Source organism: Phoenix dactylifera, chromosome 1, assembly GCF_009389715.1.
Source record: "Phoenix dactylifera cultivar Barhee BC4 chromosome 1, palm_55x_up_171113_PBpolish2nd_filt_p, whole genome shotgun sequence".
Taxonomy (NCBI): Eukaryota; Viridiplantae; Streptophyta; class Magnoliopsida; order Arecales; family Arecaceae; genus Phoenix; species Phoenix dactylifera.
The window spans coordinates 503,844-566,677 of NC_052392.1; the positions used below are offsets into that span (position 1 = coordinate 503,844).

Here is a 62,834-nt window from a genome sequence, read left to right on the forward strand (position 1 = left end):
GCTTTTCAATCAATCATATCAGTTGTTCAACACTTCAATTTTATTTATTTATGTGTTTATTATTATTATTATTATTATTATTATTATTATTATTATTATTATTATTACTTTTTTTTTTTTGAGATCGAGAACCAACTCACTCAATACTTTGTATGCAAAATTTCTCAAAATACACCCTCTTCAATTAGAATGTGCAATTTGGATGCTTTCTTCTTTGATGAGAACACGACCATTTATAACTCAGGACTTGTTGGAGTAAATGAGTCAAATTCATCTGAATTAATACCACAAGCCATGTCGATGGTTGTATCCTTCGAGCTAAAGAAGGATACACATTTCTTCACACTCGGCATCCACCAGATCATTACTACATAGATCTAAAAGCGACCAGTAGATGATCCAATAGTCACCAGGTGCAAAGAAAGGCCTATCCTTCGTTCCCGCCAAGGATACAACCACCGAGTATCAGTCACTCTCCATGATCTGCTCCTCTCATCTACACCTTGTGATTGAAATTGCTTCTTGTTGTCGTTCACTTGTCGTACCAACAATTGGTTGAAAGGTATTGGTGGAGTTCTGAGATGGTTTTATAAACTAATTCAAAAATTTTGTTTGCTTACTAGTAAAGACGAACAATTTTTTTCTAGAATGGCAATTCTCCAAACAAAATCTTATTTTTTTTGGAATAATAATTCTCCAAATAACAGTTTAAAAAGGTGACGACACTCAAGTATTCGTAGCAGTTCTAAGATTTGCTACAATTGTGATACCACCTCCTCAACAGCCTAACCGATATCTGAATGTAGGCATAAAAGAACACCAATTCCTAAAAGAAATGCTATCGTTGCCAGATCAATCTACTTGATATTTAATTCAGCCAGCAACCTTAACGTTCTTGTTAGACTAAGGATTCAAATCTATTCAAATCTAATTACAAGTACCACGATCAGTCCATTGTCGGCTCTAAGGAATCCGTGCTATAGTGACCCCTAGTCCACATAAGTTATAGGTTAGGTCCGCCCTGGTATCATTTGTAACAACTCAGATGTTAGCCTAGCTCGATTAACTCGCTCCTCGACTATAACAATATATACATATTATACCACTATAAGAAAAAGAGGCTTTTCCAACTACTGTGATCTGCCGATGCTAGAAAGAAGCGTCACTATTTAGTCACCGCGCCAAAATTTGTCGACACTTGTTAGTAGTATCGGTATATTACAACGCTTAAAAGCATTGAAAGTGGAAAGCCTGGCGATCAATGACGGTTTTTACAAATAAGATAACTAAGACGAAGCTTGTAAGCATCGTCGGAAGCCTAGGGATAGACGATACTTACAAGTGTCGTTGTAGATAGGACAAAGCTAACTAAGACAATGCATATGAGCGTCGTCGGAATTCTAAAAAAGACAACGCCATAGGCGTTGTCATACACTAATTAGGTTAAGATGATACTTATAAGCATCGTCGGAAACCTAAGCTAAGGTGATGCTTATAAGTGTTGTCGAAAGCCTAAGTCGTCGGAGGCCTAGGGATCAACGATGCTTGTAAGCGTCATCGGGCCCCATAAATCCTTGATTTTTCCCCCACCTAGCTGCCATTATCCCTATTTTCAACCCCCTTTCTTCCCCGACCCAGCCTCCATCTCCGTTGAGCTTCGCCTCCGCCCATCCATGGAGGTCTCCTTCTCCTCCTCCCCGCCTCCCACTTCCTCCTCCTCCTCCTTGCTGCCTATACCCACCGCCAATCTACGGTGTTCTTCGAAGATCCGGCCAACCACCCTCCTCCGGTCGACTGCCTCGTCAGTTGCGGATCTCTGCCGGCTTTTCTCTATGCTGATAAGTTTCTATTTCTAGAATATTTTCCTTCTTAGTTACTACTTTGATTTTGCTCTAGAATTTTAGAAAACCTAGAGATTTCTTTAATTTCTTGCTAATTTCTTCCTGATTTAGTTCAAATGGAGGGCTTCACACCGGGCCGGGGGGGGGGGGGGGGGGCCTTATATGTTTTGAAGTCCTGATTTTGGTGCCTCCGGACTTGGATATCTCACCTACATCATGGTTAATATGGAGGAATTTAGTTTTCCAAGCAAAATTCAAAACTAAAACATAGTTGACATGGGATTTGATGGATCTCGTCCTGTTAATCTCTTAATATCGTTTGAAGAGAAGTGGACAGGTTAGTTTATGCTAATTTCTTGGTTTTCCAGTATTGGTGAAGACCTTGCCGTTAATGATGGAAGATTTTGACTGATTTATATCATTCTAGAGTATGTGGTTAGCCAACTTAAGTACTAAGTGATTTTTGCTAATTCTTGTGGAGTATCTTCCTGATTGCATATAGGGGCACTTGGCATGACAGCATATGCCCTATTAAAATTTCATTTGAAATATATTAATGTAGACTTAAGCAAACTCTGAGTGGAAACACTTTCAATACTACAGACTTTTTTTTTTAAAGTCAACAAGAATAAAATTTTTAGGCAGGCAGATATATTAAAGAGAAAAATCCTTTGTTGATTGGCTCAAGCATATTTTCAAAATTTTTAACAGATTTTGGAAAAATATTTTGGCTTTTAATATTTAAGAAAAAGAAGCAAGACAAGAAAATCAATTTAAAGTATGGCCCTATTAGAACCCTTCAATTAATATCCAAATTTTCAGTACAATCTATATCCAAAAATATATCAAAGCATATATACAATATAACTTGCAAAATTTGTATATTCATTTTCCTCCACTTTCTCACTTAGTGTCTAATTAATTTTGTTTCTCACCTTCTCACATAGCCCAAAATCTGTTTATCAAAGCATACATATGTAGGTATGTATATGTATAACAACACACCCATATGTTTGGCAAAGTAATAAAACAAGTTTAAAGGTTTTAGCCCTTTAAATTGATTTGACAGTGCAAACCACTATTCTAAGCACAGTGAATACGAGATCAACTCATGGCGACAGCTGGGAAGAGATGGCGTTGGAGAACGTAGAGGAGGAAGTCGGTTGTTGATTATCCTCTCAAAATATATGGGAGAAGTCAGAACCCGGCAAACAAAGGGATGGGGGCCACCGTGTATTGACTTTGACTGTGCGGACTCCTGAGTGGACTAATCGAGGGATCTCGGTGGCGTAACATTACGTCCTAACTTAGATGTATGATGTATCGTAGTTAGATTGGCCTAAAATAAGGGAAACTACGATTTAACTCAGAGCTATCTGATAGATCTGCAACAACTTATTTAAACTTATCTTTTCCCCAAACATAAAACGAACTTACCTCGTCTCTTTTCAACCTCTATAAAGTCCCCGACTCCTCATATCACTTCGTTGGCGGCATTCCTCAGCGCTTCTCTTTCCATCACAAAGGAGAAGAGAGGTCAAAGATGGCTCCCTTCCATCTCTTCTTCCTTCTCTCCTGTGCTGCCGCCATTATCTCCCCCTCCTTCTCTCGTTCCCTTGCATCGAGTCTAACCTCAACACCGAGCCGATATCTCGCTGCCGCCCCGCCCGGTGCAACGCTCGGCCCCATCCAGACCAATGGGAAGAACTTCAGCAAGGTCTGCGACCCGGCCCGCTTCCAAGAACTAGATCTCCCCATTGATGAGTTCCCTTACTGTGACAAGTCACTACCATATGAGGTGAGGGTGAAGGACCTCATCGGCCGGATGACGCTCGCCGAGAAGGTCGCACAGCTCGGCGACAAGGCCGATGGCGTGCAGCGGATCGCGCTCCCCAAGTACCACTGGTGGTCCGAGGCGCTCCATGGCATTGCCACCACTGGGTTTGGCACCCATTTCGGTGACATTGTCCCCGGTGCCACCAGCTTCCCTACCCCGATCCTCACCGCCGCCTCATTCAACGAGTCCTTGTGGAAAAAGGTTGCTCAGGTATGTAACAAGTTCATAGCTTTCGATCTTCATAAGTTCTTGGGTGTTATTGTTGTACCTTTTTTTGTATTACTTGTGTTGCACCCGTTTATATATTTTGATGTGCATGTTTGGAGGTTTGTGATAATAAGTTACATGCATTGGGTTTAATACCGTATATGTTAATAAGAGAATGGGTAGTTATGGCTAGAACAAAATTTTCTGTTAACGATTTTCCTTTTTTTTTTTTGCATCTTAAAAAAAAAAAAAAGATTGCCGTTCTTTCTTGGGTGATGCTGTCCGTTTTACGTCTTTATAATGGAGTGTTGCAAACGTATATCGTATAAGGTAATTAGGTAAAGAACTTTTTACATTTTATGTATACATACATGTTTTTGTTTGTTCCATTTATTTGATTTAAACAAGACACTAAAGTTTAAAAACAAATAGAGGTGAAATACTTTACATGCCCTACTTGTTCTACAATTGATGTCTTGCTCACTTCTTTGGACTGAAAAAGCTTTGATTCTGCAATTAGTGAAGAAGGTATGTCTTGTACTGGTGGGAACGGCCTAGAGGAAGAGGGCCGTGCCGTCAACTCCGGTGATCTATAAAGATAATTCTTTGGAACTGTAGGGGGGCGGGGAAACCTTCCTTTGCCCTAGCTTTTCGTAAATTAATGCAGCAGTATAGTTCAGACATATGTGTTTTGTTCGAAATCCGATTATCCGGAAGAAGTCTACAGAAGGCTAGGAGAGCAATTCCGAGATCTTGGGGGTTCTATGCCGTAGAATCCCAAGGGCTGTCAGCAGGTGGCATTATAGTTACTTGGAAATTGAATTGCTGTACTTTGGATATTTTCAACATGTGCAATTAAGAAGTCATTATGGTGGTATCTGAGGGGTGTGAGCGGCCTTGGATTTTTGCAGCAGTTTATGCCAGTACAGATTACAGGGTTCGGAGGATATTTTGGGAGGAGGCATCGATGTTGGTTGATCAGGGTGCTCCAGTATTGATAGCAAGAGATTTCAATTGCATTGATGATTCACAGGAAAAGATGGGGAGGAAGGCTTTCAGTCATAATAGGAAGGTGAGGGAATTTCAAGAGTTCATTTCGGCGAATGGTTTGATTAACCTTGGTTTTGAGGGCCCAAGGTACATTTGGTGCAACAATCAACAAGGTTCGGCACGGGTTTGGGAGAGATTGGATAAAGCATTTGCTACTGCCAATTGGATTCAGGACTTTTCAGAGTATCGGGTGTGTCATTTGCCGAGGATTGCCTCGGATCACAGCCCTATATTGGTGAGCATAGAGATCTATACACCAAACCACTGTCCTTTCAGATTTGAGAAGTTTTGGTACTGCTATCCTCAGTCATGGGAAGTAGTGAGTGAGGCATGGGGTATGCCAGTCAGGGGGGATGCGATGTATCGAGTGAATCGAAGGTTGGAGTTGACTAGGAGACTTCTATTGAGGTGGAATAAGGAAGAGGTTGGGAATATTTTCAGAAGGGTTGAGGAAATTGAGGAGGCCATTTCTAGGCTACAGTCTTAAGAAGCATCGAGAGGAGGATTGTCGGTTGGGGAGATGACAGAGCTCAGATCACTTTTATCTATGCATGATTCTCTACTCCGTCAATAGGACATCTTTTGGAGGCAGAAGTCAAGGGTTCAATGGATTTTGGAGGGGGATCGGAACACCAAATTCTTTCATCAATCGACATTGATCAGGCGGCAGAGGAACAGGATCAGGGCTATCAGAGGAGATGATGGACAGATGACGGAGGATCCGGATATGATCAGTCGTGTTCTGGAGTAGTTCTTCAGAGCTAGATGGACTGAGCATACCGGGTGTGGGAGTCCTACCGATTTGGTGTTGCCCTCGATGGGGGTTTCGGCGGAGGAGTCCTCAGCATTGATTAGGCCGGTGTCGGGGAGGGAGATCCAGGAGGCAGTTTGGTCCCTTGCGGGGGTAAGGCACCCAGTCCAGATGGCATCCCTCCGGTGTTTTTCCGCAAGTACTGGATGTTAGTCGGGCAGGATGTGATTGAGGCTATCCACCAGTTTTTCAGTACGACGATGATGTCTCTTGATTGGCAGAGGATTTTTGTTACTTTGATCCCCAAGCGACAGGGTCCTACTGAGCCGGGCCACTTCTGCCCTATCAGTTTGTGCACTACTTTGTATAAGGCTACGGCGAAGATTTTAGCAGTGAGATTGAGAGATATATTAACTAGGCTTATCAGTCCAGAGTAGGGAGCCTTTGTTGCTGGGCGGAGTCTATATGTCATGTCTTACTCCTTTGCCCGAGGGCGGTATAGATTTGGAGCTGTTTGTCTGCGCTGTTACCCCTGAGATGGGAGTTAGTGAAGGATTTATTACAATTCTTGAGGGACTCTTCCAGGAGGCCTAGTACAGCTGAGCTGGGGGTAGTGGTTGCCTATCTAGCTTATCATATATGGCTGGATAGGAACGGACGCTTGTTCGAGGGGAGAGGGTTGCTCCCGAGGATTGTGGTGGACAGAGCCGTGACCCAGGTTGCGGAGATCTTTTCTGTGACTCCATCAACTTTATCTGAGTTGGCCAGGGATATATGGGGTACCTTTTCTGTTGTTGCAGCGCCTAGGTATGCTTTTCTCTCCTGGGTACCCCCTGGTTATCTTAAGGTGAACTTTGATGGCGGTATGCCAATGGATAGAGCTTCTGGTGGAGCAGGCTTTGTTGTTAGGGACCATTATGGCAGATTGATTGCAGCTGGAGATCAGAGCACACCTGATCTGACTGTTATTGGGGCGGAGCTATGGGCTGCTTGGGAGGGCATCCGGTATGCAAGATGTGTGCTGGGTGCCGACAGATTGTGTATTGAGGGAGACTCTGCCACAGTGATTGACTAGATACGGGGAGTAGATAGGTATGGTGACGGTCATCTGTTGATTCAGAAGATTCTCAGATTGGTCCAGGAGATGTTCGCTGTCCAGATTGGTCATATGTTTCATGAGGTGAACAGAGCTGCGGACTGGGTAGCCTCATACGTGGCACGTCATTCTGGGGACGTCATCTGGACGAGTTTAGGGGGTGTTCCTCACCTGTTGCATTGTTTACTTTCCTTTGATTTGGCTGGATATACTCAAACTTGATTTATTGGATTTGAAATGCCGTTTTGACCGCAAAAAAAAATAAAAGCTTTGGATTTTTTAAGCACATGCTGGTCTCGGGCCTGTCATGACTCTTAATCGAGTAGCTAGAAGCCTTTTGAGTAGTAGTGGATTATGGAAGTGAAATATATTTTTTTTCTACTAAGTATATGTCATTATTGATTGTTTGTTTATTATTATAATTAATTGCCGTTTGTTTTCTAAATTATAGGTTATATCCACAGAAGGAAGGGCGATGTACAATCTTGGCCATTCTGGGTTGACCTTTTGGAGCCCCAACATCAATGTTGTTAGAGATCCAAGATGGGGAAGAGCTCTTGAGACACCGGGGGAGGATCCCTTCATGATTGGCCGCTATGCTATTAACTTCGTAAGAGGTTTGCAGGATGTTGAGCAAACTGAGGGTTATCAAGATTTTAGCTCTAGGCCTCTTAAGGTTTCAGGCTGCTGCAAGCACTTTGCTGCCTATGATCTTGACAAATGGTTCTTCGAAGATCGACATAAGTTTGACGCCAGGGTAATGCTATAGATTTCAAATCTTGATTCATTTCCACCATAATTGTTCTGTTTAGATAATGTCAAAGTTTGTTTTATTTGTTGATTCTTCTATTATATATATGACTCATTTATATTATAAGTGAATAACATAAAACCGGTCTTTAACTAATTAATTTCTTCGCTATCTATTTTAGTAGCTCCTCTTTAATTTTCTTCATTTTTATATAATCTCAGAAGTGGTCTATTTTCTAGGGTTCAGTTGCCAATGAAGAATTTGTTTTCCTAGAAGTGACAAACTATGAAGAAATTCTAGAAAGAAGAATTAAAGTTTACATGCTCAATCAATATATTGGTCTACTACAACTTACATGCAATCTCAATGATCTTTTTACATAATATATTTGTTTTACTGAATATAGTTTGTTAATTTAAATTTATGAACTAACAGAAAAATATTTTTCCTAATGAGCATACTTTTTTATCTAAATCTATATTCTATAGGTTAATATTTATTTTTGTGAACTCTAACGATATTTCTTGAGTTGTTTTAAGGTGACCGAGCAAGACATGGTAGAGACATTTATGCGACCCTTTGAAGTGTGTGTCAAGGAAGGTGATGTCAGTAGTGTCATGTGCTCCTTCAACAAAATCAATGGCATTCCAGCTTGTGCTGACACCAATCTACTGACTCGAACCTTCCGAGAGGAATATAAGTTTAATGGGTAAGATTTTCCTTTCATATGTTGTGGTGGATTTCCATCGTTTTGTTTTTCTTTATTTGTTCTTTTATATAATGTCACCATCTTATAATCCTGGTTCTATAGATGCTAATGTATAATATTTTCCAGCTACATTGTTTCTGACTGTGACTCGCTCGATGTCATATATCGTGTAATGAATTGGCTTGGTGACACCCAAGAGGATGCCATTGGCCAAACTTTGAAAGCTGGCAAGTCTTAAGCTTCCTTCTAGTTTCTGTTTTTCTCTCTCTCTTTTTTCGTTTTTGTTCTCCCTGAAAAGAATTCCTCTCTATCTTTTCTATTTAGCATCAGATAAATGTTCCTAGATTAAGTTCTGTGATGTTGTAGGATTGGATTTGAATTGTGGATGGGGCCAATATAACATCTACCAACACTGGGGGGAGTCAGCAGTGGCTCAAGGAAAAGTGAGGGAGACCGACATTGATAGAGCTTTGACGAACCTTTACATGGTTCTCATGAGGACTGGATTCTTTGACAACATACCGGCTTATGAGAACCTCGGATCGAAAGATATTTGCAGCAACGAGAACATTGAGTTGGCCACCGAGGCTGCAAGGCAAGGAATCGTCCTGCTAAAGAACAATAATACATTGCCTTTGGATCCAAAGAAAATTAAGCTCGCTGCATTGGTCGGCCCTCATGCCAACGCCACCACTCCCATGATTGGAAACTATAATGGTATTTGGTCGAACACATTGTCCAGTTCCTGTAAGCTCTTACAACATTTGTGTTTGATGTAATTCCTTTGCCGATGTAGGTATTCCATGCCGATACACATCTCCATTTGATGCCATTGGAAAGGATGTTAAGGTTGATTACCAGCAAGGATGTGATGTTCTTTGCACGAATGTGGCTGCGTTTCCCCCGGCGGTAGCTTCTGCGAAGAATGCCGACGTCACATTCATTTTCGCAGGGTTGAGTCTCGATGTGGAAGCCGAAGAACGAGATCGGATGGATCTCCTCCTTCCTGGCAATCAAACTGATCTCATCAATAAAGTTGTAGCTGCTTCTAAGGGCCCGGTTGTTTTGGTGATCTTATCAGGTGGTGCTCTTGATATCACCTTCGCTGAGAACAATCCTAAGATTGGTGCCATCCTCTGGGCTGGCTACGCTGGTGAGGAGGGAGGTCAAGCCATTGCCGATATCATCTTTGGACGCTACAATCCTGGTAATCTATCTCCCTCATGATTAAATATTCTTGGATTATTTCCTTCTACTTTCATGTTGGAGATTTAGTCATGACATAGTTCCTGTATATTGCCTAGTTATATCTTAATTTTGATCACTGATTGTACCATTTTAACAGCCGGAAAGCTCCCATTGACGTGGTACAAGAATGACTACGTCGATGCACTCCCCATGAACTCCATGCAGCTGCGACCAGTCGACGAGTTGGGCTACCCCGGTAGAACCTACAAGTTCTTCAACGGCACTGTCCTCTACCCCTTCGGCTATGGCCTCAGCTACACTGCCTTCAACTACGGCGCCATCAACACCACCACGAGCTCCCTCGCCATGAATTTGAGCACCCCGCACTTCTGCAAGCCCCTCACCTACATGACTAACTTCACCGCTCCCCCTTGCCCATCCCTCAACACCCTCGACTACGGGTGCACCGAGGAGATCAGCTTTGATGTTGAGGTGAAGAACACAGGGAACATGGATGGGTACCACACCGCGTTGGTGTACTCGAAGCCTCCGCCGGAGGTCGCCAATGCCCCCATGAAGCAGCTGGTGGCATTCCAGAGGGTGTTCGTCCCTGCGAAGCAGTCAGCTACGTTGAGCTTTTCCTTCAATGCTTGCAAGGCGTTGGCGTTGGTGGAGAAGACGGCCTACGTCGTGTTGCCTGCAGGGAAGCACACCATTGTGGTCGGAGATGGCCCCGATTTGGTTTCTTTCCCAGTAGAAGTTGATCTTCAACTTTGAGCCATTATCGTTGCTGTTAGGGTTTAGCATTTTCGACAGAGACCAGCTATAGCAGGTTCCTAGTGTCATTTTTATTAGGGCTTTAGCTTTTTCTGAGAGCCTATTAGGTTCGTATATCTTAATTTCTTGAAGGAACCTCTTGTTCCTTTAATTGATGATCTTGTATTGACAATTATAATCAGAAGACTATTTATTGTTACATTTCTTCCTTACCAGATAATTACGTGTTTTAAACCAATATTCCATGCAAAGATGCCAAACAAGTAAAAATTATTCTGCTCGCAGAAAAGTGACAATTTTTTAAAAACGATGGATAAGTATGGAAGTTTTGGCTTCTTCAAATTAATTTTCACTTTCATTGTGAGACCATTTGTGATGAGGTGACGTGAATATTGTTTTAATGTCTTGGGTTGGTTATTTCTGGGAATGGTTTTCTTGGGCCATTAAGGACAATTATTGGGGTTGTAACCTCTAGGTTACCAAAACTAGACTATAATTGGTAAGGATGGCGCATATAGACTCAACCAAAAAAATTAATCTAACCAGATCCGATTTATATTACACTTGGTTGAAGGATTTTTTGTTTTGAGTTAGGTACGGATTAAAAATTCTGACTCGGTTTTTAGATGGGTCAGGTATGGATTTTCTGGATCAAAAAAAGTAACGTTTTATTTAAGCCGGGATACTTTAGGTTGAGTTAAATCATGACCAGGGACGAGGATTTTATAAGTGGACAAGGATTGCAGAAGACGTGCTAGGCGATGACTCAAGGATTGAACCTAAGAAATGAGAATAAGATATGAGTCAAATAGTCAAATCAAGTCATGCGAGTTGGCCTATGGATAGAATATTAATAGAAGGATTTCGATGTGTTATTCGGGAAAGGCTGGGTATGGGTCATGGTTTCTTATGTATATTGTTATTCTAGCTTGATCTGACTTGAACCTGACCCAACTTAACCCAATGCCACTCCTAATTCCGCGAGATTTTGGAAGGAAGTGGCTTGTGTGAAATCTGGTACTAAATTTACGATGATTCTGGACACTCAGAAATCCTAGTGTTGCCCTTGCCAAACTTGCGAAGAAACACACGAACATGGGAACTATAAATCACGTCCTTTATGATCCAGTCAGGAAGCTGAACTTGCGACTCAAATTTGTAGAGAGCGTCAGAAGTCACACTACAACTGAAATACCACTACCGTATCCTACCAGCCAGCCTAACAGGCACAGGATTGTGCTCATGAATAAAAACAGACTAGGATTCTCATGCAATTTATCAGAAAGGGGAGAGGATCCAAGCTGTCGTTCCAACAAGTTTTCGATCTTCTGAGAATCTGATGTTTTTGATCTCGCTAGGAATTCCTTACTCCCGCCCGGGTGGCAAGTTGTTGAGATCTAAACAGAAGTCGTTTCACCAAATCGGCTGCTTCAAATTTAAACTCAAAACTAGGTCGCCCTCCCTTTCTCCTATAAAACCCTCGCTGCCTCATTTATCTTCTTCGCTCTTCTTCATTCCTCCATCTCCTCATACCAAAGAGAAAGAAGAAAGGAAATATGGCACCCTTCCGTCTCTTCTTTCTGCTTTCCGTTGCCACCATTATCTCCCCTTCGCTCTCCCGCTTCCTTCCCCAGAGCGCAACCCCTACCCCAGCCCAAAACCAGTCTCTTGCCGCTGCTCTGCCACCTTCGAAGCTCGGCCCCATAGAGTCCAACGGGAGGAACTACACCAAGGTGTGCGATTCCGCCCGCTTCGCCGACATGGGCCTCGACATGGACGACTTCACGTACTGCGATGGGTCCCTGCCGTATGAGGTGAGGGTGGAGGACCTCATTGGCAGGATGACGCTAGCCGAGAAGGTCGCCCAGCTTGGCGACCGGGCTGATGGAGTCGGCCGGATTGGGCTCGCCAACTATCGCTGGTGGTCGGAGGCTCTGCATGGCGTCTCGGACATCGGCCATGGAACGTACTTTGGTGACGTCGTCCTGGGTGCCACGAGCTTCCCTACCCCAATCCTCACTGCCGCCTCCTTCAATGAGTCTTTGTGGTTGAGGATCGGTCAGGTATGCATAAATTCAAATCATCACATCTGTAAAAGAATCATGATCTATTTTATTCAATTAGTTTAGAATGCATGGAGGACTAATCAAAGTGTTAGATATACGATGTGCATGAGACTTAATACATCAACTTAAGATCATTCAGGTTATTGTTATCTTGGTAGTTTATCATGAGGTTTACGAAAAATATTACAAAATACAAACACTAGCTTTACCTTGAACAACACAGTTTTCTACGCAATGTTGGCGGCAAAGAGGTCCATTAATTGTTACATTCTAGATGCCTGTGGTGCCAATAGCTAGGTGGTATGTGTGTGCTCCGTTACCAAATATATCTCCAAAAGATTAAGCTTTGAAATTGTTAATATTTTTATCGGCTGGGAATCTTGATTCCAAGTTGCTCTCTTTATTTGTTTTACATTTTCTACTGTAAAACTTTGCCTTCTAATGATTCTTAAGTTCCAAAATAACTTTTAATTTTCGAACTTTAACTGGGCTTGGCTTGCATTGCCTCTGTATGATGCATTTCCGTTTGGTTTCACACCCATGAGTCTAGTTACTCAGTCCAGCGATCTATCTTATTTTTAGCATGTCACGATTAGACCTAGTTTATTATAAGTGCATAACGCAATCTATTTCCTTCCCTCCAGTAGGTTTCTTCAATATCTTGCAGTGTTGTGATAAGTATTACTTGTGCTTTGGCTGTAGGTCACTTCCACGGAAGCAAGGGCTATGTATAATTTAGGCCACAGTGGATTGACCTTCTGGAGTCCAAATATCAATCTCGTCAGAGATCCAAGATGGGGCAGAGCTCTAGAGACACCAGGAGAGGATCCGTTCATGGCTGGCCGCTACTCCGTCAACTTTGTCAGGGGCATGCAGGATGTCGAGGGATCAGAGGTTGCTAAGGACGCGAACTCCAGGCCCCTCAAGACTTCAGCTTGTTGCAAACACTACGCTGCCTATGATGTTGACAATTGGTTCTTCCACGAACGATACTCTTTTGATGCTAGGGTAATGCTTTAGATGATAAACTTTGACTCGCTTCTATTAGTTTTCTAATTATTTTACATATAACATATCATTTATTAAGTGTATATAAACAATATATCGACTGATAGATTCTTAGTTTTGTATTCTAACAAAACAAAGCTTCTTAATTGGTTTGAAGGTCACCGAGCAAGACATGGTTGAGACCTTCGTTCGCCCCTTTGAAATGTGTGTCAAGGAAGGTGATGCCAGTAGTATCATGTGCTCCTACAATCTCGTCAATGGCATACCAGTGTGCGCGGATGCCAGGCTCTTGTCTCAGACCATCCGTAATGATTGGCAATTTCATGGGTAAGATGAAACCTTCTGTTCTTTCACCACCTTATAATCGCTAGATTAATTCATATATACTGACATATATCTTTCAGATATATTGTCTCCGATTGCGACTCGATTGCGGTAATGGTTGAAAATGTCAAATGGCAAGGTGATACTGCTGAGGATGCCGTCGCTCAAGTGATGAAAGCTGGCAAGTTTTCTAACATCTCATGTAGCTTCTTTTTTTAACATTTGATGAATCAGTGCTAAACTAAATTCCATATGCTACAGGATTGGATTTGGATTGTGGATATCCCAAGGATCCATATTATGAGACCTACACCATGTCGGCAGTGGCCCAAGGGAAAGTCAGGGAATCCGATATTGATAATGCTCTAAAGAACCTGTACATAGTCCTCATGAGGGCTGGTTTCTTCGACGGCTTGCCGGCCTACGAGTCTCTCGGAGAGAAGGATATCTGCACCAATGGGAACATTGAGTTGGCCACTGATGCTGCCAGGCAAGGAATTGTCCTTCTGAAGAACAATCTCACATTGCCTTTGGACGCAAAGAAGCTTGACCTTGTCTCCTTGGTTGGTCCCCATGTCCAAACCACCAAGACTATGATTGGAAATTACGCAGGTACTTTATCAAACACTCTCTACTTCGAATCATTCATCCAAATAAATATGTTTGATGTAATGTTTTCCCGGTTTTTTTTTTTTTTGTTTGGGTGGATCTAGGCGTACCCTGTCGATACACATCACCTTTTGATGCCATTACCAAGGAGGTTAAAGTTGACTACAAGCAGGGTTGTGCTAATGTGGCTTGCACCTCCCAAGATAGTATTGTCTGGGCTGTCAACTCTGCGAAGACCGCCAATGCCACGATCATCATTGCAGGGTTGGATCTCGGAGTGGAAGCTGAGAGTCTAGACCGGACAAATCTTCTCCTTCCTGGCTTCCAAACTAAGCTCATCAACGATGTTGCAGATGCTTCGAAAGGCCCTGTAGTTTTGGTGATCTTATCCGGTGGAGGTGTTGATGTCTCCTTTGCCCAGAACAATCCTAAGATTGGTGCCATCCTCTGGGCTGGATACCCTGGTGAGGAAGGAGGCAAAGCCATATCTGATGTCATCTTTGGACGCTACAATCCAGGTAATTAACTAGTTGTTGCCCTCAGCTTAATATAAAGTTTAATTATAATCATTCTTAAATCTTGCAGTAGCTAGATTAATATGATTGTTTCTAACAAAGAAAAGTCTTTTCAATTGATTTATTTGAATACACTCCATTTCATTTGACAGGAGGAAGGCTACCCTTGACATGGTACAAGAATGACTATGTTGACATTCTCCCCATGACCTCCATGCAACTACGTCCAATCGATCAGCTGGGTTACCCTGGTAGAACCTACAAGTTCTTCAATGGCACCGTCCTCTACCCCTTCGGCTATGGCCTCAGTTACACTACTTTCGAGTACAGCAAACTCAATTACGAGACGAGCTCCATCACCATTAACGTGAACTCCACGGACTACTGCAAGCCGCTCTCCTTGAAGCCCAACGTCACTGCTCCACCCTGCCCGGCTATCAATGTCGTCAGTTTGCCATGCGAGGAGGAGATCACCTTCGACATCGAGGTGGCCAACACGGGCAATATGGATGGCAGTGAAGTTGTTCAGGTGTACTCGAAGCCTCCGCCGGAGGTCGCTGATGCCCCCTTGAAGCAGTTGGTGGCATACCAGAGGGTGTTCGTGCCGGCGAAAGGAAGGAGTAAGGTGAGCTTCAGCCTAAATGCCTGCAAGGCATTGGCCTTGGTGGAGAAGACGGCATACGTTGTGGTGCCTTCAGGGAAGAGCACCATTGTGATTGGCAATGGCGATGGGGAAATTTCTTTTCCAGTGGAGGTCAAGCTCCAAGTTTAGGTAGATCTTACGTTGTTTGAGTGGCATTCAATGAGTGGTTGAATGATTTTTTTAGGATCTTTAAGCTTCCTACAAGGAACTCCTGGTTCCTCTGTTTTGTGATCTAATAAAGCGGTATTTAATGCATGCTTTTTGTTCATAGGAAACATTAAGGAAATTTTAGTCGTTTGCTGTCAACGACCTTGTTGAAGAGCATAGTTTATTCGTCATGTTTAACAATGTTCCATGGTAATAAGATTCTGATAACCTGAGGTAAAGGAGTTGGACTTGTTTGGCTTAGTACTTGGGATTCAAATTAAATGACCAATATTCCCATCCAACGCTGGTTATTTTGATTAAAAATTCTGATTAAATCATCCAATAAGACTAATTTCATCTTATCTGCTGCTATAAAATTTAAAGCAAATCATCCCCAGTACTACAAGAATACTGTTCAATATTCTCCATGGAATCTTTAAATATATTTTTAGATTATCTTCTGGTATTCAGATATTTCAAAAGAACTATTATGATCATTGAAAATTGTTGTATGATAATCTTTTAGATGATGCCATATCCCTTATAACTTTCCTTTCAGAAGGGAACACAAAGTTGACCGATGACGACCCCAATATGACAAGGTTTTTTTTTTTTAATTTTTATCTCAATAAGCCTTGGATCCACCAAGTTTGCTTCAACGAAGAAAAAGGGGGGAACAGGAAGAAAAATAATATTCCTTAAGAAATTGACAGCTACCAGCGTTAGTGCTAGTCCTCTGTTATGATATTGGATCTCAGTCACTTTTACCTAACCATCCATTTGAAAGTGGAATTTGAGCTAAAACACAAGTCACCAACAATTGAACTTTGAGGTGAAACTCTTGTAAGAGATCAGCACATAACAATCTTGAATCCTGATTAACTCTCATGGACTGCTATATGGTTGCAATCTCAGTGGGACCAGCAACTTGAAGAGTGGTTCCGTTTCCACCTCATTGAAGAGTTCCCTTTTTTGCTCTCTTTTCCTTTTTATTTATATGCTGTGTGGTGCTTACAATCATGTTTACAAAAAGTGATAGGGAAGTACTGAGATAATATATCAATCGAGAAAGAGAGAGAGAGAGAGAGAGAGAATATAAGAATGTATTTGGGAAAAAATAAAAGAAGAATAATAAATAACATTATGGAAGATCAAGTGTGTGAAGAAGATTATATAGAAGAATGGATGAAGGGGAAAGATTATATAGTGCATGCGTCTCCTCTGTGTGTGTGTGTGAGAGAGAGAGAGAGAGAGTGAGCTGAGCTACATATGTTTACATTGAGTACTAAAAAGCACTGATATGGTTGCATGTTACCACACTAGATAAACTACACTAAAACAACAGTTGCTCTGAGCTCCAAAGCATCATAAGTTTAACAAGCTACACAAAAATAGAAAGCACACTTTAACAAACTAAAAGGCTCTACATCGCCCTCTACCTAGTGAACATAGAAAAAGGTCCAATATCAGCAATCCAGTCATGGCTTTCCACCTCGACGAGCTCTGATGCTCGCACCAGGTGTTGCAGGCACGCTTCCAACGATGGGGCTGGATCCAAAGATCGGCGTGCCAAAACTAAAGCCCCCAGGAACCATACCCGAGCCGCCGCCGCCACCACCACCAAGCCCAGGAGAAGTAATGATGCCCCCAAACCCAAAGAAATTCTGAGGCTTGTAAGGTTTAGGCTCGCTCTGAATGTTTCTTCCCTCAAGGCACACTGCAAAGGTGGCCAGGAGGAGAGCAAGGATCAGCACCATCTCATTAGTAGACCTCTCCATGTCTTGGTCACTCAAAGGAGCTTGCATGGATGGTGAGGTGGTGTACCAATCCCATTTTATAGCAAAAGCAATAATAACTCAGGACCAGCTTAGCAGTGGCCAGAGCCTTTAAGTGGATTTTTATTACCAGCTCAGTTGCCATGTGAGCCTCCTTCATGGCCTTTGCTTTCTAGTGGACCTAAGACTGGTTTGTGGACACCTGGTTTCCTCTGACTGGTCCAGGACTGTAGGATTTCAAGGGTCCATCTGAAGCTAGTGATACGCATACTGCTCAAATCTCAACCTAGAAATCTGTAGTGGGTTTAATTACATCTATGCAAAAAAAGAAAGAAAGAAAGAAAAAACAAACTACCAACCATAAGGTTGCATTTGATACAAAGACTGAGGAACAATTGATGTGTTAGATGGACACCTAGTTGGACGTCTTAAAGGAGAGAAGAAGGGAATTATTGGAAGGTCAAGATTGACTCACCTTCCTTTCTCTTCCAGGCAATGAAGGAGCTCTGAACCGGGACTTGCCAGTCCTCTGGAGATCCTACAAGGTGAGGGGACGGTCATTTCACCAAAACAAAAGAAAAAGGAAAAATGAAAAAGAAAAGAAAGAAATAGAGCAAGAAGAGAACTATAATTGTTTATACCTTTTTGTTTTGTATTTATCTATTAGTGATGCAAAAGTTCAAAGAGAAGGAGATCACCTCGGGCAAATTAGGGTTGTTATATGGTTCGATCAAGTCTTTAAGGTTTAAAAGTTTCTTTTGCTGTGTCAAAAGATTTTGTTTTGATCTGCAAGCAGAGTGCCTCTTATCATGGCGCTGGAAAAGGGATTGTTTCAAAAGTTTTGTTTCAAATTCAAAAGAGAGGAAGAAGGGACCGAGAGGTTTAGCTTCACTTAAATTCCAATACTATCCTTTTACTTTTTCCCAAGAAGCATTCATTTAGTAGCCATCTCATCTTTCCAGATAAGCTGTTCCAAAAAGTTTTGGTCCCATGAAACGACTCAACTAGCATGACTCAACTAGCATTTTGTAGTAAATAACCATGTCAGAATATTAATGAAGTTTAAATTCCTAGCACCAGAACCCCAACCACCAACTAGTGCAGTTCCACTTGTGGTGCCTGGCAGACCAGCAAACATTAATGCAGAACTATGAAAGAAATGAGGATGGGAGGAGGTGGAAAAAAATCTTAAGGGCCCCCCATCTGACATGGAGATAATATGTCTGACTACAATACTTTACTTTTAAGATCAAAATTTAAGGGCTGTTATGGTAATACAACCATGTCTTTGGCAGAGATAACCCTCCAAATCATGTAAGCACAAGCAGGGATCATTGAGGATCCTTTTTAAGTTCAACTCAGTTGGATTAAGCTTCAAATTCCACTTTCAAATAGATGGTTAGGTAATGTCCAAATGTAATCACATCATTTATATTGTCTAAGCACCAAACAGAAATAAGTATGTGGAACTAAAACATGACAAAGAAATTAACATGCTAGTTTGCATGAGCGGAGCTGTCAATATTGCAGCTAATACAAAAGATCAACTAACGAGATCTTAAAGAAAACTCTCTTAGTGTGCTGTAGGATGATAAGTACTAAGAAGGTAAGCTAAATCATCAGGAACCACTCTTATTATGTCGTTAACACAAAGCTACTTTTGCTGAAACATATTAGTTAGGACTGCAGCATATATATGCACAGAAATGGCACTTACACAATCTACAGGAAATATTTAAAATTAATAAATGCGTTCTTTAATGCAATCAAAGCAAATTTTTAGGTAAGAGCTAGTGAAACAGCTAGCCATACATTCACTGGACAATATTAATGGGTTATGACAATTTAGCAGAACCTCTATTGCTAAAGCTACAAAGGGAAACTATGGCAGACAAAAGTTAACAAACATGGCATATTTTTCCCAAAAAACTAGCATGGCATAAAATGTGCAAATTAATCAAACATTATGCATAGGAAAATTGATTCTGTGAAGAGATACATCCATATAGAATTTCTTTCCAGTATAGAGATAAAACTGGTAATATAGAATACCTGGGAGGAGACAACCAAAAAAAGAAAAATAAATAAATGGTCACGAAAGAATGGAGAAAATAAAGATAGCAACATTTTGACAAATAAAGTCTAGAGTTTTCAATGTGCAAAGTGGAATTAAGATGCTGCACTGAAACTTAATGATAAATTAAATATGAGTAAGGAACCAAATATGGATTAAATTACAAGAAAGTTGAAGGTTCACTTGGTCTAATTCTCATATGAATTGATGAGGAGGTTGGGGATATGACTGAAAAAACAAGGATGGAAGCAGCGGTGAGCTATATTTCAGGAGCCTAAAAAGATTTCTGAGATAAGGTTGAGGTTTTGCCAGACATGATCCAAATATGAACATACAAACTTTTCTGATATCTTTAACTTGGGTAACTAAAACACAGGCTCAGGCATTGAGGTCAGTCGATAATGCTCATAGTACTTATTTGAAATTCAATGATTTTCACATTTATCACATTATAATAAGCACAAATAAGCTGGTGGATCTGTTGATAATGATGTCTCTATTACATGAGCATTTTCTTCATGAACTAGAAGGAAAACTAATTTTAGTATGACAATTTGATTGTAAAGGGAAAAGTGTAAGTGCTTCTAAAGGTGATGGTACCTTTTTTATATTTCTTGGTCAAGATTTTTAACTTCAGATTCCAGTTCTTATCACCTTTTCCTGTGAAGATCAATGTAAAACCTCTGAGTTGTTCCCGAATGCTGTTGGAATGTACAAACTTGCTAGGCTGGTTTTAAAGATGGCAATCATTCTACTCTGCTTGCCAATTCCAAAACACCTCAAGGACCAATCATCATATTCTAGCAAAGTATTATATATTTTGAGTTAATGATTTAATTGATTCTCTACTTTTGTTCAGCTAACTCTACTGCTCGGCATTACATCCTTCCAATTTGATTAACTTCTCCATCTCATATAATACACAACGAATTTCTCTGCTTTGAGCATGAAAACTCTCTCTGCCCATCAAGAATTCATGAACAACCCCATCCACCTCCACCCAACTGCAACCTGCAATCTTCCGAACCTGTAAATCATTCATCTTCCTTCTCACCTTTCCCGCATCATCCCATCGCCCAGACTCATTGAAAATGTTAGAGATAAGTGTGTAAAACCCGCTATCTTGAGGGCCCAATTCAATTATTTTTCTCCATACACGATCAGCCACTTCAACTTTCTTATGAATTCTACATGCACTGAGCAGGGTCTTCCAGATAACTGCATTAGGTTCCACCAGCATCTTCTCCACAAACTCCAATGCCTCTTGCAAAAGCCCGGCACGGGCTAAAAGGTCAATCATGCACCCATAGTGTCTTATGTTCGGAGTTATCTTGTAGTAATTGGTAAAGAGATCAAAAATCATCTGGCCCTCATTGACCAAACCTACATGTGCACAAGCACTTAAAACACCAATGAACGTGATATCATTAGGGGTCCTAAGGGAATCCTCTTGCATTCTTGAGAAAAAACAAAGGGCTTCCCTGCCACGACCATGGGCTGCAAGACCAAAGATGATAGAATTCCAAGCTGACAATTCCTTATGCTTGAGCTTTTCAAAGATGCCAACAGCATCCTCAATGCAGCCACATTTTGAGTACATGTCCACAAGAGCCGAACCAAGGACCGAATCCACTTCCATACCCATCTTGTCCATGTAAGCATGGATCCACCTCCCCTGACTGAGAGCACCAAGCTGTGCAACCGCTGGAAGAATGCTCACAAGCGTGATTTTATTCGGTGCCACACCTGCAATTTGCATCTCGAGGAAAAGGTCCAAGGCCTCCTTGAACTGGCCATTCTGTGCATATCCTGATATCAGAGCTGTCCAAGTGATCACACTCCACTCTGGCCTCATCTGGTCAAAGATGCCCCGAGCAACTTCCACGCTGCCACATCTCAAGTACCCAGATATCAATGAATTCCATGAGAACTCATTCCTCTCAGGCATTGAATCAAAGAGGTCCTGAGCAATCTCCATCTGCCCATGTCTTGCATACCCATCAACCATAATGCTCCAAGAAACTACATTTCTCTCACCCATTCCATCGAAAACCTTTCGGGCAGTCTTCAAATCCCCGATTTTTATAAACCCAATGATTAAATCATTCTGAGAAACAACATCTGGGACGTTGCATTCCGCAAACAGTTTATGAGCATCATGGCAAGCAAGGCACTTTGCATACATTCGAACAAGAGATCTCTGAACAAAAACATCACAAAGGACGCCTCTTTTGACAGCCTGCGTGTGGAACTGCCGGCCTTCTTCCAAGGCAGAGAGAACACGGCATGCTTTAAAGAGGGAGCGGAAGGTGCGACAATTGAGAGTGAGAGCGCCATCAGAGAGAAGCCGGTGGAATTTGAGGATTGTGCGTTCTGGAGTGATGACAGGAAGGGGGTGATGGGGTTCCTTGGGAGCTCTGCGGATTCTCTTTGGAAATCTTCCATGTTGTTGACGAGGAGGAGGCAATTGATACTGAGAGAACGGCGCGAACATTTCAAACTTCGACGGCTTGTTAACGGTCAAATATGTAAATGGGTTTCTTCTCCCTTTGATGCTTGATATTTATCCCGTGGAGCTAACTTGCTCAGCGCAAGTCCTTTCCATCGAGAGTAAAAAAAAAAAGTGAGAGAGAAAGTTAGTAATTTTTACCTACACTATTTTTTAAAAATAGAAAGTTTATTTTTTAACACCACCATCAGCATCATCTCCACTACTACCCCATTGCATTGGTGATAACCCCCATCACTACCGTGATCATGACACTACCGTATCTATTGTCACCAAGTATGCCATATTGATATTGTCCCACAAGACTACAACTAACACTATCACCATCCTATTACCTCCACTACTACCCCCACTTCTACCATCATCATATTAATATTTTTAAAATAATTAACTATATCAAATATATTTATAATTTAAAATTCTGAAAAATAAATTTTTATTTTTAATTATAATAATTAAAAATTAAAAATATGCCCAATGACATCTTAGAATATTAGTTATTTTTTTAAAAAAAATTATTCCCTTTTTATCATTGGGCACCAACTTGCTCAATTCTCTTGTCCAATCCTATGTCATGTCATGGCAAAATTATTATCATAATAGACATAAGTCATAGGGTAATAACACCATCATAGTTACTAAAATCCTTTGAAAAGCCCATATAATTTTATATTAGGCTACAATATTCAAATATTTATTTGCGTAATATTTAGTTGCTGTATTATTGTACTAACTGTTCATTATTGTAAGTGCATATGATGGCCTTTTAAAAGCAAAATGATGGCATTATGGATTTCCTTTTATTTGAAATTTCATTTTACACTTAAATGGTTGCCCTCTAGATATTTTAGAAAATAACATAAACTGCAAAAATTCTTGTGGACTACGGCAATGTGAAAATAATGAACCATTTTATAATGTTAAGTGGTCATAATATATAGCATCTTTTTTGGGTTATCATACGCGTTTGAATTCTTAAATTAACAAAGATGCCCTTAAAATGGCCTGTTATTACCGTCATCTAAAACCATGCCTCAATCTCCTGAAATAATAGACTCCATCACAACAATTCATTCAATTAAAAGAAGCTAAAAAAATAAGAACTGATGCAAGAAACCAGGAGAGTAGAACGCTATGGTTGAAAGATTCCAAAAATCTGGAAGGTTAGGGGATAGAGGAAACTCCTCTCTTTTGCCTCGATATTTTTGTATGGATAATCTACAGAAGTTGATACTTATATAGCCTTAGGTCTCGCAATCAGTATACTAGTCCCAATCAATTAACAACAAAGGATTTACAACTCTGGAGACTGGCAGGGGATAAATGAAGAGAAGAAAACTCTATGTTTAGCTTTATACCCATCTAATTTTGTAGAATGATGCAACAATTTAGCAGCAGCCAATAAGTTCAAATGCAACCATCAGCTACTCATAACTTACGATTTATGTTTTTCTTCTCTCTTCAGAATAATGGTGGCAGTACCCCTTCAGATCAGAGCCCAAATCCAATTGGCAAATCCCAACTCAAACTTGAGGATCTCATACTACATTTATGTTTTTCTTAACTTATGATTTATGTTTTTCTTTCCTCCTCAGAATAATGGTGGCAAGGGTATATAGCAAATAAACCCAATGTATATTGCTACAACCAAAACATAATGTTACACAAAACATAAAGACACATCACCTCCATGAGGTGCCCATGGTGTTTTTTTTTCTTTTCCAAAAAGATAATTTACAACAATATTACATGCAATGTACATTGAATTGCCAAGAAAATTAAGAAACAGCAACTGAATATGAGGCAAACAGAAACTATACTGCTCAGCAAAATCGCTAACAACAGATCTTCAGATAACCATCTTCTGTTCCAACAAGAAATAATCGTGAGAAAGGAAGCACACTAATGGTGGAGAGCACCGAGAGGTTTCTCATCCCCTTATCAGCAGAATACAGCTTCTGAAGTGAAAGCCAATGCTGTCCACCCTGCTGCCAAGAGACCATTCATCAGTGCATAAATCAAGGAAACAATGAGTGATTATTGTGTGGATATTTTTCAAAAAAGTGAGAAGCAGAGATGGTGTCAGGTCCAAAAATATTGGAACCTCTTCTGAAAGGTTCCAAGGGAGGTCAATAATGGAGCTTGCTGAAGCTCAGACCGAAACAGTGGGGTCCTTAACAAATGAACCCCACCACAAACTCTATGTGGTCAAAGACCACAATGTTGTCATTAAGGATTCAAGAATGAAGCATGTTCAAAATCTTAATATGTATTACTCCATTTAGAAAGCAAGACAGACTAATGTTTACATACTTCAGTGGTTGATCTAGAAAGAGAGGTCAGTGCAATCTTATTTCTGGAAACTGAGAGTACATCCTGACCCCAAATGGTGAAGCTGAAGATGCCGTCAGAATGGCCTCTAAAAACATTCAATTGAGAAGCCAAGTTCCTGCCATACAGTGTTGAGAAAAAATTCAGTCAAGGTACAAGCATTCATTGCTCTGCTTATATACTGTTTCCTGCAATTTGAATAATTTAATGTGTTTCCTTGATGTTGTTGTGCCACTTAGGTGAGCAAAGTGTTTCCAAGAAGTAATAAATAGCAAGCCATTGAATAATTAGAAAATCAAGGCAGAAAGACAGGAAAAGTGTGTGTAACATTTCTTTTGCAGCAAGGAACTTGGAATATTCAATACTTCAAACATATGAGGTGCACATTTAAATAAAAGTCTTAAGGCACTCAGAGCCTACTGCTTACCGTTTCCTTAAAAAGAATTTAAAGAAAAGGTGCACATTCAGTGACTAGCTGCCAAAAATTTGGACTTTGTTTTCCTTTTTCTTTTCTTGAGAATTTCAAATAACATTATAAGCTTCATTTCAATTCAAAAATATGAGCTGAAAAGTTGTTCAGCAGGAAGGTGGACGAGGTTGTACTAAGCATGAATAAGAAAAACATGAAGTCATTGATATACCAAAACTTTAAAAAATTACAAAGAGCCGGTAATATACATTTTAATATGTGATGGAATTTGATGACGAAGAGTCAAGTGACTCCTCTACCTTTTTCTTTATTCTGGATGCTACTCAATTCTCTAATAAAGCAAACATTCCATTTCAAAATAAAAGTTCTTTTGCCATTGGATACAGCAAAAGTAGAATAAGACTATAAAATATGAATAGATGGTAATGGTCAAATGATAGTACCTTCTCAGATCCCAAACTCGCAAGGTTTTATCAAGAGAGCTGGATACAAGCAAATGATCCTCTGGTGATACTAACTGTATACACGAAAGTTTAACTGACAATTAGATAATAGTCAAAATGATATCTGATTAACTGCTTTACAAAGCATACTTTAGTAATGTAGCCATCATGTGCTCGCCAAAGAGCAACAATATTTCCACTCCTTGCATCAAGCAACCTACAATGTCCTGAACTTAGCCCAGCAGCAATCCAAGATGGCGAAGCTACAGCTCTCTCTGCTTGAAGCTTTTCAGAACCACAGGAGCAAATGGCTGACACAAGTGATGAAAAAGAATACTCAGCTACATCACTCTTCCACAGGTGCAGTTTCCGGTCTTGAACAACATCAATGAACCTGCATGCAGTAACATTATAAACAATAATATGCATATACATTGGCATATAAGTACAAGCATGTCTGTAAAAAAGATTCTTTTTTTAAGCATACATGTTTTTATAAAGAGGAAACAAGAAAGGATGGGGAAATATAGCAAAGTAACTTGATGGACTATAAAAATGACAACCAAACCTTTTCCCACTAAAATAGTCTTTGGAGCCAGACCCAGTTGAGCGGGCTACATAGAACTAGAATGAGAAGATTTTTTACATCTGGTTGTCAACCTAACAACGACATTTCACATCTTGTGTCAAAACATACTAGTCTATTCCAGTAGTGGCCATGCATTTTTTCCACCAAAAGAAAAGGTCATGCTTATGCCGAAGTGCACAATTCCTTGCTGAAGGATAGTTATGGTAATATGAAACTCTGCCCTCTAGCTATAGTCAAAAGCTGTAGGTCTGCAAGCAACGCAAGCACAAATTTAATATCAAAATGAAATACATGAAAGCAAGATATGCTGAACCGGCCGGAACCGGTCCAGTATAGCCCTTGAAATAGGTTCCGACCCCGATCGATTCCAAGTCCGTACCGGTGCGAACCAGGCCGATTCACACCGGTACAGGTTAATTTTGAATTTTGCCGCACGTAGCCTTCTCTGCAGCCGGCAGCGCGTGGCCACTATGGCCAGACACTGTCTTCCTTTCGGCCACAGCGCCATGTGCTGTGGCTGAAAGTGGCATAGGGCCACGCGTTTTTCCGACAGCGCGTGGCTGTTCAATCACTTTGAGTTTGGCCTCTCCCCGCTTGGCTATAAAAGCCGAACGAGGAACACATTTCAGGGCAAGGGAAGGGAAGGGAAGGGATTAGCCAAAAAATTGAGGAAGGAAAGGGAAGGGTTGGGATTAGCCCAAAAAATATTGAGGAAGGGAAGGAAAATGTAGGGATTAATCAAAAAAAGATGGAGGAAGGGAAGGAAAAGGAAGGCATCCAGCAGAGGAAGGAAGGGCGGATGGATCCTTCAGAGACTGCATAAAAAATATTAAGGAGGTGAGAGAGCATCGTTTCCCTTCCAAAAAAAATTCAACAAAGGCTAATTAAGGTGTGATTTCTTTTCCTTATATTCTTTTTTTAATATTTCTTTTAATGTACTTAAAAAAATGTCAAAAATTGCAAAAAATAGAAAATGATGCCCAATATTTTCATTTCGTCTTGAATTTTTTATATGTTATAGATCTATGGACGATATGCATGGTGACATTAATTTTTTAGAATATATATAATTTATATTTTAATTAAAAATAAAAAAGTTTAAAAATTAATTTTTAATAAAAAATAAAAAAATAAAAAAATTGTAGAACGTTGTACATAATTTAGAAGTCATTTTAGAGGCAAAAATTTTTTTAGTAAATTTAAAATAATTAAAAAATTAAAAATTAATTTAAAATTTAAAAAGAAACATGCTCCTTGAGGCCATTCAGGAGGACAGCATGCAGTTACAGATGACCTCGCATATGGAGCAGGATCCATAGATGTATCAAGTTCTGAATCTTTCTATTATTCGTGGCCTCAGGCAGCCTATGGATATGGTGCATCGGAGTTATCTTCCAGTGGCTACTATCCTGCACAGTCCGGAGGGTCTTACGAGTAGGATTTTGCTGCCGGCATATTCGGATGGCCCCCTCCACAGCCATATTATCAACAACAGGACACCTTTTAGAGCCAGAGCTTCAGCAAGAGATCCGAGAGTTCTTATGACCCGACGCGCATTCCTCAGGAATTGAACATATAAGACTACAACGCCGCTTGATTAGAAGGATGAGTTAATCTGCCTCGTTATTATGCTGATGATCTGAATATCCACGAGAAGCATTGCCATTCGACCCGATTTTAGATATCCGATAGTGCTTTAAATGTACGTAATTGATTGCATCTTAATTTGAAGATATTTTATCTTCATCTCATGATTTTAATCATTTGGAAGTAATAAGATGCATCATCTAGTTTAAATCTTAAACCTAACATAGAAACATCAAAAAAAAATCCAAAAAAGAGAACTCCCAAAAAAAAATTGGCATCGGGGCCGAAACCCGGCCGAACCAGCCGAACCGGTACAGTACCGGTTCGATTCGGTATGGTACTGGTACCGGTGCCCACCGGTACATTGGTACGGTCGGTACGGCAGACCTTGCATCAAAGGTTAATAGTCAACCGAGTATGTACAAAATTTAGATCAGAAATCAGAAGGGTTGGATGGTCACGTAAATAGCATATCTAGTTATCTAAACCAAAAAACACATTTTCGCAAGATTCGCCTCTCGGTACTGGACCTCGTACTAGTGCCACACTAGCACTATGTCGGTATAGTATGGTACATGATCTTGTCGACATACCGAGTGTCGGTACGCCACCCATACCAGGTACCGGTACCAAACCGATATAGTATGGTACGTCTTGTACCGCCTGATTCGGGCTGGTACGGCGAACCATGCGTTTTCATATCTCTCAACTTTCTGATTAAAATTATCGTAGCTATCCAATAACTTGAACTGTTTTGACATAGTGATGGCTTTTTCAGATAAATGCAGTAGGCACATTATCGAGCATGCAGCTAACAAAAATCCTAAGTGTAGTTGTAGCAACATATATATGTCCACTGCATTGTCATGTTGCTACATCTACATGCCTCTTCAATTTTTCTGGACTTCCGATGGTTAGAGAAATTACCAGAAGTTCTATATAATAAAATATAAGTATCTCCAGGCACAAGAGAAGCAAATAACACCATCTAAACAAGAAGATAAACACCATTATATATAGCACAAAATCAGTTCAACAATATGAAATTGTCTGGAAAACTCATTCCAAGAAAACCATGTTTTTAACATGTGGCCGATAATGAATTTAAAATTACCTGACTGAACCGTTTCCCATGCCAGCTATAAGCTTATCATCAGACTCTATGTGATTCATGCATGTGTACAAACTACCACTGAATGCATTAGACAGTATTCCGCCAGAGAGTGCATTTGGAGTAAGCATGTTGGGCTGCTCCGTGTTCACCTTGGTTGACAACGACAGTGGGAAATTTGTTGATGATTCAGCATATGCTGCTATCAGCTTCCCAGTTTGTCCATTCCATATATGGATGGTACCATCACAAGAAGCTATCCTTCCACCAACAGACAATATGCAGATAGAGTTCACCACCTACAAAGAAATAAAAACTTTCAAAATAGTAGTAGCAGAGAAAGAAACATATGAAGACAAGGAGATAAACCTGAAAGGCAAGTGAAATCTACATCACAAAACTATAATAATTTTTTTTTTTCTCATGGAAAGATGGAAAATGAAGGCTTCCTGATCTTAAAGAAAGAATATCTCAATTAGCATTAACGATGTACAATGAGACCCTCAAAGAAAATACAATAGAGGAAGCTAACCTCATCATGGCCATAATAGCCAGATATGCAGTTCATTCTAGGCAATTCCCACTTCTGAACACTTCCTTTGAATCCAGGACCAACTCCTCCAGTATAAACTGTGCATTCATCATGACAAACAGCTAAAGATCTCAGAGCTCCAGGATGAGCACGGGCAGAGTAAAGAATTGACGCTTTGATCTTCCAAGGAAGTTCATCTTTTGAGCCTCCACTGCGCCCAAGAAAATCAGGAACATCCCAACTAGCATCAGGACTGGGGAACCAAAACCATGGTTCATGGCTCCCAAGGTTTGAGGTTACTGAATGATTTCCTGATGCAGTTGGTTGATGCTCATTTACAAGCCTGGAATTTATCGCCGACATGCCACTTTTAACTGCTTGCGATTGCGGAATAGACCAACCAACACCATTAAGCAATAGTTTGGCAGGATTGTACTCTGACGAAGAAATTTTTCCAAAAGCAAGCATCTGAGGGTTCAAATTTTCACCAACACTTCTACAAGTTTCCCCAGAAGACTCCCACTTAAAATAAAAGCGTAAGACAGATTAGAATGATGATATATAAGTATACAGGGTAGGATATCTACAAGAAGATAGCCTTGGGATCACCAACAAACTAAGACATGCTCTTGGGCTCCTTGGCAGTTCAAGAGAAGCATGTTTACCTTCCAATTGTAAATCTTGTGAAGAATTTGCTCTAAAAGAAACCATGTGGGACAACACTTGCGAAGATTCTCTATGCCAATAAGGGAAGCAAGTGGAGGATACAAAAGCAAGCTGCAAAACATTCACACAACTTCATATATCATTACATCATCAGGGAACCTGTAGGAGTTCTACAAAAATATAAAATAAATTAGCTTTCAGATAACGACTTTGATATTGTTTTCACCTACATAAGGTCTCTTCGGGTTTCAATCTGAAACTTTTCATCTATCTTTAATCGAGAAACCTTAGAATCTCTCCCATCGGGACCAGTTCCATAAGTTGCTGCTTGAGAAAAGGCCAGCTCATCAAACAGATCTTTAAGTCGCGGCATGACAAATACAGAAGTATATTCTGGTCCAATCCTTTGACAGACTGCAATGAGTGTAGTTGCAGCAACCTAGCCAAGATAGCAGATAGTTTGAGTAAATATAAAAAAAGAAATGATATGAGAAAGAAAAAGAACTAACATGTGATAACACACTATAAAACGAGAAATGGATCACAAGGAAAACAAAGGATAAAGAACGTAGGGTTAGTTGCCTGAATCACGGAAAGATCCATACGAGTCTGCATTAAAACCTTCACATGGAGGAAGATTTGGTCCTGCAAATTTAAGAAAAGAACAATAAACAAGATGAAAAACTTTCGAATTAAGTGAATAAATAAAATAAGCAGAATCAACGAAAACTACTTAAACCTGAATTAGCTCCTTAAGGATCGTGTCTACAGGCAGGACCAAGACCAAACCATCTAAGGTAGAAAAGCTATCGATTAAAGTTAAAGCATTCCAGCTGTGCACAGGCTCAGGCTTATTCATCCGAGAAACATCGATGCTTGAGAGAATAACATTCCTTAGTAAAGGCAGAAGCTGCCTGACAATAAAATTTTCTCCAAGAAGACCACCTGTTAATCAAATGATCCATGGTAGATTATGAATACTAACAACCATCGAAAACAGAAAATCAATAAAAGGGAATCTCATAACAAACTGAAATACCAATTCTAACCAGAGCATCAATTCCATCAGCGCAAAGTACTTTCCCAAAACAGTGGATTAGTGGTAAAATTGTCTGGAACATGATTCTGATGTTAATAATAATCCAATATTGTGTACTTATATTTGAGAGAGGTCTTAATCAAGAAGCTCATCCTGCAAAACTCACCTGATGAACTGTAATGGGAACACCAAGCTCTTCGCTAGAACCAATCAAAAGGACAGCAGCAGCAGAAGCAGATATCTTGTTAGGTGAGTTGCATAAACTAGAGATCACTAAAGGATGTATCTTCTCTAGATATGCTTGTTTACCCAATCGGTTCCACAAGTCCTGCACAAAGGAATCTTGAAGGAGAGAGACCTTCAGATGTGAATATTCTGATACCTGGAGTGAAAATCATAACATACAGGTGATCAGAATGTGTAAACTATTGTGCCCACACAAAATGCTGCATGCAAATTGGCAAAACCAGTAAAAAGTAAGCAAGCTACATGAAATTGTCCTATTGGTTTTTTTCTTAACCGGCCTGTAAAATCTTCTGAATGATGGGCAAAATCAAAGCTTTTATTGCTTGAATGCTCAAGCACTTCAGAAACTCTTTCAGCAAACATAAAGCTGATTCAGTTTCAACATCCGACAAAGGTGATGTGATAAGTGGTAAGCAGTAGGGCGCACACATTTCTGCAGCAAATCTTCCCATAGCTTTCAGGGCTCCTTCACTTGCAAGCTTAGCAGCATATTGAAGGCGATGCCCAGTTTTAGTCAACAGCTGAAGTGGGGAAAGAAACAAATATGCAGACCTGACTGTTGGAGGAAAGTAATGCGACTCCAGAAAGCATTTCGCTGATGGTCTCCTGGACAGAGAATGAAGCACTGAGAGGCAGTGAAGCATCGGATATTATGATGCATAAAATACTAGAGATACTAACAGGATGAGCTTATCTTGAAGGAAATATTGTACGGAAATAATAAAGAGAGACACACCGTGGTTATTACTTCATTTCATTTTCCTTCTCCCAATATGGGAGTTTAGTTCTCCCACTTCCATTGTGAAAAATCACAGTTTCAGTGTAAGAGATCTTCTATATAGTCAAGAGTCCATCTTAATTGTTCTGTTTTACCTAATCCAATATTATTTCAGAGCATAGTTCGTAATCACCGAATGTCAAATACCTCTCCCAGTCCCTCTGGATGGATGCTTCAACAAGAAGTGCAACGTGTGGAGGCAGTTCCTGCAATGCTCCTGGTATGATGCCATTTTCCTTGTATGCAGCTAATGAAACAGGGTCAAAAAGTGGCCTGTTCAAATAAAGTTCAGCCAGTATGCACCCAATGGAGAATATGTCCTCTGCAAGATCTTCAGAACATACTCCCAAAGAGGATGCTTTCTGTCTCCAGTGCAAAAACTCTTGAAAGCCCATTGAACCACTATCATCAGACTCAAAATATTCAAGAAGACAACCTAAATTAAAATCAGATGGAATTGAGGGAGCACTGGAAGGTGATTCTAAATTCTCCATTTTGGAAGGCTCATTTAGTGAAACTTCCACGGGTGAAAAATTCTCAAAAATTTTTTCTACATAATGATAGCTTGGATTTAAATAGCGCGCAGATTCACAAAATAAAGAAGCTTCTTCTAAATCTTCCAAATAACCAGTTCCTGAAGGGAGATGATCCTGAGAAGTAAAGTGCAACCGACTGGCATTATCAGAAGACATACTTGAGTTTTTCTCATTATCATTTCCTCGAACTTGATACTTATTGCATGATTCTTCATGGCTATGATAACGAGAGTGAGGTACCGTTCCATGGCGCTTAGGATGTGGTTTCATAAAGAGCTGTCGACGCCCCATAGATTTCAGCATTAATGGATCAGATGCAGGCAACATTACATTCTTGGCAGTAATAGATGCTTGGCCAGAAAGCTTGTAACCAAAGGTTATGTCGATCCAGTGATGAATTTCTCGTGATACACGATCGCTTTCTAATGCAGCTCGATGCAATGAGATAAATTCTTCAGGAGATGCAGCCCATGATGGCACAGCCAGATCACTCATCTCAGAATGGATAGAGGAGAAAATTCGAGGGTCACTGTAAAACTCAGGAATGCACTCATCTGGAGTCCACTGGTAAAGCCTTTGCATGTTAGATGGATACTCATTAGGCTCATAGACAGAGCGCACAGCAGAACGAAGTATTCTCAAAGGCAGCCTTCTGGCTTTGTAACTGCAGACTGCTAATTCAGAAAGGCATTCATCAGAAACATGGTGGGGAATTTCTGATGTTGAATATGTGAAATCCAATTGCTCATCACCTTTTGCCAACCTCCATTTGCTCTTCTTGAGATCCCTCCAACCAGCATCAGAATTTTCATCTGGCTTTACACTGAAATCTATGACCCAGGGCATCACTGTATGAAATGTATGATCCCCCCACCTCCTCCCAGCTAATCTATTTAAGACAAGAAGGTATTCATAGTTGCTTAATTCACCTCTCCACCACCGCTTGAAATTGGAATGCCAATCCATAGACATTGGCAGCTTCAAATCAGCATAAATAGCTTGACAAGGACAGTTCTCCATGCAGCAACATGCCCTCAAACAAGCAGGTTCTTTCAAACTCAGGCGACCTTTCAGAAGACACATATCGCTCACGCTCAGCCATGACCAACATGAATTGGTTAACTGGATGGTGGAGGGGCATATGTTTCCATGAGCAACCCCCAAACCATGCATGTATGCTAAAGCAGAAAGCACCTGATAAATTAAAAACCTAATATGCCAATCTGACTTCAATGCCTTGGGGCTATAGTGCAGAACATTGTCCAGAGTGTTTGGAGCCTTAGCATGCAATAAATAATCATATGAAGGTGTTTTCAGAATACCTAAAACAGGGGCAATATTAGGATGTCTCACACTGGTAGGAATAGTGCTCTTGCTGAATGCAGGAAAACCAACTAACTTTAAAAACTCTGTACCATAATCCCCAGCTAGTTTTCCTTCCATTAGGAGATTTAGGGATGAAATCACAAAGTCTTCAGTCAATTCAGATGTATATTTGCAAATTAGATCTTTGATTGTGGCAGAGGAACCCCTGCAGACATGAGCAAATGGACTCAATGCAGAGATCACTCTTAAACATGTCCCCTGTTTGTAAGCAATGGTGGTGGAACCTTCAATATTCTGGGCCACCAGGCCTTCCCCTGAACATAGGGAGTCATCTCCGGACAAAGATGGCATGCCATCACTGAGAATACCAGCATCAAGTTCAGCTTGACAATGACCTTGTTCTGATGAGGACATCTCATCTTTACCATCTGTGAAATCATTGTCCAAATAGTTGTGGCCACTGCAGGAAGTGAGGTCAAGTATACATCATAAAGCTCTTTAGGTGTCAATTTTGCACATTCCCAGAGATAGGGATACTCGGTTAACATACATAAATGAAAAACATGATGACTTACAATTTTGCAACAAAGAATCTTTTATCATCATTAGGTATCCCCACAAGCTCAAATTGAGAAGAGACCTCCTCACTGCAATTCAGCACTACAGATTTCCAGCATGAGCCATGAAGGGAAAACAAGTTGACAGGAAGGGAAAAAAAGCAAAAACTTCAAATTAATGTGACAAACAGAGATAGATGGGAAAATTTAATTTACCCTGCAGTATTGTCTGCTCCCTGGTTCAAATATGACTGCAGCGATAGAAAGATTATGAGTCAAAAAAAAAAAAAATCAGCATGATACATCAGTCATGGAGCAACTTTATAGCAGTCTCAGACAAGAAGAAAGAAAATGGCAGGCACATTTAACACTTAAAACGAACAAGATCAACTAGTCCAACACAAGAATATAGGATTGGAGGAACATACGTTATCCTCTATGTCTTAACCAAAAGGAACTAAAATAATGAATTTATGGCAATTTTGAATGAATGAAGTCGTACAGATCTTATTAGACCTATTTGAATTTTAAAATAACCACATCATTTCTGCATCCAAATTGAGAGAAGGTACTATATGGCAAAGACAGCAGTTATTTTCAATCACCATCTACTCAGTATAGAATGGTCAATTTTACTACACGTCATACAGCTCAGAGATCTCAATTACTTAAATTACACCAGTCCTTGACAAACATCTTTAAGTATTCTTTAGTATGACTTGGACACCATTGTACCTCACAAAAAAAAGAAAAAGAAAAGAAAATCCTGAGGGTAGCATTAAACCATTCTAACTTTACGATATTTTTTTTCCATGTCATCGAGTGAAATATCTAAATTGACAGTAAATTCTTTTATGTCACTTGAAAACAGGGACTTCAGGAAACTTAAAAACCAAAGTGTTGATTTGTTGGTGAAATAACTCAGTTTTCTTGCTGAGACATTCCCATGTGCATGTTCATTTTAATATGTGTTAGTATTCATTTTAAAACCTAACTTTTGATGCTCAGTAGCCGGGTCATTATCTGGATAGGAAACTAAGCTTCATATTCAGATTTTCTTTAAGGGTTTTTGGGTACATAGAAGAGCAATACTTGCTCTAACTTATATAGATATAGCCATCTTTTGGCAATTAGTTACTTTCTTTAGAACATGATGGGTAATTTAATGTAAGCACAGCAGCACTGATGAATTTAACAATCAAAATTAAACTTTAATGGTTAAATGATTAAAAAGAAAATTTATTTATCGGTGCAAAACTATCCAATATCATCTTCAACACAAGAAAAAATATGATTCACAAGTTTCATTGTGTATCCTTAAAGTATCTATGAAAAAAGATTGTGCTGTTTCGATACCAAAGCATGCCACTTGTTTGCACATTAGAGATGTCATGCGAAGCATGATAAGTTACTTGCTAATCCCACTAATATACAAAGATAGGACTGAAAGGCCGCTGAAGGTGCAATATATTACTTGCTTCATCCAATTCGATAGCCCTCTTCAACACCCAACTTCTATCTATCCTTTTCCAACTTATGAATACTAAATATCACCCAGGGTCCATCTAATCTCTTTTCCCTTAAATCAATCAAACCCCAACAAAACAGTCTATTAGTTACAAACCACATGGCGTAAGAATTCAGAAAAGCAGCATGTTTGCTGAAAGCATGCACTAATGTTAGTTAGCGAACAAAAAGATCCAATATTTAGAACAAACTCCGGAGGAGAGAAGTAGCCAACTAAAAAGTAAAGTGCAAGGAACGAGATTTCGCTGGGTAATACACTAAAACCTCTGTTAAACAAACAAAAAGTTCGAATTTTTGAAGCCGGATCTAGTAGGGAAAAGAACCACACATAAAATCAACGAGGAGGAGGAAATTTCGCTAAAGAAGACACAAAACCCTCAGTTAGGAGACAAAATGATCTAATCTCTGGAACTTGTTGAAGATAAAGAAGCGAAATTCTGTAAAAGGAGCGATGAGACTGAGACCTGGACGACAGCGGTGGAGCCAAAGGGCAGGGCGGAGTCGGAGACCCCATAGCGGAAGACGAGATCCGCCGACAGATCGGACCGGACGACGCGCTCCAAGCACTCGAAGCACGGAAGCGTCGCGCCCTCCATCGCTCTCCCTCTGGAGGCAGACCAGAGCGCGGCGGCGACGGCGTGAGGATCTCGCCGGAGCTCCGCCCGTGGCCGAATAGAACAAGGAAAGGGAAGTAGCGGCGCGTCCAAGGGGATGTAAGTGGAACCATTGGGGCGATATGAGCCGTCTGATTGGTGGTTCTCATTAGAGATTAGATTATCCATCAGACGGCTTGGATCTCTTTGATCTGAGATCAGTGGGCTCTCAGGTCTCGCAGGCCCACTAGCAACTGGCCCCCAATTAATTAAAGCCCAACTTAGCAAGCACAAGTAACAAAGAGGCACCTTGCTATGTGGAGAAGATTCTCGTAATATTGGAATAATATTGTCTAGTTAACTTTTTTTTTCTCGGCCTTAAATTGATGGAATTAGACTAAGAAGCTGTCCTCAGAAATAATTAGCATTTTCTTCTCTAAAAAATATTTTTTTATTCAGCTACTTGTTTTATAATATTACGATAAAATATCTTGTATTTTTATGGAAAAAAATTTCTATGAATAAGCGATGGTTGCGGTGGCCCCGGCTCATAATCTTAAATGAGGGACATAGGTATTTTCATCTATTTTATAGGTAGATGCTGCCTATAAAAGAATAACTTAGCAAATTTTTTTTTTTATCGAAGAATGGAGACATGGATGAGGTGGTTAACGGAATATTTTACCTCCAAAGAATGATTTGCAAATGATTTGCAGTTGATTTGCAGTTGTCTTTGGCCACCTCATCATGTGAGGCTGGTTGCTGTTCAAGACTAGACAGCTGACCCGCGAAGAAGCTGATGGCGCGACGTTGGGACACGTGGAGAGAGGGTAAGGTGTGGGCCGGTCGGAGGATGAGGTGTCCTCCGGCCGGGCTTTTCTTGTTGCAGTGGTTGGCAGTGGGGCCCGGGTTTTATGTGGCCAGTACAGCCTGAGGGGGTCTCACATGCTATTTCCCCTCTTGTGGTGACCCACATAGAACCCCGTTGACCCCCTTCCTTCGTCCAATCATGCTAAAGTCATCAAAAATGATGATTGGCATGCAGAGAACTTCTTTCCCAGAGATCAAAGACTCTCCTTCTTGACCTCATACGATCGACCATCCTCTAAAATGTTCCTCGTCTGAGTAAGAGAGGGAAGGAGGGATGGCTAAGACTATCGTTGCTCGTGTGGTGTCTCAGCTTGCCAACCTTCTCCTCCAAGAAGCTGCTTTCTTGCGTGGGGTGAGGGACCAAGTCGAATGGATGAAAAACGAGTCTTCAAATTTTCGATACATCAGTTTGGTTGACTATTTCACAGAAATACGATGTCAAAGCAATATTAAAAAGATATCGCGAAAAACAATATTTTAGAAGACTTGGAAAAGATGACAGAAGTATAGCTGAAAAGAGAAGCTATATAATTTTTTTTCAAGACAGAAAGTATTTTGTTGTAATGGATGACGTATGGGAAGTTCTGGTGTGGGAAAGAATATGCCAAGTCTTTCCTAATAGAAACAATGGAAGTAGAGTACTCCTTACTACCCGTAATATTGAAGTTGCAAAGTCTATCGACCCATCTATTGATCCATATGAATTGCATGTTCTAGAAGATGCAGAGACTAGTTGGCAACTTTTTCGCAGGAAGGTTTCTCCAAATCAAGATATCCCCGGCGAGTTACAAGGTGTGGGTCAGAACCTTGCAAAGAAGCGCAGCGGTCTACCTCTTGCGTTGATTGTGCTAGAAGGATTTACGTCGAGCGAGTTTGAGAGAGATTAGACAGAGTATGTGCTACAGCTGGGTGGGTTCAGTGCTTTCCAGATCATCATGTCAGACACCTGCCGAGGATTGCCTCGGATCATAATCCATTACTAGTGAGTACTGAGACACATATCCCTGTTCGTTCCCCTTTCAGGTTTGAGAAGTTCTGGCTTAGTTATCCACGGTCCTGGGAGATGGTGAGGGAGGCATGGAGCTCCCCGGTTAGGGGTGATGCTATGTATCGGGTATCCCGAAGGTTGGAGTTGACTAGGAGGCGGTTGAAAAGGTGGAATCGGGAGGAAGTGGGGAATATTTTCAGGAGAACAGAGGAGGAAGAGGAGGCCATTTCTAGATTATAGTTTCAGGAAGCACAGAGTGGAGGGTTATCGAAGGAGATGATGGGGGAGCTTAGATCACACCTGGCATTACATGATTCCCTTCCCAGACAGCAGGAAACATTATGGAGACAGAAGTCCAGGGTACAGTGGATTTTAGAGGGGGACCGAAACACCAAGTACTTTCATCAGGCGACAGTGATCAGGAGGCACCAGAACAGGATCAGAGTCATCAGGGGTGAGGATGGCCAGTTATCAGATGACCCGGTTATGATCCGGAGGATTGTGGAGTGCTTCTTCAGCGCGAGGTGGACGGAGCAGTTTGGAGAGAGGGGCCGAGTGGAGATGCTGACGCCGGCAGTGAGGGTGTCGGAGGAGGAGTCTGCAGAGTTGATCAGGCTGGTCTCGGTGGAGGAGATTCGGAAGGCGGTCTGGTCCCTTGAGGGGGACAAAGTGCCAGGGCCGGATGGCTTTCCACCGTTATTCTTTCGAAGGTACTGGATGATAGTGGGACAGGACGTGACGGCGGCCATACAGCAGTTTTTTACTACAGCAGTGATGTCTTCGGACTGGCAGCGGACCTTCATTACCCTGATACCGAAACGGCCGGATGCCTCTGAGCCAGGTCACTTTCGCCCGATTAGCCTATGCACCACTTTGTACAAGGCTACAGCGAAGATCCTAGTCGTCAGGTTGCGGGACATTCTTGCGAGGTTGATCAATCCAGAGCAGGGAGCTTTTATAGGCGGTCGGAGCATCTCCGACAATGTCATGTTAGCTCAGGAGTTCATGTTTGACTTGGGGAGGGCCCCGATGAGGAGAAGCTTGATGGGAGTCAAGCTGGATATGGAGTGGGCCTACGATAGGATGCGATGGAAGTTTGTATACCAGTCTTTGCAGGGGTTTGATTTTCCTGGAGCATGGATTCAGTGGATCATGGGCTGCGTCAGGGTGTTGGAATTTGTATCCTAAATGTCAATCGTCAGCATATTGATGATTGAATTTTGTAAATGAATTGACAAATTAATAAAGTGTTATTTGGCATTATTCATCATTTCATCTTCAAATGAACTCTTATATGATGAAGTCCTTAGGACTTATGTTATGATAAAGGAGGATTTATCTTTGAGTCCTTAAACTTGTTTGCGACGAAATGATATGTTGTTACTAGGACGACAACATTATCGAGATTAGGTCGTTGTGTGACATATATGTTGGTTGTCCTCTTAACCAAGGAGTGTGGAGACACTGGTATGCCACACAAGTGAAGTGTAGAAGTACATTTCACTAAACGTGACCAATTCCGGAACGCTCTACTGTCGAGAGATGTTCCGAGTGGATATGGGTATAAGTTTGGCCCTCTGACCTGAGACCGCAACCTGTGACTAGCAAGCAACTCACTGTACTTTGGTACCGGACTACCTGAATTTCTAATTCAGTGACGGAAGGTCACTGGGTGCAGTCAAGTACTTGCGTAGTCAGTTGTGAGTCAAGATGGAATTGACCCCTCCTGAAAACAGGAGATAATGTCTTGTGATTAATTTAGCAAAACCTTGGCCAGGGTAATCCCGGTGAGGAGTCACGGGATATCTAAAGTTAATCACATAATGGATGTACTAATTATAGGGTTGACAGTGAGCTCTAAGTCATCCTGGCATTAGGAGTCAAAGGGATTGAATTATACAGTAACCATAGTTCAGGGTTCCAGAATATTTGCTTCGCATATATTCGACCTATCCGGACGTCGGGTACCATTGCTAGATGGTCACATCGATTAGTGTAGAAAATTGTTCCTATACTACCGGCTTAGGTTCGAACCTATGAGGTCACACGCATAGAAGATTCCTGATTGATCAAGAAAGCTGATGAATGATTAAGAATCATTCAGGGGTAATTTGGTCAATTTGATTGGCAAATTATCTTATAAAATAATTAAAGTAATTATTGAAGGATTAATTAGTAATTAAATTACTAATAAACTCAATTTGATTGAGTCATTGGGCTAAAGATGAGCCAAATTGAATTGGATTCAAGTTTGGGCTCAATCAGGATTTTGACCTGATTGGATTAGGTCAGAACCAAAAAGGACTTAAGCTGATCAAATTAATTTTAAATTAATTTGTTCTTAATTGGGGATTGACCTAATTGAATTAGGTCCAACACAAAGTAATAATTCAATTTGATTGAGTTTGCATGAGCCAAAGTTGAATTGGATTCAATTTGAGCTCAATCAGGGTCTGACCTGATTAGATTGGGTTCAACCAAATTGCTTTGTTTTAATTCGGGTTTGACCAAATTTGATTAGGTGCAACCCAAGGGGATTAGGCTCAGATGATGTGGCAATTATTGGTGACATGGAATTGGATTTCATGAATTTTAAATAAACCAAAATTATTGCATGGCACATTGACCCATTGCTTGACACATGGCGACATTGTTTGTTATTTGAATTTAAATTCAAACATTAAGCAATGTGTTAAATGATTTTAATCACTCAAACCATCAGCCAAGGTGGCGTCTGAGTTTTTGAATGGATTAAATTCGAATTTCAAGAGGTGATTTCGAAATTATGAAGTGTTTTACCTTGCCGCATGGATTTCAAATTCCTTCCCTCTTGCACATGTGTTTAAAATTTGAATTTAAATCAGATTTGGTTGAGATCTGATTTGGGTTGTTCCTATTCCTTTGCATGTGCCAACTAAAAGAGATTTTCTGAAAATAAATTTCGAATTTTGAATGAAAATTCGGAGGCCATTAAAAGGGGTCAAACATGGGCACCAAAAATACATCCATTGCAGTCTTCTTCCTCACCCGCCTCCTCCTCCTCTTCTTCTCCATTTTAGATAGGGTTTTCAGGGTGAATATCTAGAAGATTCAAGATCAGATCTGAGTCCTCTACTTCCCTTACAAACCTCATCTCTATCTGCTTCAAGACGATTGATCAAGAGTTGATTGAATCCCGACGGGCAGATTTCAGCTTTCAAGAAATTCTGCGCAAGCTAGCACTTCCGCAGGATTGGATCTCTTCAGGAACTTCGCGTGGACTTCTCGTAGAGGCCATTCGTGTGCGTGGCTGCGAAGTCGAGGATCAGATCCACAAGTTTCATCCATCATAAAAGGTATTAATCCTACATTAATCTTTTATTATGGTGTCAAGATCTAGGTCTGATTCCCCGAGGTTTTACCCTCTTTTGGGGCTCCTCACGGAGATATCTCCAGAATCCATTCAATGGATATTCGGAGATTAATCGGAATAGAGTTCTTAAGTTTCAGATCTGATAGTTAATCATGCATAAAAGTTTTAGCATAATTGTTTAAACGATTCCGGCATAATCCTATGTGTTCTTAAGGTGCTGATTTCTAGATTTGATCTTGTAAGCATGCATGAATTAAATTGTTTGATTCGATTTTTCCGCTGCGTTTTAAAACTTAAAAAGAACTACGTATGGCTTGATCCCCCTTATGAAGGGGTACGTAGGCAACCCGATCAGGTTCAGCCATGGTTTTAAAAAAAAAAAAAAAAAAATCAGCATGCTTAACACCGAAGAACCTAGGATTCACTTTCAGTGGTATCAGAGCCAGGTTTATGTTTAAACTTTTATGTTTTAATTCTTGCAATTAAATCCGAAATCATTAACATGTTTAGATTAGATCTAAAGTGCTTTTTATGATTGATTTAATTGCTGATTATGCATGATTAAGTAGATCTGAAATTTTGGATGCATATGATGCATGTTTGTGTTAGGATTAGTAACATGAATAAATCTGAAATCATAATATTGTTTAGATTAGATCTAAATAAAGTTTATGATTCATATGATCTCTGATTTTAATGAACAAATCAGATCTGAAAATAAAAGTGAAAAAACAAATACATAAGATGTATGTTGTTTGTATTAATTCATGTTGTTATGTATATGTGATGCATGAACATAAAACATAATGACTTAAACATGAATTAAATCTGATTACATGTGATTAATTACAAAAACTCAGATCTGAAAATGTATTTTAAGAACTGAAAGATTGTAATTAATATGTAATTAAAAAGAAATATGCAATGATCAAAACTTTCATAAGTCTAAACTTAATTGAGAATTAAGTGTTATGAAATAGAATTGTAACTCAATTAATTGACATTGCATAATTCTTTGGGCATATGGGTTAGCTTGAATCAAGTTCTTAGGATTGGGTTAGACCTAAGGTTAGAATCAAACATGGTCTAATTAGAGTTAATTGATCAAATCTAATTAAGTAGTAACTAGATTAGGTCAAGGAAACTCTAGGTTAAATACAATAGTTGTAGATTGATCAATTCCATGTCTTTGATTAGACCAAGATGGAACTTGATTTAGGCTCAGAGGTGTAGCCCGAGTCATTTGAGTAATCAAATCGAAATTGATTAACCAGTCGGTGTCTAAGGTAAGTTTGGCAGTTTTGACCGGTGGTTTTTAATTGGGAGCTACTCGCACTGATTCGTCTTTGCCGAGTTAATGGCATATCCCTTCCACCGATCTCACTTACCTGGCCGACATGGTCAATCACATTTTGATTGGATCACTTAATGATTCGAGTTAGCCCATGCCTATAAGGAAAATCAGTTTGACTGATTTAGGTGTCTCCTTAACCAGTTTGAGTCTAATCTGATTTGGTGAAGTCAGTGGGAGAAATTAGACTAACCGGATCTTCTCATCTATCCTAATTATGAAATCCTCTAAAATTATTAGGTCCTTAAAATGAAATGGTTATGGAGATAACTAGGTCATAGCCTCCCATTAAGTTGGGTGATAATGGGTCCAATGTTTTGATAATTATTGGAGGCGCGACACGCCTGGTACTTATCAAGCATTGGAATTGTCATTCAATATATGATGAGTTAAGTGTACCTTCAATAGGCGATCAGGTGAGCCGAGCCACACTCGGGCTTGGTCGTCTATTAGTTGATTAGACTTAACCCTATCATTTAATGGTTGGACCTGACTAGGGTATTCGGTGGAGGCGCCACACGCCTGCCGGAAAACCTAGGGCAAAATCATCACTAGAAGTTGCTTGGTGAAGCAATTGGTTAAGAACCTACCAATAGGTGCATATGGGTTGGCCGAGCCACACTCGGGCCTATATGTGATCTATTGGGTTCTAGTGCCCACTAAAGAATTAGGAGTAATTTTTCGAATTAGAGGTAGAGGCTACCAATTTGTATAAAATAGTGGGAATACCTTTAGACTAAAGTCCAAGTCTATTGAGTTTAGTCAATTCATATACTAATAGCCAAATTTTCTTTTTATGCAGAAATGGCCACTAATTTGTCACTTCGCTCATTGTTGGACAATGACAAGTTGACTGGTCCAAATTTCAATATATGGCATAGGAAACTGAAAATAGTGCTAGAGCATGAGAGGATCCTTTATGTGATAACGGATCAAGCACCTGAGCAGCCCGCTGCTAATGCATCAAGATCGGCCAGAGACACTTATCAGAAGTGGCTCAGTGACCGGATCACTGTTCGATGCATCATGTTGGCAGCAATGAGTGATGAGTTTAGTAGGCGTTTTGAGAATACGCAGCCGGAAGATATCATTCAAGTGTTGAATGAATCATTCGGCGTTCCTGACGACGTTGAGAGGCACAAAACTAGTTGTGCCATCTTCAGCGCCCGAATGAAAGATGGGACCTCGATAACTGATCATGTACTGTACATGATTGAGTTGATCGAGCGTCTAAGCTCTCTTGGCTTTCCCCTTCATGATCAATTGGGGAAGGATGCCATACTAAACTCATTGCCTGGATCATACCGTCCTTTTCTCACTCATTTTCGTATGACGAAACCTGTAGTGAATTATCACCAATTGTTGGGGTTACTACAAACGTTTGAGAATGATCACCAACTTCTTAAGAAGACGGTGAACTTAGTGGGAGGTTCATCCAAGGGTCGCTCCTTTAAGAAAGGAAAAAAGAAAAATAAAATCCAAAAGAAACAGGTGCACCATGCTCAGCCTAGTCAGAAAAAGAATAAAAAGGCTGATCAGAGAAAGGCGGAGTGCTTCTTCTGCAAGAAGCAAGGACATTGGAAGAGGAACTGTCCTCTTTACATTGCATCCCTCGATCCGAACCGGCCTAAGAAAAATGGGCAATCAGTTGCCAATCAAGGTACTTATATGATAACACCTTGCAATTTTTCTATTTGTGATAATTCGACCTGGGTATTGGATACCGGTAGTCCTTTTAATATTTGCAATTTGTTGCAGGGGCTACAAGTCAGTAAGAGATTTGAAGAAGGAGAAAGGTTCCTGAATGTTGGAGATGGAAGACCAGTTCCAGTTCTAGCTTTAGGAATTCTTAAACTTAAATTCAGCTCTCATGTAAATGTCCTTAGTGATTGTCACTATTGTCCAAGTTTTCTATTGAATATCATTTCTGTAGGCCTTTTGGCCAAAAATGGTTATGAAATATCAATAAAAAAGGATTATTGCAATGTCATTTGGAATGGTGTTGTTGTAATGAATGGAATTCTGAGTAATGGCATTTACATTTTGTCACAGCCTGTTCATGTAATGTATAAATCCAATAAGCGCCCTAGAATAGATAATGTCACGGATGTCTACCTTTGGCATCATAGGCTAGGTCATATTAACAAGAACAGGATGAACAGGTTAAGTAAAGAGGGAATCCTTGATTTTAATGATTGTGAATCATTGACAACCTGTGAATCATGTCTTCTTGGTAAAATGACCAAATCACCTTTTACCGGAAAAGGTGAACGAGCCAGTGATTTATTGACCCTTGTACATTCTGATGTATGTGGGCCAATGAGCACAGATGCTAGAGGTGGGTATTCATATTTCATTACGTTTACAGACGACCTTTCTAGGTATGGTTATGTCTATTTAATGAGACATAAATCTGAATCATTTGAAATGTTCAAATTATATCGTAATGAAGTAGAAAAACAAACTGGAAAGTGTATTAAAACTCTTCGATCAGATCGAGGAGGTGAATACCTCTCCAGTGAATTTTTGACATATCTAGGAGAAAATGGGATTCTCTCTCAATGGACTCCTCCTGGTACACCACAATATAATGGTGTGTCAGAAAGGAGAAATCGAACTCTGTTAGACATGGTTCGATCCATGATGGGGTTTGCTAATCTGCCCATATCCTTTTGGGGATATGCTCTTGAGTCAGCCTGCTATATTCTAAATAAGGTTCCAAGTAAGTCTGTAAATAAAACACCATATGAGATGTGGACTGGACGTAAGCCGATGCTCTCTCACCTTAGGATTTGGGGGTGTCCGGCGTACGTCAAACGTTTGAAGACAGACAAACTTGAACCCAAGTCTGACAAATGTTTCTTTGTTGGTTATCCTAAAGAAACTAAAGGATATTACTTCTACTTTGCTAAAGAACAAAAGTTGTTCGTAAGCAATAGAGCAATTTTCTTAGAAAAGGAATTCCTTGGTGAAGGAACAAATAGCTCTAATGTTGAGCTTAGAGAAGTTCAACATGTAGAAGATCCGACACCATCTACTGAACCAGTTGAGTCGGATTTGATTAGATCAGATCCAGAACCCATATTAGATGTACCATTAAGGCGATCGGGTAGAGTACCACGTCAGCCGGACAGATACTACGGTTTCTTGGTCCGGGATGGGGATCCTATCGAACTTGATGAAAACGATGAGGATCCGATCACATATATGGATGCAATGCAGAGGTATGACTCTGATAAATGGCTTGGAGCCATGCAATCCGAAATGGAATCCATGAAGGTCAATGATGTTTGGACATTAGTTGACCCACCCGAAGGAATTAAATCCATAGGGTGTAAGTGGATATTCAAAAGGAAACGGGGCGCAGACGGAAAGGTAGAGACCTATAAAGCCCGTCTGGTTGCCAAGGGTTATCGTCAACGTTATGGTATTGACTATGACGAGACGTTTTCTCCTGTGGCAATGCTCAAGTCCATTCGGATTGTGCTTGCGATAGCAGCACATTTAGACTATGAAATCTGGCAAATGGATGTAAAGACCGCATTTTTAAATGGAGATTTAGAAGAGGAAGTGTATATGATACAACCTGAAGGTTTTACATCTGCAGATGAGTCTAAAGTGTGCAAGCTTCAAAAATCCATTTATGGATTAAAGCAAGCTTCACGGAGTTGGAATATACGTTTTGATAAGGTAATCAAAACATATGGCTTCATTAAGAATGAAGAGGAACCTTGCATTTATAAATGGGCAAATGGTTCAGTTATTATATTACTTATTTTGTATGTGGATGACATTCTTTTAATCGGGAATGACATTCCTGCATTACAAGGAATAAAGGTTTGGCTATCATCTCAATTTGCCATGAAGGATTTGGGAGAAGCATCTTACATCCTAGGGATGAAGATCCATAGAGATAGATCTAGAAGATTGCTTGGATTATCCCAATCCACATACATTGATACTATACTGAAGAGGTTCAGTATGATTAATTCCAAGAAAGGCTATCTTCCGATGGGCCATGGAATTAACCTCTCTAAAAGGGATTGTCCGACAACCCCTCAAGAAAGAGAGAGTATGGATAGAATTCCATATGCTTCGGCAGTGGGATCTATAATGTATGCCATGACATGTACTAGACCAGACGTGGCATACTCACTAGGAGTAGTGAGCAGATACCAGTCTGATCCAGGTAGCAACCACTGGAAGGTTGTAAAAACCATCCTTAAGTATTTGAGAAATACTAAAGATCAGTGGCTTGTCTATGGTGATTCTGACTTAAAACTTGAGGGATATACTGATTCAAGTTTTCAGTCAGATCAAGATGATAGCAAGAGCGTGTCAGGATATATCTTCACTCTTAAGGGTGGGGCCATCTGCTGGAAGAGTTCCAAGCAGCATACAGTGGCAGATTCTACATGTGAAGCAGAATATATCGCAGCATCTGATGCCGCCAAGGAAGCTGTATGGTTGCGGAAGTTCATCACCGAGCTTGGAGTGACACCCTCCATTGATGGTCCAGTGCCTGTATTTTGTGACAATACTGGGGCCATAGCTCAAGCAAGAGAACCCAAAGCACATCAGCGGACCAAGCATATTCTACGTCGCTACCACCTGGTTCGAGAGATCATCAATCGAGGTGATATTGATCTTCAGAAGATTGACACAAAAGAAAATCTGGCTGACCCATTTACCAAAGTCCTCGGCATCAAAGAGTTCGACGAACACAAGTCGAAGATGGGTATTAGATACTGTGCCGATTGGCATTAGGCTAAGTGGGAGTTGTTGGAATTTGTATCCTAAATGTCAATCGTCAGCATATTGATGATTGAATTTTGTAAATGAATTGACAAATTAATAAAGTGTTATTTGGCATTATTCATCATTTCATCTTCAAATGAACTCTTATATGATGAAGTCCTTAGGACTTATGTTATGATAAAGGAGGATTTATCTTTGAGTCCTTAAACTTGTTTGCGACGAAATGATATGTTGTTACTAGGACGACAACATTATCGAGATTAGGTCGTTGTGTGACATATATGTTGGTTGTCCTCTTAACCAAGGAGTGTGGAGACACTGGTATGCCACACAAGTGAAGTGTAGAAGTACATTTCACTAAACGTGACCAATTCCGGAACGCTCTACTGTCGAGAGATGTTCCGAGTGGATATGGGTATAAGTTTGGCCCTCTGACCTGAGACCGCAACCTGTGACTAGCAAGCAACTCACTGTACTTTGGTACCGGACTACCTGAATTTCTAATTCAGTGACGGAAGGTCACTGGGTGCAGTCAAGTACTTGCGTAGTCAGTTGTGAGTCAAGATGGAATTGACCCCTCCTGAAAACAGGAGATAATGTCTTGTGATTAATTTAGCAAAACCTTGGCCAGGGTAATCCCGGTGAGGAGTCACGGGATATCTAAAGTTAATCACATAATGGATGTACTAATTATAGGGTTGACAGTGAGCTCTAAGTCATCCTGGCATTAGGAGTCAAAGGGATTGAATTATACAGTAACCATAGTTCAGGGTTCCAGAATATTTGCTTCGCATATATTCGACCTATCCGGACGTCGGGTACCATTGCTAGATGGTCACATCGATTAGTGTAGAAAATTGTTCCTATACTACCGGCTTAGGTTCGAACCTATGAGGTCACACGCATAGAAGATTCCTGATTGATCAAGAAAGCTGATGAATGATTAAGAATCATTCAGGGGTAATTTGGTCAATTTGATTGGCAAATTATCTTATAAAATAATTAAAGTAATTATTGAAGGATTAATTAGTAATTAAATTACTAATAAACTCAATTTGATTGAGTCATTGGGCTAAAGATGAGCCAAATTGAATTGGATTCAAGTTTGGGCTCAATCAGGATTTTGACCTGATTGGATTAGGTCAGAACCAAAAAGGACTTAAGCTGATCAAATTAATTTTAAATTAATTTGTTCTTAATTGGGGATTGACCTAATTGAATTAGGTCCAACACAAAGTAATAATTCAATTTGATTGAGTTTGCATGAGCCAAAGTTGAATTGGATTCAATTTGAGCTCAATCAGGGTCTGACCTGATTAGATTGGGTTCAACCAAATTGCTTTGTTTTAATTCGGGTTTGACCAAATTTGATTAGGTGCAACCCAAGGGGATTAGGCTCAGATGATGTGGCAATTATTGGTGACATGGAATTGGATTTCATGAATTTTAAATAAACCAAAATTATTGCATGGCACATTGACCCATTGCTTGACACATGGCGACATTGTTTGTTATTTGAATTTAAATTCAAACATTAAGCAATGTGTTAAATGATTTTAATCACTCAAACCATCAGCCAAGGTGGCGTCTGAGTTTTTGAATGGATTAAATTCGAATTTCAAGAGGTGATTTCGAAATTATGAAGTGTTTTACCTTGCCGCATGGATTTCAAATTCCTTCCCTCTTGCACATGTGTTTAAAATTTGAATTTAAATCAGATTTGGTTGAGATCTGATTTGGGTTGTTCCTATTCCTTTGCATGTGCCAACTAAAAGAGATTTTCTGAAAATAAATTTCGAATTTTGAATGAAAATTCGGAGGCCATTAAAAGGGGTCAAACATGGGCACCAAAAATACATCCATTGCAGTCTTCTTCCTCACCCGCCTCCTCCTCCTCTTCTTCTCCATTTTAGATAGGGTTTTCAGGGTGAATATCTAGAAGATTCAAGATCAGATCTGAGTCCTCTACTTCCCTTACAAACCTCATCTCTATCTGCTTCAAGACGATTGATCAAGAGTTGATTGAATCCCGACGGGCAGATTTCAGCTTTCAAGAAATTCTGCGCAAGCTAGCACTTCCGCAGGATTGGATCTCTTCAGGAACTTCGCGTGGACTTCTCGTAGAGGCCATTCGTGTGCGTGGCTGCGAAGTCGAGGATCAGATCCACAAGTTTCATCCATCATAAAAGGTATTAATCCTACATTAATCTTTTATTATGGTGTCAAGATCTAGGTCTGATTCCCCGAGGTTTTACCCTCTTTTGGGGCTCCTCACGGAGATATCTCCAGAATCCATTCAATGGATATTCGGAGATTAATCGGAATAGAGTTCTTAAGTTTCAGATCTGATAGTTAATCATGCATAAAAGTTTTAGCATAATTGTTTAAACGATTCCGGCATAATCCTATGTGTTCTTAAGGTGCTGATTTCTAGATTTGATCTTGTAAGCATGCATGAATTAAATTGTTTGATTCGATTTTTCCGCTGCGTTTTAAAACTTAAAAAGAACTACGTATGGCTTGATCCCCCTTATGAAGGGGTACGTAGGCAACCCGATCAGGTTCAGCCATGGTTTTAAAAAAAAAAAAAAAAAATCAGCATGCTTAACACCGAAGAACCTAGGATTCACTTTCACAGGGATCCTTCTTTTGCCATCCTGGTGAATGGCACACATTCTCGCTACTTTGTGTCTACGGGAGGGCTACGACAGGGTTGTCCCTTATCCCCTCTTCTGTTTATCATTTGTGCGGATGCATTATTCAGAGCTCTGCATCAGACTGTGTTCACCCAAGAGTTGGAGGCTTACAGGCCAGTGATGGATGCCCTTTCGATCTTTCATCTACTCTTCGCAGATGACTATTTGCTGTTTGCCCGAGCGACCCGTCGGGATGCTCGGGCTCTTGGTAGGATTCTTCGGGACTACTGTGCTATGTCTGGTCAACAGGTTAACTTCTCGAAATCTGCAGTTTGCTTCAATCCGTCGACCAGACAGGAGGTGAGACACTCTATTAATGAGATCTTGGGGGTTGGCGAGCAGGATGGCACGATGAGATACTTAGGGGTTCCGCTTTCTGGCCGGCGGTTACGCGGGAGAGATTGTTCCTACTTGGAGACTAGCATCAAGCAGAGGATGGAGGGTTGGCAGATGCATTCTCTATCCATGATGGGAAGGATTACTTTGGCTTAGTCAATTCTCTCCTCGATCCTTGTTTATTTACTTTCTCATTCCTTCATTCTAGTGTCGGTTCTGAGGAATATTGAGCAGCTAGTTAGAAACTTCATCTGGGGGAGGCAAGGCGGTAGAGGTGGTATTCATCTGTTGGCATGGAAGGTGGTGTGTCAGCCTACTAGATGTGGTGGCTTGGGGGTGCCGTCTTTGCTGGTGCGGAGGGAGACTTTAGCAGCCTGCCACGCCGCTAGATATGTCATGGAGCCCGACAGTATGTGGTCCTCACTAATGAGGGCCAAGTATGGGGATTTAGGGCCCGGAGTGAGAGCTGTCCGCTACCACTCTCCGGTGTGGAGGGAGATGTGTGCCAGAGCAGGGTTGGTCCTATCGGAGATCAGATGGGCTATTGGTGATGGCCGCTCCATTGATGTCTTGGAGGACTGTTGGGTGACCGCAGTGCCGATCAGCCGTATGCCGACCATGGTGGACTCGGTGCGCTTAGCGGGCCAAAGGGTCAGTGACCTGTTGGACCCAGAGGAGGGCAGGTGGAGGGAGGGGTTGGTTCGAGAGGTATTTGGGGTACAGTTGGCAAAGATGATTTTGGGTCTTCCGGTGCCATTGTAGGGGGAGTCTAACAGGTTGGTCTGGGCGCCGTCGGGCCGATCACAGGTGCGAGCTACGGATCTACAGGCTCTTCTCAGTGGGGAGCCAGCGAGACGAATTGAGGGAGGATGGATTTGGCGGATGCGGATTCACCCGCGAGTGGCGCTCTTTATTTGGAAGGTGGCCTGGGGCTGCCTTCCCACCAGGAGTGTGCTAGTCAGGTGGGGTATACGGGTCCCTCAAGGGTGCGAGGTGTGTCCGGATATAGAGGAGACCATTTGGCATGTTCTTCTATAGTGCCCTAGGGCGAGGGAGATTTGGAGGTGGTCTCCCGTCCCTATCCCCCACTTCGTAGAGATGACACAGGATCTGTTACACTTGTTGCGAGCCTTGGTGCAGAGCCCTAGGTTCGCGGAGGCTGGAATACTTAGAGCATATCTGGCTTACCATATTTGGTTGGACCGGAATGCACGACTGTTTGAGGGCAGGAGGCTCTCGGTGAGGATGGTGGTGGAGAGAGCTGTGCTTCAGACCGAGGAGGTTTTGTCTTGTGCGGCCTTGCCTTCACTTGGGACGACTAGGGACATCTGGGGTACCCGCAGTGCTGTTTCAGCGCCCAGGTTTGCCGTTGTTTCTTGGGTACCCCCACCCCTTAGTTATCTCAAAGTAAATTTTGATGGCAGTGTGGCGATGGATGGGAGGTCATAAGGGGTTGGATTTGTTATCAGAGACCATTTTGGGAGTTTGATTGCAGCGGGCGGCCGAGGCACGATAGGTCTCACTGTTGTTGGAGCAGAGCTATGGGCAGCCTGGGCCGGCATATCCTATGCGAGGCGGGTGCTCGGGGCCGGGCGGGTGTACCTTGAGGGGGACTTTTCTGTTGTTATCGCTTGGATCCGGGTTGCGGATAGATACGGAGATGGTCACCCACTTATTCGGGAGACCCACCGGTTGGCTACGGAGATGGATGAGTTTTAGGCTGTACACATTTTTCGGGAGGCGAACAGGGCAGCAGACTAGGTCGCCTCCTATGTTGCACAGCATTCTGGAGAGTTCCGCTGGACATCCACAGTAGAGCTACCGCCCCATTTGTATTTTTTGCTTTCTTCTGATTTGGCAGGTTGTACTCACGTTAGAGCTATATGAATTGCCGTCTTCACCAAAAAAAAAGAAAAAAGAACGTAATTATCCTACATGGTCCGAAGTAGATATATTGCAAATGCTTCTTGGTCCTGAATCTGGGAGGAGGATCTTTTTTTCTTCACTGTTGTTGTACCGGCGAGGTTGCCAAGGCTGTAGGTGGCCCTGAGCCGTGGCTTTTTTTTGTCTTTGGCCCATTTTTCAGATTGTAGAGGGCCAACTACGTGTGAAGTTTGCCTATGACTGGCTCTCCGTTTAACCCCTTCGTTCCCACCTTTCTTTTATGTTTTTCCTCAATGCTTTGTGCATTTAACATCATTATCTTAATGGAATGATGGCGATTTTCACATTTTCTCAAAAAAAAATACTACAGATATTGTTGTTTAGAGTTTCATGCTTTCTAGAACTTGAAAATGGTAATATGCAATTCAGTCAATTCAATGAAAAATAGAAACTTGCTTGGCTGCACGAGTCCATCTGCTATGACGAGTATAAACTCTATTTTCTCAATGTGAATATAAATTATATTTTTTTTATTATGCTAAGTTGAGGGTGAGCCTTAATATAATGGTAAGATTACTCCATCATGATGTATTATAGGTTCAAAATACAGAAATAGCCTTTTTCATGTGCAGAGTTAAGGTTGTATATGTCACAACCTAAGCCTTCCCCCCAAATGGTTAGCCGAAAGGTGTTATTTAGATTCTTTGGTCATATGTATGTATCCAAAATCTACCTAGTGCATAACCGATGCGGGACTAAACACACACTCGTACAGATCCTCACATACTTTTTCGTTTAAGCCTTGACATCCTCGCTAGACTAATGGTACAAATTCATTCAAATCTAATCACAAGCACCACAATCAGCCCATGATCAGCCTCAATAGGCTCATACTGCAGTGTCCTCTAGTCTATGTAGGCTATGGGTTGGGTCCGCTCTGATACCATATTCATATTTTCTTAAATTATATTTTTTTGAATCATACATGAATAAATTGCTAAAGGGCTATAAAGAGTTCATAGTCTATAATTAACCCTTTAATAATAGAATAATCATGAAACTATTCTTTTCATAATAAAAATATAAATTTTCATAATTTAGAGTCCATAATTCATTAAAAGTCTTTAGCATTAAAACATTCATAGAATCAATCTTTCATAACAATCATAATTTTCATAATGTCATATGCTCGATCCTTAATTTTAAGAAAACATGATATCATCAATGTTTAATATTATTTTCGTATTTTCATATAAATCACAAGCATGGAAAATGTGTGAAAATTTTGAAAATTAATAAAAAATGTCAGGATTACTTAAAAGTTTGAAAAGTAATAAGGAGTATAAAATTTACTTACTGAGCAGTGTAGCTCATATTTTTTTTATTTTTCTCTCTTTTCATATGAATAGAGTCACTGGGAAAGTGGGAATAAAGGATGGTTCAAATTTAGAGTTCGTGCTAATAAGCTTAGCGATTTTGTAGAAGAATTTTAGTATTTTAAACTAACTAGAATTTGTGCTTGATGACTTTCTGATTTTAAGGATTATGGATTTTCGTATTTATATTTGGATTTAGATGCTCTGAACCAGTATTGGTTTTATTTAATGGATGATGAAATTGAACTTTTATTTATTATATTTTGTTTGTGATGGATTTTGAAACTAAGATGTAATAGTTGGCTTTATGTTATTATGGACTACACCCTTCGGTAGCATGGTCGTGTTATGTCTCGAATTTAGGGCGTAACAGTACATATCTAACCCTCCGAAAATTCTGCAATGATAGAAGCCTTATGCATTGGGCCACCCTATCCAAAAAGTGTATTGTTGCCCAGCTGTGCAGCCCAAGAGGAGGGGTTAATTAGATTTTTCAAAAATCTTTAACTAATAATGCAGCGGAATTGAATGCTTAATAGATGAATGATGATTTCAGCAAATATGTACTAAGTAAACATTCAAGATATAAAAGCAAACAAATACAAGAAATTTATAGTGGTTTGGTGACAAAACCTAGTTGATTTTCTCAGGCAACATTACATTCTTGGCAGTAATAGATGCTTATCCAGAAAGCTTGTAACCAAAGGTTATGTCGATCCAATGATGAACTTCTCGTGATACATGATCGCTTTCCAATGCAGTTCGATGTAATGAGATAGATTCTTCAGGAGATGCAGCCCACGATGGCACAGCCAGATCACTCATCTCAGAATGGATAGAGGAGAAAATTTGAGGGTCGCGGTAAAACTCAGGAACGCACTCATCTGGAGTCCACTGGTAAAGCCTTTGCATTTTAGATGGATGCTCATTAGGCTCATAGACAGAGCGCACAGCAGAACGAAGTATTCTCAAAAGCAGCCTTCTGGCTTTGTAACTGCAGACTGCTAATTCAAAAAGGCATTCATCAGAAACATGGTGGGGAATTTCTGATGTTGAATATGTGAAATCCAATTGCTCATCACCTTTTGCCAACCTCCATTTGCTCTTCTTGAGGTCCCTCCAGCCAGCATCAGAATTTTCATCTGGCTTTACACTGAAATCTATGGCCCAGGGCCTGTATGAAATGTATGATCACCCCACCTCCTCCCAGCTAATCTATTTAAGATGAGAAGGTATTCTTAGTTGCTAAATTGACCTCTCCACCGCCGCTTGAAATCAGAATGCCAATCCACAGACACAAGGACAATTCTCCATGCAGGAACATTGTCACGCCCCGTGCTCGGAGCGTGACAGACGCCGCATGCCCGCACGGCGGACCGTACAGGAATGCAAGGCAACTGATCATATCAAAGCAAATACAAATGCTTAAAATTAACTTAATTATTTAAGTTATTCAAAGCAATCTTATGAAGTTTCAAAATAGCAAATGTCAACATAATTCAAATGTCCAAGCTAATCTCGCTAAAATTTCAATAATTGAGCAAAATCTTCCAATATCTAGTGCACTCCCCAATCCTGTGCGATCAAGCTTTTAGATCTGAAAAATAGAGAAAATATAATAATGAGCTACACTAGTTCAGCAAGTAACATAATACCCCAGAGTGGGGCCAAAGCATACTAGTATTTAATCAAAGCACAAAATAATGACTAAAAAATAAATCACAAATAATATATTTTTTTTTCTTTTGAAATTTGCTAAGTGTTTTCATAAAAACTCTGACATCAGAATTCCAACACAAATAGGCTATGGCCACATAACCCAGTGGCATGGATTGCACAAAGTGCCTAACACCACTATTATTAACTACAGATGGTACGATGTCCAAATACCACTATTCTAATCACTGGTAGTACGGTGTCAAAATACCAATTTCTCACAGATACAAATCAACAGGGCCAACGAATAATCCCCATTGGCGAAGCCAGAACAGATCATAGCCATGCTGAGAATACATACATATAAAAATAGATTTCATAAGTTGCCCAGTCATATTTTACGGATTTCAAAGCATATAATATAATTTTCAAATGAAATTTAACATGTCTGACCCATTTTACTAAGTACAAAACATATCTGAAAATTTAATCCACTAATAATTATTTTACCAAATAATTTAAAAAATACACTTTGAAGCATTAGGTTACTTACCTCTTCACGCTTAAATCCTATTTCAGGTAGGCAGATCAGGTTCACCTATTTAAATATCATTAAATATAATTATTTTTTTATTAATTTCAGAGCTAAGTAAAACCAAATATACTATTGGGCACGACCCAATAGGAACCAAAATGACTGAAGTAGGCCCAAGTTGGGCCCACAACGGGTACGATCCTAATAGGGCCCAACACGGTTGAAGTGAGCCCAAGTTGGGCCCACAATGGGTATGGCCCATATGGGGCCCAACAAGGCTGGAGTGGGCCCAAGTTGGGCCCACAATGGCTACGGCCCAAATGAGGCCCAACAAAGCTGGACTGGGCCAAGTTGGCCTATAAAGGGTACGGCCCAAATATGCCAACAAGGCTGAATTGGGCCCAATTTGGGCCTATAATGAGTACGACCCATTTGAGCCCAACACAGTTGAACTGGGCCCAAGTTGGGCCCATAGTGAACAGGGCCGAAGCTTGGCCCAGTTCGGCCCACGATGGGCCTCCTTCCCCATACTCCCACGGACAAGGTAGGAGGAACCGAGAGGAGGAAGAAGCTGACTGGGTGGCCAGCCTAAGTGGCCGGAGACTGTCGCCCGGTCGACGGCCAGCCGACCGCAGTGGCGGCCGGCGGCCACCGCGGCGACGGGCAAGAGAAAGAGACCAAGAGTGGTCTCAGTTAGGGTTGAAACAGGGGAAGAAATCAAGGCTATTTTTGGCAATGGAGCGAAGGCATGGAGGAGGAGGACTCACCGGCGAGTGGTGGAAGGGAAATCTCGGCCGCGACTACTCGATCCGGTGGTCAAGCGGCAGCAGCGGCGGCGCTTTCCGAAGGGGAAGTAGATCTCAAAACAGGGGAATGCTCGGGTGGTGATGGTGGTTGGCAGTAGGGCGCACACATCTGCAGCAAATCTTCCCATAGCTTTCGGGGCTCCTTCACTTGCAAGCTTAGCAGCATACTGAAGGCGATGCCCAGTTTTAGCCAACAGCTGAAGTGGAGAAAGAAACAAATATGCAGACCTGACTGTTGGAGGAAAGTAATGCGACTCCAGAAAACATTTCGCTGATGGTCTCCTGGACAGAGAATGAAGCACTGAGAGGCAGTGAAGCATCGGATATTATGATGCATAAAATACTAGAGATACTAACAGGATGAGCTTATCTTGAAGGAAATATTGTACGGAAATAATAAAGAGAGACACACCGTGGTTATTACTTCATTTCATTTTCCTTCTCCCAATATGGGAGTTTAGTTCTCCCACTTCCATTGTGAAAAATCACAGTTTCAGTGTAAGAGATCTTCTATGTAGTCAAGAGTCCATCTTAATTGTTCTGTTTTACCTAATCCAATATTATTTCAGAGCATAGTTCGTAATCACCGAATGTCAAATACCTCTTCCAGTCCCTCTGGATGGATGCTTCAACAAGAAGTGCAACGTGTGGAGGCAGTTCCTGCAATGCTCCTGGTATGATGCCATTTTCCTTGTATGCAGCTAATGAAACAGGGTCAAAAAGTGGCCTGTTCAAATAAAGTTCAGCCAGTATGCACCCAATGGAGAATATGTCCTCTGCAAGATCTTCAGAACATACTCCCAAAGAGGATGCTTTCTGTCTCCAGTGCAAAAACTCTTGAAAGCCTATTGAACCACTATCATCAGACTCAAAATATTCAAGAAGACAACCTAAATTAAAATCAGATGGAATTGAGGGAGCACAAGAAGGTGATTCTAAATTCTCCATTTTGAAGGCTCATTTAGTGGAACTTCCATGGGTGAAAAATTCTCAAAAAAATTTTCTACATAATGGTAGCTTGGATTTAAATAGCGTGCAGATTCACAAAATAAAGAAGCTTCTTCTACATCTTCCAAGTAACCAGTTCCTGAAGGGAGATGATCCTGAGAAGTAGAGTGCAACCAACTGGCATTATCAGAAGACATACGTAAGTTTTTCTCATTATCATTTCCTCGAACTTGATACTTATTGCATGATTCTTCATGGCTATGATAACGAGAGTGAGGTACCGTTCCATGGCGCTTAGGATGTGGTTTCATAAAGAGCTGTCGACGCCCCATAGATTTCAGCATTAATGGATCAGATGCAGGCAACATTACATTCTTGGCAGTAATAGATGCTTGGCCAGAAAGCTTGTAACCAAAGGTTATGCCGAACCAGTGATGAATTTCTCGTGATGCACGATCGCTTTCCAATGCAGCTCGATGTATGAGATAAATTCTTCAGGAGATGTAGCCCATGATGGCACAGCCAGATCACTCATCTCAGAATGGATAGAGGAGAAAATTCGAGGGTCACTGGAAAACTCAGGAATGCACTCATCTGGAGTCCACTGGTAAAGCCTTTGCATGTTAGATGGATACTCATTAGGCTCATAGACACAGCGCACAGCGGAACGAAGTATTCTCAAAGGCAGCCTTCTGGCTTTGTAACTGCAGACTGCTAATTCAGAAAGGCATTCATCAGAAACATGGTGGGGAACCTCTGAAGTTGAATATGTGAAATCCAATTGCTCATCACCTTTTGCCAACCTCCATTTGCTCTTCTTGAGGTCCCTCCAGCCAGCATCAGAATTTTCATCAGGCTTTACACTGAAATCTATGACCCAGGGCATCACCGTATGAAATGTATGATCACCCCACCTCGTCCCAGCTAATCTATCTAAGACAAGAAGGTATTCATAGTTGCTAAATTCACCCCTCCACCACCGCTTGAAATCAGAATGCCAATCCATAGACATTGGCAGCTTCAAATCAGCATAAATAGCTTGACAAGGACAGTTCTCCATTAAGCAACATGCCCTCGAACAAGCAGGTTCTTTCAAACTCAGGTGACCTTTCAGAAGACACATATCGCTCACGCTCAGCCATGACCAACATGAATCGGTTAACTGGATGGTGGAGGGGCATATGTTTCCATGAGCAACCCCCAAACCATGCATGTTTGCTGAAGCAGAAAGCACCTGATAAATTAAAAATCTAATGTGCCAATCTGAGTTCAATGCCTTGGGGCTATAGTGCAGAACATTTTCCAGAGTGTATGGAGCCTTAGCATGCAATAAATAATCATATGAAGGTGTTTTCAGAATACCTAAAACAGGGGCAATATTAGGATGTCTCGCACTGGTAGAAATAGTGCTCTGGCTGAATGCAGGAAAACCAACTAACTTTAAAAACTCTGTACCATATTCCCCAGTTAATTTTCCTTCCATTAGGAGATTTAGGGATGAAATCACAAAGTCTTCAGTCTATTAAGATGTATATTTGCAAATTAGATCTTTGATTGTGGCAGAGGAACCCCTGCAAACACGAGCAAATGGACTCAATGCAGAGATCACTCTTAAACATATTCTCTCTCTTCTTCTCTCATCTCTTCTCTTCTCTGTTCTCTCTCTTTCTCTCTCCTTTCTCTATATTCTCTCTCTTGTTTCTCAGTCTCTCTCTTTATTTGGATTAATTGTCTCTCTCTAGTTCTGCTCTCTTTTCTCTTTCTTGCTGGACTTTTTCTCTCCACGGGACTTTCTCTCTCTATCTGGACTTTCTCTCTCTACTTGACTTGTGAACCAGATACATTGATGATCCAGGATGACCTGTGTTATCGACGGACAAAATCTAGACCCTGGCTGAACCTGACCTGAGATTCTCTCTCCTCTCCCTCGTTCTCTCTCTAGACATGCTTAGGGATCCTAGTGTAAGCTTTGTTTTTTTTGTTGCTTGGATCCAAGTTGACCCAGTTTGGAGATCCTGAACTGTCCCGATACTTAGATGGTAGACCGGCCCTTTACCTCGGCATTGTCAAATCTCTTTGGAATTTGATCATCATTAATCTTCATTGAGTCACTTAAATTATATATGATCTTGATCACTTTAGTTCACCTTATTCAGGCCGACCCATACAGTCGGTTACCACCACCTGATTGACATTTCCTTTCATCCATTCTGATTTGGGTATTAGGTCGTTTTCAAATAGTGTTTAATTTTGACTTCGCTTGACCTCTGACATGATGATGAAATTAATGATATTTTAATTATATTAAAATAGGTGCACCTGACCCGTCTAGTTGAAGTGGGATTTTGAAGTGATAAGAGATAAGTAACCTAATTCTTCAAAGTGTTTTTTCTAAATTTTTGGTAAAATAATAATTATTTGATTAAATATTGATTATAATATCTATTTTATACTTTGTTAAACGGATCAGGATGTTAATGTTATGATTATTTTAAAATATATTATATGCTATGTTATGAAAAATATGACTAGCAAATCATGAAAATTTTGTTTTATAATATGCATTCTCAGCATGGCTATGATCTGATCTGGCCCTGCCAATAGAGATTATTTGTTGGCCCTGTCGACTTGTAATCTATGAGAAATTAGTTTCGACACCGCACTATCAGTGACTAGAATAGTAGTTTTTAGGACACCGTGCCACCGGTGATTAAGAATAGTGATTTTTGGTACTTTGTGTATTCGGACCCATACCACTGGATTATGTGGCCATAGTTTGATTTCTAATTTCTAATTTCTGGCATTTCTTATGAAAACTATAGCATATTTCAAAAGAAATATGCATTATTCGAGAAATAATTTATTTTTTAGTTACTATTTTGTGCTTTTAACTAAATTATTTGGTGTGCTTTGACCCTACTTTGGGATATTATATTGCTTACTGGGCTAGTATAGTTCATTATTATATTTTCTTTGTTTTTCAGATCCAGATGCATAATTGTTCGAGACTTGAAAAATGCGCTAAATCTTTTGAAGATACTTTCAGTCATTAGAGTTTTCGCCAGTCTAGTTAGAATATTTTATTTGATTTTTGTTCGTAGTTAGGAATTGTTAACTTATGCCACTTAGAGCTATTGCAAGAATCATTTGGATAAATTTTTGATTAGAGAAATTTTTAGAAATTATTATTGCTTTGATATAATCTGCAGCCTTGCATGCTTGTATGGTCTGTTATATAGATATGCGGCATCTGTTCCGCTCTGAGTTTGGCGCGTGACAATACATCTTAGACAAGAAGAAAGAAAATGGCAGGCATATTTAACACTTATAACTAACAAGATCAACTAGTCCAACACAAAAATATAGGATTGGTGGAACATATGTTATCCTCTATGTTAACCAAAAGGAACTAAAATAATGAATTTATGGCAATTTTAAATGAATAAAGTCGTACAGATCTTGTGAAACCTATTTGAAATTTAAAATAACCACGTCATTTCCGCATCCAAATTGAGAGAAGGTACCATATGGCAAAGACAGCAGTTATTTTTAATCACCATCCACTTAGTATAGAATGGTCAATTTTACTACATATCATGCAGCTCAGAGATCTTAATTACTTAAATTACACCAGTCCTTGACAAACATCTTTTAGTATTTTTTAGTAGGACTTGGACACCACTGTACCTCACAAACAAAAGAAAAAGAAAAGAAAATCCTGAGGGTAACATTAAACCATTCTAACTTTACAATATTTTTTTTCCCTATGTGATCGAGTGAAATCTCTAAATGGACAGTAAATTCTTTTATGTCACTCGAAAACCGGGACTTCAGGAATCTTTAAAACCAAAGGGTTGATTTGTTGGTGAAATAACTCAGTTTTTTGGCCGAAGACATACTCCCATGTGCACCTTTATTTTAATATGTTTTAGTATTCATTTCAAGTGTCCTGTACACGCATTAGAGAAGTGGGTTCCTTGCTTTACTTGTTGGGGTGGTTGGCAGTGGGGCCCGGGTGGACTGACTGAGGGGTCTCATATGCTATTTCCCCTCTTGTGGTGGCCCACCTACATGATGGGATTGAGGAGAACTTCTTTCCCACAGATCAAGGTCTCTCCTTCTTGGTCTCACACGTTCGACCATCCTCCAAAATCTTCTTCGTCTGAGTAAGAGAGAGGGAAGAAGATATGGCTGAGTCTCTGGTTTCCAATATCGTGTCTCAGCTTACCATCACATGTCTCTGGTTTCCAATGGCTGAGTCTCTGGTCTCTGGTTTCCAATGGCTGAGTCTCTGGTCTCTTGTTTTTGTCTTCTTTAGTTGTCTTTTTTCTCCGCAAGACAGCTCACTGGTTGCCATCACATGGCTGTGGTTAGGAGTCCATATTGCATCATTTTCCAACAACGATAGAAGGGCCTCTTAATGCAATAGGTCATGTAGATGATAACTATAATAAGTCTTAAGTTCCATAAGTTAAAAGAATAGATGGAATCGCATAAAAAAATGTTATTGCTGATATATAATCTTAATCATCAGATGTTAGGAAACTGGCAGTTACCCACATCACCCACTAAAAGAAGAAAATAATTACAAAAGATCTCCTAAACTCGTAAAATAAGAATCTGAGGGTTCGAAAGACAGTATGAGGCTTAAAATCAGCACTACTGTTGCTCATATTGGTCTTTTTTGCTCCTAATTTGGTATGTTCTTTCTAGATTCCATGAATTTCATTCCATCACTTGCTGATGCTGAGTCTAACCTGTGGAGATGCAATTTTCATAATCATACCATGAGTCATTTAGTTATTCTACTAAATAATAAAATATGATGATTGATCCATCTTCATTTCAATGCTAAAGGCCTTATCATGCATACGATGGGATGTGTATATGGCGATCCTAAAATATCATTTAGCTGTTCTACTAAATAATAACATCATGAGGATTGGCTCATCTTCATTTTGAAGCTAAAGGCCTTATCATGCATCGGATGGCATGTGAATATGGTGCGCTTAACATGTCATTATGACAACTAAGTCATCTATCATTCAAGCATGCATCTCAACTATCTTCTTGGAAGTTGAGTTACAGCAGTAATCATTTGCATCTGAAA

At 40.5% G+C, this 62,834-nt stretch overlaps 6 protein-coding genes across 9 annotated transcripts; 3 read left to right on the forward strand and 3 right to left on the reverse strand.

The window, feature by feature from the left end:
- Positions 1-3,651: 3,651 nt before the first annotated feature.
- Positions 3,652-10,207, forward strand: LOC103721604 (beta-D-xylosidase 4-like). Its single transcript, XM_008811871.3, has 7 exons — positions 3,652-3,888; positions 7,234-7,539; positions 8,073-8,242; positions 8,369-8,469; positions 8,609-8,959; positions 9,039-9,449; positions 9,588-10,207. The coding sequence occupies exons 1-7, from the start codon at positions 3,667-3,669 to the stop codon at positions 10,205-10,207; spliced, it is 2,181 nt and encodes a 726-aa protein (XP_008810093.3). The 5' UTR covers positions 3,652-3,666.
- A 1,556-nt stretch (positions 10,208-11,763) lies between these two features.
- On the forward strand, positions 11,764-15,501 carry LOC103721603 (beta-xylosidase/alpha-L-arabinofuranosidase 2-like). Its single transcript, XM_026810223.2, has 7 exons — positions 11,764-12,270; positions 12,976-13,281; positions 13,439-13,608; positions 13,686-13,786; positions 13,867-14,217; positions 14,319-14,732; positions 14,882-15,501. Exons 1-7 carry the CDS (start codon positions 11,764-11,766, stop codon positions 15,499-15,501), a joined length of 2,469 nt encoding a protein of 822 aa, XP_026666024.2.
- A 1,277-nt stretch (positions 15,502-16,778) lies between these two features.
- LOC103721602 (pentatricopeptide repeat-containing protein At1g08070, chloroplastic-like) lies at positions 16,779-21,967 on the reverse strand. The gene is made up of 2 exons (XM_008811868.3): positions 19,969-21,967; positions 16,779-17,832 (listed from the first exon to the last, which is right to left on the reverse strand). Exon 1 carries the CDS (start codon positions 21,860-21,862, stop codon positions 20,234-20,236), a length of 1,629 nt encoding a protein of 542 aa, XP_008810090.2. The 5' UTR covers positions 21,863-21,967; the 3' UTR covers positions 16,779-17,832; positions 19,969-20,233.
- Positions 21,968-23,493: 1,526 nt separating this feature from the next.
- LOC103721591 (protein GFS12) lies at positions 23,494-36,282 on the reverse strand. Of its 4 annotated transcripts, none has more exons than XM_039119407.1 (17): positions 36,040-36,281; positions 34,265-34,299; positions 34,067-34,138; positions 31,777-33,951; positions 31,130-31,457; positions 30,772-30,987; positions 30,606-30,678; positions 30,306-30,511; positions 30,149-30,211; positions 29,797-30,005; positions 29,566-29,677; positions 28,901-29,422; positions 28,372-28,667; positions 25,232-25,475; positions 25,082-25,155; positions 24,191-24,326; positions 23,494-23,862 (listed from the first exon to the last, which is right to left on the reverse strand). In XM_039119407.1, the coding sequence occupies exons 1-17, from the start codon at positions 36,169-36,171 to the stop codon at positions 23,713-23,715; spliced, it is 5,043 nt and encodes a 1,680-aa protein (XP_038975335.1). In that variant the 5' UTR covers positions 36,172-36,281; the 3' UTR covers positions 23,494-23,712. The 4 variants fall into 4 exon arrangements, with proteins under 4 accessions (XP_038975335.1, XP_026666021.2, XP_038975343.1 ...); XM_026810220.2 differs by having other exon boundaries at positions 23,494-23,865; XM_039119415.1 differs by having other exon boundaries at positions 23,494-23,865; positions 34,067-34,151; positions 36,040-36,107.
- Positions 36,283-37,601: 1,319 nt separating this feature from the next.
- On the forward strand, positions 37,602-37,925 carry LOC120104185 (putative late blight resistance protein homolog R1A-3). The gene has a single exon (XM_039114817.1). It carries the CDS (start codon positions 37,602-37,604, stop codon positions 37,923-37,925), a length of 324 nt encoding a protein of 107 aa, XP_038970745.1.
- An 18,801-nt stretch (positions 37,926-56,726) lies between these two features.
- LOC113463699 (protein GFS12-like) lies at positions 56,727-57,724 on the reverse strand. Its single transcript, XM_026810222.2, has 2 exons — positions 57,378-57,724; positions 56,727-57,058 (listed from the first exon to the last, which is right to left on the reverse strand). The coding sequence occupies exons 1-2, from the start codon at positions 57,722-57,724 to the stop codon at positions 56,734-56,736; spliced, it is 672 nt and encodes a 223-aa protein (XP_026666023.2). The 3' UTR covers positions 56,727-56,733.
- Between the last annotated feature and the right edge of the window lie 5,110 nt (positions 57,725-62,834).

What these genes read in the sequence shown, in the direction of transcription:
- LOC120104185 (XM_039114817.1), top strand. Translation starts at nt 37,602, where the DNA reads ATGGATGACGTATGGGAAGTTCTGGTGTGGGAAAGAATATGCCAAGTC.
- LOC103721603 (XM_026810223.2), top strand. Translation starts at nt 11,764, where the DNA reads ATGGCACCCTTCCGTCTCTTCTTTCTGCTTTCCGTTGCCACCATTATC. An exon ending in GATACTCTTTTGATGCTAGG is followed by an intron (nt 13,282 to 13,438) that starts GTAATGCTTTAG and finishes ATTGGTTTGAAG; the next exon opens with GTCACCGAGCAAGACATGGT. An exon ending in CGCTCAAGTGATGAAAGCTG is followed by an intron (nt 13,787 to 13,866) that starts GCAAGTTTTCTA and finishes CATATGCTACAG; the next exon opens with GATTGGATTTGGATTGTGGA.
- LOC103721604 (XM_008811871.3), top strand. Translation starts at nt 3,667, where the DNA reads ATGACGCTCGCCGAGAAGGTCGCACAGCTCGGCGACAAGGCCGATGGC. An exon ending in GAGGAATATAAGTTTAATGG is followed by an intron (nt 8,243 to 8,368) that starts GTAAGATTTTCC and finishes AATATTTTCCAG; the next exon opens with CTACATTGTTTCTGACTGTG. An exon ending in CTTTGGACGCTACAATCCTG is followed by an intron (nt 9,450 to 9,587) that starts GTAATCTATCTC and finishes CCATTTTAACAG; the next exon opens with CCGGAAAGCTCCCATTGACG.
- LOC103721591 (XM_026810220.2), bottom strand. Translation starts at nt 36,171, where the DNA reads ATGGAGGGCGCGACGCTTCCGTGCTTCGAGTGCTTGGAGCGCGTCGTC. An exon ending in CGAGTTTGGGATCTGAGAAG is followed by an intron (nt 24,327 to 25,081) that starts GTACTATCATTT and finishes ACTGTATGGCAG; the next exon opens with GAACTTGGCTTCTCAATTGA. An exon ending in TTTCTAGATCAACCACTGAA is followed by an intron (nt 23,866 to 24,190) that starts GTATGTAAACAT and finishes GTCTCTTGGCAG; the next exon opens with CAGGGTGGACAGCATTGGCT.
- LOC103721602 (XM_008811868.3), bottom strand. Translation starts at nt 21,862, where the DNA reads ATGTTCGCGCCGTTCTCTCAGTATCAATTGCCTCCTCCTCGTCAACAA.
- LOC113463699 (XM_026810222.2), bottom strand. Translation starts at nt 57,724, where the DNA reads ATGGAGAATTTAGAATCACCTTCTTGTGCTCCCTCAATTCCATCTGAT. An exon ending in ATCCAGAGGGACTGGAAGAG is followed by an intron (nt 57,059 to 57,377) that starts GTATTTGACATT and finishes TTCTCTGTCCAG; the next exon opens with GAGACCATCAGCGAAATGTT.